Raw genomic sequence first — 67,763 nt, forward strand, 5'->3', positions numbered from 1 at the left:
ACTGACTTGCATCTGCCAGACCTTGCAGTTAATGCAGTAACTGTTTTCAGGCAGTCTGGGGGAGCCTGGCAAGTGATGCCCAAAACCCCCTGGTTTGGGGGGGGCTGAGGGATCCCCAGCAAGGGGGAGCAGGGTGTCCCACAGACCATGTCTGCCCTCAGCCTCCCCCATGGGCAGGTGGGTCCAGCCCCATGGGGATGGGGCAGCCATGGCCCCAAACCCTTTAGGGACACACAGGGATGCTCCCTGGCAAGGATGTTCCCAGCACCACTGCTCCCAGACCATGGGGGGACATGCAGGGATGCTCCCTGCACTGCTGACCCTCCAGGAGGGATGCAGGGAGGGGAGAGGCCGGGGAGAGAGTGCTGCAGCTGAGCCCCAAAGCCCCATCAGTCGGGGCAGACCTGCCTGGTGCTGCCTGTGTGGCCCTCACAGCCCGTGACCAATGGCCCCTCTTTGCCTTTGCCGGCCCCGGAGCCGCAGGCTTTCATCCCAGGCAGGAATGTCAATTAAACTTCAACTTTCCTGGTGTCGCTTACCCAAGAGCTCAACTCTAACCCTCTGCCTTTCGTGTCGAAAGCCGAGCCCTGCCACGCCTGTTAACATCTGCACAGATGTGAGGGGAGGGGGAGAAGCTGCAGCAGTCCTGGGGATGTTTGCTCCATGGAAAGCTGCTGGCAAGTGCAGGATCCACCGGGCAGGAGATGCAGCTGAGCGTGGGCTGCTCACACCAACCCTCGGCCTTTGGGGTGCAGGGGGCTCTGGGGTTAGTTTAATATGACCTTGATGAGCCCCCCTGCTGGGCGAGGTAGTGATTATCGGGGTGAATCGCTGTGATTCCAGAGCGAAGGACGAATTTCCAGGGATGTCCCTGCGGAGCTCAGGCTGTGCCTTGTGCATGCCCTGGCTGACAGGTGCCAGGCGGCCGTGGAGGCTCTGTCCTGGAATTCCTACAGTCTTGCACCTCTCATGCCTTTATCTCTCGAAATCTGAATGGAGCAGATGTTGTGTGCATGACCATAAGGCAGAAATTCTCTGGCTGGATTTGCAGCCTGAGTTTAATTACCCACCTGAGCCCCATTCTTCCTCTTGGCAGCGGACTCGCACTTTAATTAATCATCTCATTTTATTTACAGGGAGAACACGCTCTCTGCCTTTGCCCTGCCTGCATCACGAGCCCTGTCTGCTTTTATGGGCAGGGTGATGTGAGCCCATGGCAGAGCTCCAGCAGCCGGCAGGAGGGAGCCTGGGGGCTGCTGGGGCTCGGGGGGGCTGGTGGTGGGCAAAGTGGTGTAGTCCTGAGCTGGAGCCTCATGGGACGGAGGCTCCTGATTTTTCTGCATTTGCCAGAAAAACATCTTGAAGACACATCCAATAGATCCAGGCTCCCTGAAGCCCAGGACCTGCTGCTGGCTCCTGCAGGTAGCACCAGCAGTTCCTCTGTAGAATAAATAGAAAAAACCCTCAGTAAATTGTTTTCTCGTTGCAGAGATTTAATAGTGGGGCCGTGGTGGGTGTTTCAGAGCAGAGACTGCATGGGAAAAAGAGTCTTGTCTTCTTTTTTTTGGAGGTAAGAGGAGCACAGTTCAGCTGGCTGAGCCCTGAGCCAGAGCTACTCTGCCTGCCCCTTCCTTTGCCTCTGGTTTCCTGCTGGAAACAGAATTTGTGGAAGCCAGAGAAGGGAGGGATCGTGTGAGAGGCGGAAGGATCAGATATGGGCTTCCCCCTAGAAAGGAATAAAGGTATTTGAAAGGTTTTGCATGGGTTCCTGTAGACACAGGCTTGAAAGGGCTTTGTGGGGGAGAGCGGAGGAATTATATGGAATGATATTGGGACTGAACCCAATACTGAACCTGCTTCCCAGGCCAAGGGGATCCACTGCCCCCATGCCTGGCCCCAACCCGGAGTCTTCCAGCTGCAGAACTTTCCATGACAAAGAGGGTTTCCAGGAGAAAAGCCTGGCTGTGGGGAGGAGGAGAAGTGGGAGGAAGGCTGGCTGCCACACAGGCAAGTGACCAGGGCTTGCTTGGATCAGTCACATTGTACCATTGAATCCCAGTCCCCCTTTATCCACGGCTGCAGGAATACTGGGGGAACAGAGCAAGCAGCGAGTGATGCCCAGCCTGGGGGGCTGTGTGAGCCCCAGCATTGCCTGCTGCCCTTGCTAACAAGCCCTTGGCATGTGAGTGCTAATTATTTCAGCTTTAAAAGTCTAAAATCCATTCTTTAACTGCCCTGGCCTGTGACTGGAGCCAGCTCCTGCCTGACCTTGGGCTGCACAGGGCAGTATCCAGAGATGCTTTGGGAGGTGGATGAGGTGAGAGTGGAATAAAGAGGAAAAGCTCATGGGTGCCAGGAGAGGAGGCTGGGATGCTCCTCCTTTTCTGCAGAGAGGGATGGGGCTGCCTGATGCTGCTGCCCTGATGCTGCTGCCCCCCGATGCTGCTGCCCCTGATGCTGCTGCCCCCTGATGCTGCTGCCCTGATGCTGCTGCCCCCCGATGCTGCTGCCCCTGATGCTGCTGCCCCCTGATGCTGCTGCCCCCCGATGCTGCTGCCCCTGATGCTGCTGCCCCCGATGCTGCTGCCCCTGATGCTGCTGCCCCCGATGCTGCTGCCCCGATGCTGCTGCCTGCTGCTCCAGAGGAGGCAGAAGAGGAGGTTCCTGCGGGTGATCCCCCTTTCCCCAGCAGCCTGCTGCCAGCCAGGGTTTCCAGCTCTTCCCAAGGTTTTATGAGTGCCTGGTACAGCCCCAGGCCTGCTGCCTTCACTGAATTGTCAGGTTGCTCATAAACCAGAATGATTTAGAAATAACTAATGCTGAAACTATTCCATATCATAAAGAAGCAAGTGCTCCTTCCCTGCCAGAAACGCTGCCTGGTGACTGTGCTCCAGAGACCTGGTGAGCTGGGGAAAGCACAGGACAGTTAATTAAACGGAAAGGCTTCCCCAGGCACTGGAGGGACTGGTGTGGAGGAGCCCCCCATGCGGCGGGGCTCTGCTGGGTGCTCAGAACCAAGCACCGCGTGTGGCTCCCCGGGGACGCCTGGGACACCTGGCCAGGATTCCACTGTGCTGTGCAGACCCGGAGGTGTTTCCAGCCTGGGATAACTCCTGACCATGGGGCTCAGCCCCATCCCTCTTCCCTTCCTGGGAGGGGCTCAGCACCCGGCAGGATCGGGCTCCCGGCAGGGGCTGCCGGGGCAGGCGGGCGGGGCCGGGCTGGGGCTTCTCCTCTCTGCGGTGCAGGATCTCCTTGAAGCGTGACAGCTGCAATTGCTTCCAGACGTGGCTCCTCGCCTCCAGCCGGCCGGGGTGGATGTGGTGAACCCCGGGATGGAAACCCAAACCCGGAGCAGATGGGCCGGGGCGGCCGCGGCAGCGCCACATCTGGGCGCCGCGTGCGGGCACCTCTGGAGCCTCCAGCTGCTGCTGCTGCCCCTGCGCATCCAGCGCGGCACAGCGGGGCTCCGGCTGCTTCCCGCGGGGTCCTCCTTCCTGGGGCACCAGCTCGGTGAGACCCTGGGCTGACAGGGAGTATTTTGGGGCGCTCTGCAGCCCCTGAGCCCATGTCCCCGGTTTTCCACCAGCTGCTGGACGCCACAGAGAGCAGGAGGAGCTGCTTGGTGGGGCAGAGTGTGGCCAGCATCACCCTGTCCTCCCTGCCCAGCCTGGTGGCCACGCCAGGGACCTGGGGAAGGACTTGTGACATCACTGGTGATGTCAGGAAGGACTGGGATTGGTGACATCATGGGATAAATGGGGAAGGAGGAGGGATTGCTGCCTGTGCACAGGCTCTTGGCAGGCAGCAGTGGTGCAGGGAGCTGCGGGAAGGCTGAAGACAAGCTCAGGGTCATCCAAGGGAAAAGACTGAAGGGCTGGGGAGTGCCAGGCATGAGGGGGGTCTGCGACCTTGCCCTGGCACCACTCTGCCCATTGAGCCTCTGTTTCCCTGAGGAGCTGCTGGAATATCATTAGAGACAGAGCCTGGCCACGGGCTTCCACCAGCGCTGTGACAGCTCCAGTCCCCACTTTTACTTTGGACCCTGCTTCTTACCTCACACCCAGCTCTAATAACAATTATTCCCATGTACCTCCTTCACAGAGGACTTGAGAGAAGCAATTAATCTCAGTAACTGGCTTTGAAGAGAAGAAGTGCTGTCTAAGCACTGTGCTCTTATCCTTTTGATGGGGTTAGCTGTGTTGGAATATGAGCAAAGACATTTGGAGTAAATTAATAAAGAGTTTAATGACATCCAAAAGTTAGGGAGATGAAGCATTTGAAGGGAGTTTATAGCTTTATGGGGAGGGAATAGCACTGCAAAGGGCATGTTTTCTTCATCAAGTCTGCTCTTTGGGCTCTGGCATGGCTGAGTCTTTGTGCCTTGTACCAGGGTGCATCTGTTCACCCCAGCTCAGTCCTCCTGCTTCCTGGGCAGGATCCCCCAGAATCCCCCCAGCACTGCTGTCCATGCAGCTGGTCAGGATGGAGCAGAAGTGCTTGGGGAGCCAGAAATTCACCCTCAGCACAACCCCGGGGTCTTTCTCAGTCATGATGGTCCCCAAATAAAAAAAGATATTCCGTCCTCAGCTACTTGGGAAGCTCTGTGGAAGCAACCCAGCCCTCACAAGGAGGAACATTTGAGGGACACGGCTGCCACATCCAACACCTCCTGCCCAGGCAGCCGTGACCATGCTGGAGAGCAGCATGTCCCTTTGTGCAGGGGTGGGGGACACCCCGCAGAGGAGGGACATGGCCCCTTGTCACCATCCTCCTCATCTGCTGGAGCTCTGAAGTGGGGGAATTGGTGTGAACCCGGCTGGTCCTGGCACTTCCCCAGAGCCATGATGGGGAGTCAGGGCTGCTGCAGGGGGTTATTTGCATCTCAGCCTCCCTAGAGGTGAGGGAGAAGAATCATTAAAATGCAGCAGGTGCCTTGGACTGTTTTACCCTGAGATGTAAATGGTCTTCAAGCACTCCAGAGATAATGCATTTTCCTAGTGGTGTATTTATGAGAGTCAAGATACGAGCACTTGGCCCAGCTCCCAGAGCAAGTGTCCGATGCTGCACACCCCATAGATGGTGCTTTTCATGTTCTTTTTTTATATTTTCAGCCTGATTAATACCCTTGTGGTGGCTGGAGAGTGGAGACTGCCTTACGCTTTCCAGCAGGCTCTAAAGCCAACGTCACTCACCCAGCAGAGCAGGGAGGCAGGAAAGCATTTTTAAGCTGCTTCCTCAGCACCTTCCCAACAAGTTATCCAGGCGTTTGCTGGGACATGACGCTATCCCTGCACCAAATTCCAGAGCACAGGCAGTTTCGCAGCCCTTCCAAGAAATGGCTTTTACTCATAATCCCCGAGGTGCTCAAGCAGCTCTGCAGGAGCCCCCCATGAAAGCCCCAGACCCAGGCCAGGGGTGGGGAGAGGAGCCCCTGGGGCTGCTCCAGGGCTGCTCCAGATGTCAGTCCAAGCACTCGGACCTTGGCAGGTCTTCTCTAGAGCTCAGCACGTGGCAAAATCAACCTCAGTTAGAACACATGTTTAGGGAGTGAGAGGATCAGCTTTTTTCGATTATTCTAATCACTCAGAGTTAATTAGCAATCAGTCACCTCTCTGCTATAAAAGCTCTCAGTGAAGGCAATCTGCCTTGAGGAGTCTGAGAGGTGGAGTAGAAGCTTTGTGTGTTTTTCTTTCTCTACCCTTTGTCCATTTCTTGCATTGGGGAGGTGAGAGGAGGCTGTAAGGACTTCATGTGATCCCATCAGCCAAGTGAGTAGCAAAGAGATGTGTTGCCACACTGTGTTTAGGGGTGCTGGTGCAGGTGGGATGGAATATTGCTTCCTAGAGACTACAGCCAGCTGCCAGTGGTGGAGGGAGAAGGAAGGAGCCTTGGGAGGGGAAATGGAGTGGTGAGTGAACTGTGGTGTCTCTGGTACCTGTGGAGGAAAGGTTCCCTGCTCCTAGTGCAGCCCTTCCTGTGAGGTGCTCAGGAGCTGCATGTCCTGGAGTGAGATGTGGCTGTGGTGAAACAGGGGAGCTGGGGCTGCTGGGCCCTGCCCCTGCCTGTGGGTGCCTTAGGGCTGGGCACCTCTATAGGGCACAAATGTGTGTATGCACACACATCTTCTGAGGTGCTGACAGAAGCAGCATGTGGCTTTCTGTCTTGTGCCAGCAAAAGACAATCTGCAGGTTGTTTAAAATGATTTCCTGGCAGGTAGTGAAGGAAAATGAATGTGTGTGTAGGGCTGGGTGGCAGGAGCCCCTTGGGCTGGTGGGGGCAGGTCAGGGAGCTGCAGAAAGATGTTTCCTTGGTTTTGTGTAGTTGTTGGCACCCTGACATGGTGATTAATGCTGCTGCACCACGGCTCCTGGTGCCACAGATGCATGGAAAGCACATCACTTTTTCCAGTGGCCTCTGCCTAAATACCTCCAGCCCAAGGAACTGGGATGCTTTCCAAAGCAGCCAGCTCTCTGCTGGCAGAGCCCCATGCTGTGCCCAGAGGCCCTGTGATGCTCAGGCTCCTCTTTCTTGCCTCGCTGGGTTTTGTTGGCTTAATCCACAGGGAGATCTGTTATGGGATACAAGCTGGGTGGGGCCAAACTCTGCCAGAGTCTCCTCTTGCGCTTTAGGGCAGTGGTCACAGAACAGACAAAGCTGTGCAGCCCGAAGGCACCATCCTGCCCTTTCCATGGGGCTGATGTGCTGCCTTGCAGATCCACAGTTATTCCTTAATTCCAAGCTGTAACTGTGCAATCAACCTCTCCAGTGCAATAATTCCAAAACCTTTCTTGATTCCTGTATTAAATAAAGTACATTTACAGAGTATATGAATTCCAGATCCAGCCCAGGACTCCAGGGACACATATTCCTCTCCTGGAACTTGTATATCCGGCCTGAGGATGAAAACCCCCCGAAGCCCTGAGCATAACAAGCATTTCTTGTATTTTTTCTGTCTCCATCACATCGGGCATGTAGTGTATGCTTGGGCTGATAAACAGCATCTGGTGAAAGTCAGGTAAGGACCTCTCTGGGGAGTAGGTTTGTGGTCAGCTGCCAACCTTTCTCTCCCTCCTTAATGTGCTTTTGCAGATGGATGGAAACTGCAGCCAGTCAAGGTTATGGTTTCAGATAGCACTGGGAAGGGGGGAGAAGCTTGGGCTCAGCCTCAGTCCTCTCTGCTGCCAGAGCTGCTGCTCCATGCAGGGCTGAGCCCCCCTGTCCCCTGCAGGGACTGAAGGTGCTCCAGTGGCTGAGCAGCTCAGGGGACTGGTGAGGATTTGAAGACACCCCAAAGCCCTTCACTGCTTCTGTGGCTTGGCTCTGGGAAGGAGGTGCCATCCTGGGATGCAGTGTGGGAAGGTGTGAGTGGCTGTGGCACTGGCTGTCCCTTGGGACTGGCTCCCTGGGCTCCCCTTGCTGTCACTTTCGAGGAACAGGGGAGTGGTGAGCCCATCCTCTTGGTTTTTGTTGGAAACCTGTAAGTCCCACTGGCCCACAGGCATCTCATAAGATGCTTTGCAATCTGCTGCCAGGTTCTGGAGAACTGTCCCAATTTCTGCTTCTTACAAGCCCTTTTTTTTTCTGCAGGAGGAGGAAATTCTTGTATAAAAATGGAAATGCACCCCTCCTGCCAAGCTATTAATTCTGCTTCCTATGGAAACCAAGAGGTCTCTGCCTTTACTTTGTTTCTGCACTGAACTTCAAGTTTATTTTTATGCCCAGATTTGGCAGAGCACTGAAGCCCGAACACGCTGCTGTTGCATGTGAAGCTGAAGTCCAGCCCTGGGTGAGGGTGTATCTAAAACACCTTACAGCACACACTGACATGTGCTTCAGCAAACTCCCCCTGTGCCTGGTTGGTTCCTTACTATGGAGACTTTCTTTTTTTTTTGTCCTTGCCAAGTTATCATTTGCTTTCATTAATTTAGCACAGTGAGCCTGGGAGCTGATGACTGGTGGTTTCAAGCCTCCAGAATAGCCAGGGAAACCAATTTAATTAGCTGAAGTGAGCCAAAGTTACTTAAGCGATTTGTAATAAGTTCCAGGCTCTCCCACACCAAAGGGGTTTCAGCTGAGGACAGAAACTTCCTGAGCCTGTTCTGTGGGGCTGGGGCTCTTTGTGCTGCATCCGATGAACACTTGTGTGGGGCAGGAGCAGCCCTGGGGGAGCTGGGTGGGTGCTGTTGGGGGTTCTGCATCCCTGATGTCCAGGCAGTGTTTCTGGGTGCAGCAGGTGCCCCTTGGTGCCTGCAGTGCTCCCCTCCCCTGTCTCAGAGATGGATGGGCCAGGAGATGGTCCCTGTGGTGAGGGGACCCCTCTTGTCCCCCTGCTAAGGGCCATTCCCTGAAGCAGCTGTGCTGCTCATCTGTGTGCTCCTGTCATTAAGATCTAGGATCAAAACACATTTTTCCCTTGTTCTCTGCTTGCTGAGAGTTTTGTGCTGGTGTGTAAATCTGTTTGTGCCTCTTGTTGTTGCAGGCAGGCTGCCAGCATGGGTGTCCTGGCTCTGTGGGATGCTCCTGTACCCCTGTCCTTCCCCTCCTCAGGGGCAGGAGGTGCTGCATTGCATCGGCAGCTGATCCTGGGTGCAACTGGCTCTGCTTAGCCCAGCTAATTCCAGACGGAGTCCCTGGCAGGCTGGAGCATCCCAGACTCTGCATGGCTGCTGGATCTGGTGCAGACCAAACCACCGTGAGCCCTGATGCTGTTCCTGGGTCTTCGCTTTATCTCCCCATCCTGCTCCCAGGAGAGCTGGGTGCTCCTTCTGTGGCTGTTGAGGGGATGAGCTGAATTCCATCCCCAGAGCTGGGACTGCAGCAGCGTGGGGCAGGTGAACCTTGGAGCAGCACTGGGGAGAGCTGCCATCTGTGCAATCGGGATACCAGCAGCAAGAGGATTCTGGCGAAGGGCCCCCAGCTCCTGCACTCAGTCCCTGCTGGGGAGGACAGCAAACATTTTGGCCCTTTCCTGGCACATGGTCCCCGTAATTCACTCCCTGGTGAAGCATCTCCAGCTGTTTGGCTACAATGGGAAAAACAACAGCCTGGCTCTGCCCATCGTGACAAAGACCCAGAGCCAAACCCTGCTTGGGAAAGGGGATGTTTCCCCACCAGGATGCTTTTTGGAGCCCCCCCGTGCTTGCTGACTGCCTTTCTTTGGGGAGAGGAGAGATGCATGCTGAGGCAATTTCCCAGCAGTGCCCAGCACCATCTCCAGCCCTCTGCAGAGGGTTCCTGCAGGGAGCTGCACTCCTATGGCTGCACCATGTCTTCACCCCTTCCTGAGCACTGGCTTCAGGGACATATTTGGCCTCTCTGCAGAAACTGCCAATAACGCGTCCAACTGCAGCAGCGTGTTTGTCTCCCTGGCACCTCTTGGGAAGGATGGAGCAGGGCCAGGCAGTGCATTCAGCACCAGGCAGATGCCAGCACTGCTTCCTGGAGCTCTGCATGGTCTCGGCATGCTGGAGCAACCCACCAGGAGAGGAGCTGGTCTGGACCTTGCCTTGTGACCCTGGCACTGGCTGGGCCTGGCTGTGAGCTCCTGCTCTTCACTTTTGGATGATGCAGAACCCAACTTGCCTTCCCACTTCTCCTGCTGAAGCCTTTTTGCAGCATCACAGCCACCGTGTGTGACAGTCTCACCTGTCCCTGCACTGTCCCTGCTCAGCATCTTGTCCCCAGGACCAGCCATGCTCAGGGTCCCTGCACACCCACCCAAAGGCCACACTCCTGAAGGAGGAGATGCTTTGCAGGGAAGGCTGGAAGGGAGTGTGAATGAAACTCCCACAAAAATCAACTTAATTATTGGGGAATAAAGGTCCCATTATTCTCTCTGCCCTGAAGCAAGAAAAAGAAATTTCTCTCATTTCCTTCCTAAACTTAAATGAGAGTGGGAGAGACTTATAACAAAGGTGTGCCTGGCACAGGAGGAAGGGAACAGGAGCTGAGAAGAGCCTGTGATGTGCAAGCCTGGTGGGGACCCTGACACCCACCCTGATGGGACTCTCCAGGACAAACTCCTTTGGCTCCCAGTGTCTCTGTGATTACAGCCTTGCCTGCAAAATCAGCTTGAAGACCCTACTGCCCCAGCAGCTCTTCAACTTGTTACATTTGCACCAGCCTGGAGCTCCCTCAGGGGAAGGTCCCACTTGGGATCCTGAAAATGCAGTCCTGACCCATGGGGAAAGCAGCTGTCCTGACTGGCTGGGTGATTCTGGAGCTCCTGCACCCCATCTCTCTGGGGATGCTGTTAATTAAGTGATGCTTTTCCCATGGAAGTGTAAGGTCCCAGTCTAAGCCTGTGCACCTCAATAGTGGCTTGTGCCACTGACCTCTGGGACAGGCCATGGGGACAGGTACACCTGGGGGGAAAAATAACCATCTACTGGGCAAAACTGGTGCTTTGGGAGAAAAAAAACAGCTGAAACCACATTTTTCTGGCAGCACAACAGTTGGGTCTTAAACAAGACATTTTAAATTTACACTGGGAGCCAAAAAAAAGTTGTAATTTGAATATACAGCATGGCACATTCCTCAGAAATTGATCATAAAGTTCTGTTAGAACACAGGCACAGCCTGAGTAAAATAAATATTTTTGCTTCCAGAGAAGTGAAAGGTCTGGCCAGGGACTCAATTTATAATATTTTTAGCAGGTGATTCATCGAAGAGTGGGGGGAAAAAAAATACCCAGGGCAGCTGGATGCAGCAATGGCTCTTTGTCTCAGCAGGGCTATCGCATCCAGGCGTGCTGGTAGCTGCCTGTCATGAAGCTCCTGCCTTGGGCTGCTCTCTGTGGCCCTGGGCTCTTTTCCAGGCTCTCCCTGAACCCCTCAGGATCTGTTGCCTTCAGCAAAGTGGGGGGGACCTGTGGCTGTAGCCCCTTTGGAGGCCTCTTTGGGGACAGGGTTGTCACCAGCAGTGAGTGCTGGGGTTGCACCTTGGTCTGGCTGTGGTGCAGCATGGCCAGGGCTGCCAGGCAGGGGTGGCAGTGCTGAAGCCTGGGGATGGATTTCCTCTCCCTTTTGGAGCTGGGGACAGGGCAGGCAGGGACACAGGTCCCCTCTGAGATGCTGTTTGCAGAGAGAGGCCTCAAGAGCTGTGGGCTTGGACGAGGTTTCTTGACTGGGTTCCACTGACCTCATATCTATGGAAAACAAACCCTCTGGCCTTCCCAAACTCCAGCTCCAACACCAGATATTTTTCTCTTCTTGCCTGCAGGTGCCAGCTCTGCCCAGCCTGCTGCAGATCCCACAGCCTCTGGACACGTGGGCACTCTCTGCTTCTGCACGTCCTCCTTTGTGCAGTGAAGGTGAGCATGGGAATGGGGGGAAGCACAGGCAAAAAAGAGCTGCTTACACTTTGTTTTGTGCACACACAGGTCAGGCCATGAAGCCCATGGGAGGCAACATGCCCTGCAGGACTGGGTGCTCCAGGAGGAAAGGCAGCAGCTCTGCAGCAGATGAGCAAGAAATGGGCACAGCTCTGCATGGGAGAGAACTGAACTATGCAGAGGTGTGAGGAGCTGGACCATGGCCCTGGGGGCACCCAAAGGGCATTCCTGGAAATGGTGGCATCATGTTGTGACCAATGCCCTTGGACTTCTCCAGGAGCTTGTGGCCAAATGAAGAGTGGTCTTGAAACTGGCTGCTTGTGATGCATGAGGCACCTGCTCCCAGCGATAAAAATGGATTAGCTGCATTGCATCTGGAGCCCATCCAGGCAGCAGCGCCTCCTCCAGCATCCCATTTGGCACGCAGAGCCCGCCTGAAAACGCAGTGAAGGGGAGTGAGGGGACAAGATGCAGAGTTGAAAGGAGGATCTGGAAGCTGTGATCCTCTCGAGGTGGAGAATCAGAGGGCTTTGAGCAGCCCCAGATGCAGCGCTGTCACCGAGGGCTGGCTCCTGCCTCCCCTCCCGACCCTCGCCCTGCCTTCCCATTGTTCTTTGTACTTGAGCCTGGTCCCAGCATGCTCCCAGCTGGCCAGGTTTCCAGCTGGGATACAAACTCCAGAGCAGCAGATACTAACTCATTGTATTCTGAGTGTTGGAAGGACTCCATGGCCCAACGCAAATTGAGTGGTGATATATTAAATCGGAAGAGCGTCCTTCTCCTTGATAGTGCCCGGGGTGCACCCTGCTGGGGGTGCTGCTCCAGCCCTGCCCGGGGGGCTGGCACCAAGCCCATCCCTCTGTGCTGCAGGGAGATCTGCTGGGACCTGTGTCATCCTCTTGTCCCCGAGAGCCTGATGGAGTGAGGAGGATCTGGTGGCCTCCATGTGCTCAGCTGGCTCCGTGCTGGAGCAAAGAGTTGGGCACAGCCTTGGCTGAGGAAAAAAGGAGCTGCTCCCTTCCCTGCAGCAGCATTCAGAAATACCCCAGCACAGGAGTTGCAAGCATTTCTGTCTTTCACCTGGAAAATCTTATTCCCCAGCTAGACATCTGCCATAATGCAGTCCTGCCTGGATCATGAACCACACGTGGAGTTTTATTATGCTCAGAATACCAATTATTTCAGGTACTTGTGCAGCAATCTCTGCCCCAAATGATGTAATAGGGGAACTGGAGCGAAGCTGGGACCGTGTTTGGGCAATTGCTATAAATCTGTTTTTATTATGAGCTCTCTGGTCAGCATGCCACTTGGTCCTCACTCTTCTGGTTTTGATGGATACACTCAGCTCATACAAGGCCACGTGCTTGGGACCAGCTCTTGGAAAACAACTGGGAAAACCAGGACTGCAACTGGAGGCTCGGGTTTCTGACCAATTTTTCAAGGCTTGGGGACACTCCCAGAGTGGCAACATTGTTCTGCAACCCAGGATATCAAAGATGGGACATTGAAATGTGCTGGCTTAGGAGCAATCTGCTAAACAGCTGAGGAGGGCCTGGAAAAGGAGAGGAAGATGGAGAGCTGCAGAAAAGCAGCATGCAGACCCAGGAGGGACCCTGCATCTTGCCAGGCACCACGGGCCACCCCTGCCCCGTGGCGGTGGGTTTTTCTCCAGGACTGTTGCCTGGAGCTGCACACAGGCAGTGTCCCTGGAAAGGGCAGATAAACAAAGAGGGGACAGGAAATTAATGTGGCACAAGTCTGAGCTCACTGACCGAGATGTGGCCGGGGTGATGCAACGAGGGTCAATTAAGCTGCCACCACGCAGCCTCGCAGGGCGAATTAACTGCCAATTTTCTGCACTGCTGAAGAGGTAAAGAATGAAAATGATAACTAACAGGAAGTTTCAGCCGAAAGGAAAGAGCAAGTTGGGAGATGGGAGTTTGAGGCTGGCCTGAGGCCAGCGATGAGGCAGCCAAGCGAGCGCCACTGCCCTCTGCCGAACCCAGCTCCGGGGAGCAGCTGCTCCGGCAGCTGGAGAGCTTCCCGGCCCCACATCCCGGGAAAACGCGGGCTCTGTGGGGCTGGCACGGCCGGGGGCTGGCAGCTAGCAGAGTAGGGGCTGGCCCAGCACGGGTGCTGGCACAGGTAGGATGCTACAGCCACCCAAGAAGGATGGAGTGGGATCTCTGCTCCCTGCCTGAAGCTCCCTCGCTCGGCGCTTCTGGCTGGGGGCAGCGCTGGGGGGCTGGGAAGGGGGCTCGGGTGTCTGTGCACAGACAGGGCGATCCCCGCGGGAGGGAGAAGGGATGGGCACTGTGCCTGGCATAGCGTGTCCTTCCCACTCACTGTCCTACTTTTTGCAGGAGCTGGGAATGCAGAGAGCTGCTTTATTTGCTCCGCACGGCTGCTGCAGGTCCTGGGGTGTTTTGGAAGGTAATTCTGGACTCAGAGCAGGGACCAGAGCCCAGCCGGGGCCATGGCAGCAGACTGCCGAATATGTTTGCGGAAGTTCCCTGTCTGAGCAGTTTTCCCCTCCCTGTGGGAAGCAACACCCTGCCTGACGCTTTCCCGAGGATGAAATGGCTGCGCGCGGCCCGTCGCCCATTCCCGCTCCTTGTGCTCCCTCTGCAGGAGCGGGAATGAGCCAGGGGGATGCGGGGGCCACATCCAGCCCACGCCTTTGCAGTCATTGGTTGTTTAATTCAAAAGCTTGAGCTAATTTTCGTGTATGTCTGAGGGACTGAGTCCTGTTCGGTGTGATGTTCAGGGAGCAGGCTGCAGTTCGGGCTTGGGCGAACTGTGGGGTGTGATGCCCTCAGGGATGGGGCAGAGGTGGGGAGGAAAGGAGGCTGTGGGATGTGATGAACTCACCGGAGCAGCCACCCCTGTGTCCCAGCTGGGAAAACTCTTTGCAGCCTCAGATGAAGCCTTTGCAACCTCGCAGGAAAACGTCTCCTCTGCTCCCAAACTCTTCCTCTGCTTTCAGGTAACACTCCTGGCTGTCCTTTCGTGTCTGGGTCTGCTGCACTGGGTGATGCCACCTCCTGTCCAGCCTCCCCAGGGAGCTCAGAGGCTCTGTCCCTGTCCTTGTGTATTGCCCTGGCGTGGGGCAGCCAGGGGGACACAGCCTCCCAGGGTGTCAATCCACAGGGATGTCCGCTGTTCCCAGCCCTCCTTCCCTGGTGCTGTGGGAGCTCGGGATGCTGACAGCTCCTCATCTCCTCTCCCTGCAGGCCAGAGGCTGCAGCTCCTGCTCTGTAAACAGAGAGGTTCCCTCCCTGCCAGAGGCCAGGCTCTCAAATTCCAGCCAAGAGCACATTTTTAAGGCATGACACCAGTGGGGCCCAGGCAGGAGACATGAGATCCAGGCTCTGGCCCCGCGGGGCTTCGGTACCACTGTGTGGATGGCTGATCCAGTGCTGTCTGCCCGGCCGGTTCCTCTCCCTGCTGGGGAAGTGCTTGCCAAATATTACAAACCATCCTTCTTCCTTTCCCGCGGGCTGTAGGGTGCTCCCAGACACCCCGCCCGGCCCTCCCCACGCTGTCCATCCCCTTCCTTCCTCCCTGCTCCTTTTCCAGGCAGCTGCTCACGCAAGCGGCTTTCGAAGGAGCCCCGGGACAGGTAGCAGAGAGTGACGGAGCCCAGGACAAGTGTGCAGCTGGAAAGGTAGGAAGAAGGGTGCCGAGAGCCGCGAGGCTCACCGAGCACTTGCCTGGTGGTTTTGCATCAGGCTGGAGGGAGGAGGAGAGCAGGAGGAAGGGCTCCTTGCAGCCCTGCGGTGCAGAGCTCCCACCAGCCCCCCGAGATGGCAGACCTCGGAGGACGCCTTTGAAGAGCACAACCTCCTCCCTCTTTTGCCCAGCCAGAAAGCTCGATCCCGTGGCGGTTTCCCACGGCAGATCAGGGCACCGGCACCGGCCGTGGGCAAGCTGGGCTCCCCGCCAGAGCCTTCGCGCCGCTGCTCTGCTCCCAGCTGGGTGTTGTGGCTCTGTTTGCGTTGCTAAGGAGGAGCTGCCGGAGCGCGGTACCACGGGCTGTGCCGGCACCCAGCTCTGCTCCTCCTGCCCGGCCGGGGCTGCCATCCCTGGGGACCCTCCGGGAAGCTGAGCGGGGGGATGACGCGAGCGAGCCGCGGGTGCGGGGCTGGGCACCGCATCCCGCGGCACTGGCGGCTCTGCCGCTGCAGGTGGGCGCGGGTCGGGGTCCCGGGAGGCACCGCAGAGCCGAGGGGCTGCGGGCACTCCCCAGCACCTCCTCACAGCCCAGCAGGGCCGGATCCAGGCAGGTTTGGAGCCAGTGGCATTTAGATGGGAGGCTCTAAGAAGGCATTTAAACACTGGCCATGTGACAGACCCAGCTCTTAGTCACAGTCCCCAGGAACAACAGCGAACCCCTGCCCCGGGCAGCAGTGAGGGCTTGGCGTGCCTCTTTCCCAGGCACATGGAAATTTCCATGGAATTATTGTATGGGTAATTATTACCATCTGCCTCCTTGCAGACACCAGTCACCCAGCCGGCTCTTGTGCTCCTGGGGTGCTGACTGGGCAGGGGCTGTGGGACCCCCACCTGAGCTCAGCTCTGCCAGCCCAGAGCCCAGCTGCTGCCCTTCCAGTGAGTAGGATCCCACAGCTGGGACACATCTGGCTGCACTGCAACCGTGACTGGTCTCTGCTGGCCTCTCCATGCAGCGTGCCTGCTGTCCCACATCCTCCATGGGCACTGCTGGCCCTTAAACTCAGGGGAATCATTTTTCAGGCAGAGGCTGGTGCTGTTGGCTGTGTGTGACTAGGTCGTGTGACACTGCACAGCTGGAAAGTGAAGTCATCTGTCACACAGCTGATCCTTGGACCCTTGGAGTGTGGCCCTGCCACAGCTGGGGGCTGGACCAGGGCTCCTGGGGGTCTTCAGCTCTGATGCTGGGGTTGTGGTTTGCTGGTGGTGACACTGGCCCTTCCTGTTGTCCCCAGGGGCTGGCAAAGCTGCAGTAGATTTTTGTCAATGTTTGTCAGGTTTGGGGGGGGGGCTGCATGCTGCACTTCTTGGTGTTTGGCAACCAGCTTTCCCTCCTGGAGTGCTCTATAATCCTTGTTTAATTTTGGTGCTGTCCCCCTCCCAATTTTCCCTTGCAGTGTCTGGCTGGAACTCTGTTCATGTGTAATGCTTGTGGGGAGAGGCCCTGGCAGGAGGGTGTTACATTCAGGTTCACCCTTTTAGTTCACATTCCTGCTTCGATAGAACCAGAGTCATTTAGGTTGGAAAAGACCTTTAAGATCATCAAGTCCAAATAGGACAGACTTCTTAGGATATCCTGAATTCCTGCTGTTTGGCAGAGGTCCTGGGCTCAGAGAGGCCTCAGGAATGCATATTTTAGAGATAAATCACTGGAGGTTGGATGCAGCATTCCAGCTTGGTGGTGTGTGCAGGTGCTAGGCAGCTCCCAATCAGTGCCAGGTCTGCATTGGGGTGCATCCATAAACCACAGCCTTCCAGCACCTGCAGGGATACTGGGATTTCTGCCCAGGCTTGGGGAGGGATTTTTGACCGGGCTGGAGAGGACAGCATTTCTAAATGCGCCACTTGAAAATGGCTGCAAGCAATTATTTTAAAACCAAAGGCAAGGAGGCAGAAGGGCTGAGCCCTGGGAAGGCTGCCGGTGCCAAAGCCCATCCTTGGGGCAGCCACCTCAGCACACAGGGCTGCACAGGGACCGTGGTGCCTGGAGCCCCATGGCCCTGCCTGGAGGTGGCTCTGGCCCTGCTTGAAGGGCAGAGATGTGCAGGGAAGGGCTCGTCCTCCAGCTGGAGAGGATGGGCAGTGACTGGAGACACAGCACATGACCTGTGGGGGGGTTGAGTCTTTTAAACCCATAAAGAACATCAGAGCAGCCAAAAGACTTCTCTAAGCTCTGCACCTTGGGTCTGGGAATACAAAAAAGAATCTCTTACCCTCCTGGCCATAGGTGCCATGAGCTGAGTCAGGGGTCTGGGCTTGTTCTCCAGCTTGAGAGGCCCCAGCCAGCCCCACCAGCATGGACATGCTCCCCTGGCAGTGGTTGGCAGTGAAAAGCAGAGGGTCTGGAGCAACCAGGGAGCTGCCAGGCTGTGGGAGAAGGAATTGGATCTGACCTTTTCCTGGGCCACATGTGGTGCTATTTTCTACCGGATTTTCCTTTGTTTTCCCTTTTGAGTGCCCAGAGGCTGCAGGTATCCCAGGGGAGGCATCAGCAGTGGTGCAGGCAGCTGCCAGCACCTCCAGCAGGGCTCAGGAGCACCCGGGCAGTGTGATGGGTGCTGCCTGCCCTGCTGCCAGGGATTATGCAGCCACAAGCAGCAGGCAGGGCTCTGTGCCACGTCCCACATGGTTGTCACCTGACTGTGCCACAGTGACGGCTGCAGCAGCTCTGTCCCAGCTCACCAGCAGCACAGGTAACGCTCCCATCTACTAGATGTGATCTGTGGGCTCTCGGGAGCATTTTGGGGTGTTGGGCAATGACTGTGGCTGTTGGAGAAGCCCCTATCCAAGCTGGGGTTGTCCCCTCCAGGCCAGTGTCAGGTGTGTGGCTGAAGGGACAGCAGGTGCTTTCACAGGCAGGAGAACTGTCCAGCCTGTCAGGATGTTTTATTTTTTGTCCAAGGTTTGTTTGGTTTTGATTGGGTTTTTTTATGGTTTGTTGTTGATTCTTCGGGTTTTTTCCTAGGAAGGTGAAAGCCTTCAAGGGTATCAATGCTTTTCTTGCCAAAAAAATAATGCAACCCAAGCCAGAACACCCTGACTGACTAAAAAAAAATAAAAATTAATGAGTTTTCAGTTTCTCAGAAGCCAAAAACCCCAAGTGTGTCAGAAATTGGTAAGTTCTCTGGCACTTTAATTAAAATAAATCCTAGCAGGATGTTTCCTCAGCAGGGTCACCTCTATGCTGTTAAACTGCTGTGCTAAATCTTTCCCTGTGCAGGGCCTGGCTGCTGTCTGACAGTGGGTATGGCTGTTTGTCTGGCTGCCACATCCAAGGGGGATTTAAGAAGAGCCTGTCTTATTGAGAGAGATGGCATGAGTGCTTGGCTGAGGCTTAGTGCCTGGGTGAGGGGCTCAGATCCCATTTTCTCACTGAACGTGCAGTATGAAGGGTGTGCTGGTGTCTGGGGACTGGTGGGAGCCCTGGTAACTGAGGATGTTCAGCCCCTGCAGGCACTTCTGGGGTGCAGTGTGAAGCGCCCTGGTCTCAGGACTAACTAAAATTTGCATCCTTAAAATCTGCAGAATGTCAAATTCTCTGGGTGAAAGAAGGGGGGAAATAGGGTAAGTCCAACAGAGCTGGATGTGCATAGGATGCTGGTTCCTTGACACCATGCTGAGCTCTGACCAGTTATTAATAACCTGGCAGCAAAGTGACATCCCAGCAGCTCCCTCCCTTCGGTGGGACACTGCTCCAGTGTCCTCAAGGCCAGAGCCACAGGCCTCAGCATTGCACCTTGTGAACTGGGGAGTGTAACTGGGGGCCTGGTAAATAGCTGGTCAGATGCAACGGTGATGGGTGATGGGCAGCTGGCATAACCCAGGGGAGTGTTGGTAGCCCTGAGGTCACGGCTGGGTTTTGTCAGCCCAGGGTGGGTCATAAAAGAGGTGTGTGGGGTGGGACCACAAAACAAGTAAAGCAAAGTGTCTGTAGGGTTCAGCTGTGGCAGCTGCTATTCGAACCTCAGGGGCACTGGGAGGGGGTCCCTGCCCCGTTGTCAGGGGGTCCCAGCCCCACGCGGGTGTCCCAGCCCGGGGGTCTGCAGCCGCCCCCCTCGGGGGGGGCGGTGGGTGCCCGGTGCGACCATCCCCGACCAGCCCGGCCCATGGCGGAGGGAAGCAGCTGCCCGGGGCCGGGCCGGGCCGCCCACCCTCCGCGGAGGCGGGGACGGGGCCGGGGCCGGAGCGGCGGCAGCGGGGACCGGCCCGGACATGGGGGGAACCCAGAGCCAGAAATCGCGGGAGCCCGTGACCTCGCAGCGCCGGTGAGTGCTGGCAGGGGGTCCCGCATGGCCGGGGAGGGGGGTCCCGCAGCCCGGAGGGGTCCCGGTCCGCCCCGGGCTCTGGGTCCGCCCCGCAGCTCCCGGCGCCGGCTCCTTCCCAAGGTGCGGGGCTGGGCCGGGGCTCGTAGCGGTGGGGGAGGAAAAGTCGGAACATTAAGTGGTTAAACTGGGGTGGGGGGGAAATGTTCTGCTCCGTTCCTCCTTCAGCCGCCTCAACTTCGCAGCCCCTGTCCCCACACACCGTCCCCGACTCCCAGCTCAGCCCCGCTGGGGTTAAGCGTGGAGGGAGGTCGGGGCAGCTTTAACTCGCGTTTTACACCATGAATCCGGGGGTGAGGACCCGGCAGTGCGATTCTCTGTGGTGCTGTTACAGAACAGGTGTGGAGGTGGGCTCGGGGGCTGGCAGGGGGTGGAGGGGCTGGTGAGAGCCAGAGGCAGGGCTGGGGGAGCTGCTCTTCACCGACTGGGAGCAACAGGGAAACTGGAGGCACCTTATCTGAAAATCAATCCAAACAGTCCCTGGAACATGGAAGTGTTTGTTTTCCTTGTGAGCTGCCCTGCGATGCAGAGAGAGGCATTCCAGGGAGTTTAGCTCCTGGGTTTCTAGCCACCACTGGCCAGAGCCGGGCTGTGCTGTGGGGACACTGGCCAGGCCACTGAGAGCCCAGCTGAGCACTGTGTGTGTCCTGGAGCCTTTGCCAGGTTTGAGGGAGCAGGTGAGCCTGCAGCCAGGCTGCAGCTCTTCTACAAACTTCCCTCCATCTGCAAACACTGGCTTCTGACAGGGAAAGCAAGTGCTTCCTCCCCTTGTAACTGCTCAATCCTGCCTGTATTTCCCTGCAGCGTCTCCTAAATGTAAATCAGAGGCATTCCCAGGCAGAAAAGCCATCCCATTGTTCACTCTGTGCCTTGGAGCTGCTCCTCTCCATGTGGACTCTGCTGCTGCTTCTTCCTACCTGTTTGCCCCACCTTGAGCAAACTTTGTTTTGTTGCCCTCCCACTCTTTATAATTTGCTCTGCTTCCCATTCCAGCTGCTGCCCTTACCCCCTTGGCTGCCCCCCAGGTTATGGGGCTGAGCTGCTTCCTGCATTTCCCAATATCACAAAGTCCTAATTAAAATCAGGGAGTCAAGGCTCAACAAATACTCAGCAAGAGCATTCCTGCCATGCAGCACTGGTATTTTTAGCAAATAGTGAAGGAGCTGATAGGGGAGTAAGGAAGCAGCAGCAAGATGAAGGCAGGTGCTTGTGCTCATAAACCATCAGTGTGAACATCAGGCTGGAACTCGTGGATATTGAGCATGTTTCTATTGAATTGCTTTGCATGAGTTTGCATCCACGTGAGCAGCATCAGTGAGATTGAGCTGTAGTTGCTGTTTTTAAAATGTAGGAATAGCAGTGCATTCATTTTCACACCAGTCCTTTTTAATGCAGTCACAAATGTTTGTGTGTATTAATTTGATGGCAGTATGGTGGGGGAAGACAGCTGGAGCCTGGGGGCTGGTTGGTGGTGTGTGTGGCTCATGTGTGACAGTTGTGTCCTTTATTTCTATTTTTATAAAGCTATTTTGATGGAATGTGTAGCGATGGGAACTGTCACATCCCTGGGCTGTGGAGGGGCCCAGGGGCAGCTGAGCTGCTCAGCACTGTCCCAGGCCAGGCATTGCTCTGCTGCTGTGGAGCACTGCCCCAGTGGGACAGCCAGGTCCCTGCTGCACCCTGGCAAGCAGATGGCAGTAGCAGGGCCCGAGGTCAGAGGAAATCACATTTTTTTGCCTTGAATTCCAGGGCATTCAGTACTGTGCTTCTCAGTCCCGTGATCTGTATCCAGACTCAGGCTCCACCAAGGTCAGGAGAAGCAAAAGGAACGTGGGAACTTTGCAGCCATGGGTTTGCCCTCCCACTGTCCTGCCTCCTCCCTTGGCAGAGGCCTTCCTGTGATGGTGGGAATGTACCCCAAGATGCCAGCGAGGACGTGGGGGTCACTCACGCACCAGTGCTGCGGGGAGGGGAAGATTGGGGTGAGCAGCTGCGAGGTAGAAGAGATCAGGGCAGGAAGGACTTGGGGTCTCTGCCTTGCACCTGCCTGGGATGATGCCAGAGGATCCTTCAGGCTGCTCCGAGGACATCGGCACAGGCCCCGGGTCCTGCTGCATCGCAGAGGGGTCGCCCCCCGCGGGTGCCCACCCACCTCCCGCATTCACACCGGGAGCCGGGCAGAGGCCGGGCTGAGCCCCCGCCGCCCCTGGATCCTGGGGGGAGATGAGAGCCCGAGGGAAGCCGCAGAGCTCCCGCCCTTCTCAGCCCTTGGAAATCCCATCCTGGAGTGCCCTCTAGTGAGAGCACCGCCCGCCCCCGGCCTTTTCCGCCTGCTCGCCGAGCTGCGGGACGCGGCTGTGCCCGCGGGATGCTCCGGGATGCTCCGGGATGCTGCCGCGCCTGGGTCTGACTGCGGCCCCGGGCAGGGGAGGACGCCGAGGCCGTCATCAGGGCTGCCGCTCTTCCCTTGGCCTTGGTTTTCTATTTGCCCTTTCCTAGAGCCCGGATCCCTTTCTGATTTGGGCTGTTGGGAAAAAGAGAGGTTAAGCCTCCCCTCGGGTGTGCTCTGCAGCCCCAGCAGGTGAGTTGCAGACAGGAATCACCAGTGGTAATCTTCTCAGTGTCACTGCAAAGGCCAGGAAACCTTTTCTGAAACCATCTCTGCCCAGCGTTTGCTGCACGTTGTCACTGGCACAAACAAGCTTTTGTGGGAATAGTTCTCTTAATTCCCAAAGTTGTTTTACAGTGCAGTGACAGTGAATGTGTTCCCTCTCTACTGACACAGGGGCCTGCTTTGATCTGAGGAAAACATGATCAATGGAATAGGGTGGCATAAAAGACAACAGCAGAAAAATGTTCCCATGAAACACCTCACACCTCCTTTTCTGGAGGAGATAAATGTGTGGATAAAGTGTTTACTACAAGCTCTTAAGGAGACTTACGTAGCAGTGAGATATGTATCCATGTTCTATCGGTGGAGGAGCTGAGTGGCAGGAGGGAAGAAGTAAAAATGAGAACCACAAAAGCTCTGTTTCTGAGGAAAGCTCAGCAGCCAGGAAAAGGTGTTCTCCTGCCTGATGAAAGGGCTGGGAAAGGGGGACTCCAGGTGCGTGCCTGGGGCACTGCAGCTGCAAATGTGACAGACGGGGCTGTGTGGGACCTGTTCTGCAGCATGTGCCTCCTGCACCCTCCTGGGGACTGAGGGGTGGTGACAGCCAAGGAATGGAGCACCCCGTGTGTCTGGGATTGGATGCCAGGCAGGGACACTGCTGCCAGCCTGTCAGGAGGTTCATCCCAGTGTAGCATAGAATCTTAGAATGGTGAAGGTTGGAAGGGACCTTAAAGATCCTCAGGTTGCAACCTCCCTGCTATGAGCAGGGACACTTGTGCAGCCTGGTCTGCATGAGGTCTCAAGGTGTTATAAAGTGTAACATAAGGGGACATCTGGCTAGAGGCAGAGCTGTTATCTGATATATTATTATTACTATATGAGTAATTAAATGTATAATAGTATAATATATTCTTAAGGATATAAGTGAATTCTTAATTATAATTAACACTATATTATAATATAGTGATCAGATGCAGCTGACTTCCTGCAAGGTGAGGCTCAGAAGTATGACCAAGGTTTTGCATCTTTTTGCAGCCACTGTGACACCAGGGCTCTTCCAGCTCCAAAGCCTTCGGGGCTCCATCTGTTTGCTCTGAAGTGCTGCTGTTTTCCCCCTTTCCCACAAAGCCAAAGCAGGACGTGAGCCATGGGTGCTCTTTAGGCCAGTGCTCTCATACATCGATGGGATGTACACCCTACACACCCTGCCTGTCCCTGAGCTGCTGTGTTTGTGCAGTGCTTGGCACAGCAAAGTCCTGGACCAGGGCAGGAGGTGGCAGCACTGTCAGGGAGGTGGCAGCAGGGCAGATGACAGCGTGTGCAGTCTGCAGCTCACCGTGTGGATGGAAACTGCTGGCAGGTCTTTTTTGAGCAGGTCAGCATCCTCTCTGCTCTGCAGAAATGTCTGCTGACTGTGCCAAGCAGTATTTGGCAGGCAGAGCCACCGGTGTGACTGACAAAGTCAGGTTATCTCCTTACTGTTTGATTTGCAGCCAGCGTTGCTGCCAAGCTGGGTTGAGTGCCAAGCTGGAAAACGCCCCTCGAGGCTTTTTCTTAATTGCTCATGGTAAAAAGCAAGTGGAAGCAGGCTCTGCTCTTGTGCTGCTCTGATATCTGCCTGCCCCGGGGCCCTGCAGGTCAGGAGCTTCGCAGCCCACGCTGGTGCTGGCACAGTTTATTCCTGCTGATCCCATCCTCTCCTTCCTCTGGTCAGGGGGTGGGAGTGGGGGGTGGTCCTTGCTGGGCGTACACCGTGTGTGCAGCTGGACACAATGTGCAGCTTCACAATGGAAGGATGCTGCTGATTTCCTCTGCTCGTGTGCCCCAGTTCCCTCATCCCACAAGCCGGGGGCTGTAGAAGCCAGTCTGTGCGTTGCTCTTTGCCCGGTGCAGCTCCCTCCCCTCTGCGGCGACAGTTCCCTCCCGCTGCTGCCACCCCCGGCGGCTGCTCCAGCATCCATCACGTTTCTGTGTCCTCCGAGTGGTCCGTGGCAGAGCCCGGCAGCGAGGCTGTCGCTCTGCCTGCTCCTCCGGGTCGGTGGGGATTCGCGCAGGCACTGCCAGGAGGTGGGGAGGGAGCAGAGTCAGGCTGCGGATGAATGTCTCCTTATGTAAAATCCATCTGCAGCATCAGCTCTGCGGCGCCAGAGGGTGGGAAGCAGCCTGCTCACTTCTGCTCGCAGCAGACGTGGGCGACAGGATGTTGAGGTTTTCTGTTTTTTTGCTTCAGCCGCTTGGTTTTTGGCTGAGTTTTGGTAAGTGTCACATAGTCCCCTCTTGCTCTGTGTCCTCTGCGTGGCAGCAGGAAGGTTTGCAAGGCTCCTTGTCCCTGGACCCTGGTGATGTGGAGGGAAACACTGTGCCCTGGCCAGGTGTGGACACCTGAGCTGCCCCTGCCCTGTGATGGGAACCAGCTGCACCTTTGCTCTGGCTGATATCTTTGGGAAAGTCTGGAAACATTAAGGAGTAAAAGATCTTCTTTGTCAGAGGCCAGACAGTAAAAGTGTGCAGCGATGACATGTATGTTTATTAAGGACACCAACAGATGGAGGCTTGGAAGAATGGATCCCTGCAGGGAGGTTATTTGAGATGCTCCTCAGTGAGGAATGAGCCCTTTGAAGCCTTTGATAGGGGCTGGTGTTGGAGGCAGCCAGACCAGATGGACAGGTCTGGTCTGAGCCAGAGGCCTCTCTGCCCATGGAAGGCATTCCTTGTCCTGGGATGATTTATGGGAAAGCATTGGGCTGTGGTCCTGGGCTGCCATGTGAGCACTTGGTGTGGTTGCTGTGGGCCAGCAGCACACCCTGGCAGTGGCTGGGCTGGTTGTGCAGCAGGGACAGTTGTCTGTCCTTTCCCAGGCCACCCATGGGACCTGCTGCCAGGAACAGGCTGAGCCAGCCTGGGGCTGTGGGGAAAAGCAGGGGGCTGTAGGGGTGCTGGGGGGGAGGGGGGGTGGGGCTGTGAGGCCTCTGACAGCAGCTGCCAGAGCCAGTGGTGCTGCTGCCTGTGACAGATCTGCTGCCCAAGCCCCGGACTTTCCTTGCAGCACTTGGGATGCTGGGTGGCATCGGAAACATCAGGCTCCTCTCTCTAGCAAGCACAAGGGAAATTCTGGATTTGGGAGTGGGAGCCCTTGTTAGGGGGAAGATTCCTGGGGGAGGGTGATCTGGCAGTGTTTATTTCTGCGGGGACTGCTGGCTGTTATTTTTAAACAACAATAGTTTAATAAATAAATAAATTAGCTCACACAGAAGGATATCACCGAGCTGTTGGAGTTGGTATTTCCTCGGAAAACAGTAGGGGCAGGTGTTTCCCTGCCTTCTGCCCGTGTCCCTCCGTGTCTGACTCTTCAGTCCTGGGCAGCACCCCCACTCTGGGCGGCCCCCCCCGGCCTGGGCAAAGCTTCCTGGGGGGGTCACTTGCCCCACAGGGCAGCTCCTGGTGAGCGTGGGGTGTTTGCTGGCACGTCCAGAGTGGAAGGAATCTGCTGTCCCGCTGGCTGGGTTACAGCACAGGTGCAGCCCACATAAATGGGGGATAAATCGGGGGATCTGGTTTCATAGCCCCCTGCCCGGAGGGGGGTTCTTTGGTGTGGGGGAAGGCAGGGCACAGAGCAGCCTCTCGGGGCCGTGATGGTGGGTCTGGGGGGTGACAGTGGGTCTGGGGGGGTGACAGTGGGCTCGGAGCTGGCGCCGCGCCGTAGCCCGCGTGGGGGATGCCTCGGCCCCGCATTTGGGCAGAAATAGGTGGCTTGGGGAGGGTACGTGGGAAGGAAGGAGAGCAAGGGAGGAGCGTGGCTGTCGGGAGGCGGGGGCTCGGAGCGCTGCCCCGCACTCCGCCCCGCATCCTCCCCCGTCCAGCGGACGGAGCGGGCGGGCGGCGGGTCCGGGGGGGGTCCCGTGGGCCGGTCCCTCCCTGCCGAAGGCGGCGGGGGCGGGCGCTTTCCCTGCCGCCGAGCAGCAGGGCCCGAGGGGAGGCCCCTGGGGCGGGCGGTGAAGCGGCGATGGGGGCGGCGCGGCCGCAGTGAGCCCGGTGGGGAGCGGCGGGAGCGGAGCGGGGCTCGGGGCTCGGCTCCGGCGGGCCGATGGCGTTCAGTGCCTGGCAGATCCTCTCGCCGGTGCAGTGGGCCCGATGGACATGGTCGGCGGTGCGGGGCGGTGGCAGCCCCGAGGGGGAGGACGGTGGGGCGGAGGAGGAGGACCCGCCGGGGGAGGGCACGGCCCTCGGCTTCAGGCAAGTGACCCGCATCCCCCTGCCCTGCCCCGGGTCCCCCCGTCCCACCCACGCGTGGCATGTGGGGCCGGCAGCGCCCGTCCCTCCTCGCCCCCTTCTGCCTCCGCTCTTGCCTGGCATCGGCTTGGCTGCCCGGGGAGGGGGCGGGGGGGCTGCGGCCGAGCTCTTTGGCTACCGGGGCTGCCCGGGAAGGTGCCGGCGTGCACAGGGAGGGAGCATCGCGGCTCGTTTCCCACGTTGCAGCCCCCGGAGCAGCGGGAGACGGTGCCGCGGCCTTGGAGATCCGCGGTGGATGCTCAGCCTGGGAAAGACCCGAGAGAAGCAGTCCCGGAGGCTGGGCCAAGATGAGGGCTGGGGGTGTGCGGAGGGGGGGATGCTCATGATGTGGTTTCACCTGCTCTCCCTTCTCCGTTTGCTGGCGTGTCCCGCCGGGCAGGAGCGAGCGGCGCCGCGGGATGCCCAGGGCTGGCCGGCCCGGCTGGCTGTGTGTGCAGCGTGGAGGATGTCAGAGCTAGCCCTGAAGGCGGTAATTCCTCACTCTTTTCCCCCCTACTCGGCAGCTCGGACTCCGAAGGTAATTTTGAGACCCCTGAAGCAGAAACGCCGACCCGCTCACCACTAAAGGAGCTCTGCGAGCCGCCGCCGGGACCGCCGGAGCCCGAGGCCAGGAGCCAAGGTAAAGAGCCACTGTGCACCTTCTGCTTTTCGGCTCTCTGCTCCGGATGCGGAAAGGCAGGGTGGGGTCAAGGAGGAGAAGTGGCTTATTTTGAATGATGCCTGCCACATTTTTTGTGGTCCATGGCCTGGATGGTTCAAATACCCCTGCTTGGGGCTGTGCGGTGTTCTCTGGCTTGAGTGAAGTGTTGATGTGATTTGATAGCTTTGGAGGGAAGGGGCCGCACAGCAGGCTCAGAAGAGACAATTTGCCCCCCTCCCCCAGCTCACACTTATGCAGTGCAAAATTGTCATTGTGCTGTTTTGCAACCAGTGGTCACAGCCTTCTGCTGTCCCTGGGCTGGGAGGGAGTGAGGGGCTGCAGGAGGCAGAGCTCTGCCCACCGGGTTTGGGGAGCTGCTGGTCCAGGGCTGCTGAGATGGCTGATGTGGGCTGACCAAGAAGAGCCAAGATTTCTGTGAATCGTTTAGTCAGAAGTGCCTTTTGCCACTTTCCCCATACACTGTGCAGGGCTCAGGGCTGCCTCCCATTCCTGCTGTGGGGAGTGGGATGCCAGCTGGTGGGAGCTCGTGTCCCCCATGTGCCACTTGCCCTCGGCCCTCACGTGGGAGATGATGTGGTGCTGGGTTTCTGTCCTCTCCATGGCTGGTCAGTGGTGGAGGTTTCATGGCACAGGTCTCTTTCCCCTGGGGTTAGCAGCCATGGGTCTTTGCTCTGTAGCTGCTGTTAAAAATGCAAAAGCTTGATGCTGCCAAACTCCATTTCTAGAGAAATTGTGAGGGATCTGCTGAAAACACAGGAGGTTGCTTTGCCAGCAGCATCCTGTGCTGTAGCTGGTTTGTCCTTGCATCTCACGTGGCTGTTGCTTCTCTGAGCACAGCTCCCCATTAACCCTTGGCCTTTTGTGCACAACCTCCCCCCCACTGTCGTACTCTTCTCTCCAGGGGTGATCATGGTTGGTCCCTGTGGATGAGCTTGCTGTTTGTCTGTTTTCATGCTGCTGAGAGGAGGCTTTGAAGGTCTGAAACCTCTGCAATAACTCCTGACGTTATCAGGTCTGGGGCAGGGAGGAGACTTGCCCTTTCCTCTGCTCTTTCAGCAGAGCAGGGTGACTGGGCAATGTCTGGACATCTTTGAGCCCCAGAGGTTTCAGGGAGCAGAGCATGGGGCAGTGCATGGGGGGCTGGAAGTCCTGGACAGGCCATCCTGAGCACCTCTGCCCTGGCTGGCTGCTGCAGGGCCCTGCTGTGGGACTTGCAGCATCCTGCTGCTCTTGAATGTGGACAGCAAGGGGCTGGCAGCTCACTGCTCCGCTGGCTGCAGAGCTCGAACCAGACCCTGGGTCCTGCCTGTGCAGGAGCCCAAGTGCTGCATGACCTTGGCAGTGGCAGGGTGCTGTGTCTCTCCTATCTCCTGTGATGTTGTTTCACTGTTGGGATGGACCTGGGTGCCCATCCACCCACGTGGAAAACACTGGTTTGTTTGCCTTGATGGAGAGAGCGCCTGGTTCATGCTTCCAATAATCGCAGCTCTTGGAATAATCCTTCCCTTTTAAGAGGGATGATAGAGGCACCTCTGTTTGGGGGGATACTGTCTGGGGAGGAGGTGAGGGGAGAGAAAGTCTTTCCGAGCACATATGAGAATCTTTTCTGCCAAGGCTTCTGCCTTCCCTCAGACTCCCGCGAGTCACCATCACCAAACTGTGGATGTGCCCCTGCTTCCTGATGAGCCCTTCCTGGAGCCAGCCCAGCCCAGCAGCAAGGGAACCAGCTGCTCCTGGCCCCCCACGCACAAAGGTCACAGTGTTGTGGGGATGAGGGAGTGATCTCTGGAAAAGGCTGTTTTTCCGCACTGGCTGGTGGAGAGCAGGATGCTGGAGACAGCAGGGCTGAACCTGCAGTGCCTCTGCTCCCAGCTCCATCCCTTCCTTGCCCGGGGCTCTGGCTGCATCCCTTCTATGTCTCTGAAATGGTGGAGCAGGGATTACCCGGGTGCAGTTGTGAGTTTGTGGTGTGCAGGAGGACCGTTCAGTCACTGTCCTTTAGGTGATCTACACGTTCAGCCCTCATCTCCCCCGTGCTGCTCTGCAGCAGCCTGTGCCCTTTCTCCTGCTGCAGCTCAGTCTCAAACGCCGTGCCGGGGAGGAAGGAGCTCCGATGTAATGGCTGCGTGTCAGGGCTGGAGCTGCCGAGCTGCCGTCTGCGGGGAGAGCTGCTGCCCGGGGGTGGCTGAGGAAAAGCTGCTGCCCGTGCTGGTGTGCAGGGGGACCAGCGCCGGGAGGGCACACGGGGGGACTGGCAGGAACAGACCCCTGTCTGTCTCACAGCTGCAGTCTCACTCTTCCTTGGGAATAAATAGGGTCAGGAAACCGGTAAGACTGATGTGACTGCGGGGCTGGATGCATCAAATCCTGTTCTCAGGGACAGAAATTCAGCTGGTCCGGTTGCCCCAGAGAGGGGGCTGGGGCTGGGGCTTTATGCCCATTCAGGATCACTCTGACAGTTTTTGGATGGTGGAGGCTGCGATTCTGTTCTTTTCTGGCTAAAATAATCTCCAGTCATCTGCCAGGAGGAGATGTTCTGTGCAAGGAAATGAGCAGGAGCAACAAATCTGGAACCATCAGTGATGGGAGCAGAGTCATCAGCTTTTGCTGCTGTTGCCCTGATGCAGGGCACGTGTTTTCCGGCGTTTGCCGGGATGCTAATTCTTAACAGAATAGATTTAAAAATAGATCAACGACTGTTAAACAGAAGCGGAAAGCCGAAAGAGGAAAGAAGTCGTTAGCTACGTAAGCCTGAGCGGAACGTGCGGCCAGATATCCTGTGCTCAGCCCGCGTGTGCCAGGGGGAGGGAAGGGCGAGCTGCCTGACTCAAGCTGCGCTCAAAGCTGAGCCCAGGCGAGGGCTGCAGACAGTGGCGGGTTGTTCTCCCGGGCGTTTGGCATTCAGGGCCGTGCCGAGGATCCTTGCTGCCCCGCCTGGTTGCTGTGTGTGGGATGAGGAGGGCGCGGAGCCTTTGCATCGCGGCGCTGCCGCCGCCGCTGCTGCTGCTGCTGCTGCCAAGTTTCAGTGATTCATCCCGGGGAGCGAGGGGTGGCACGCAGGAAGGCTGCTTGGGTAGTCGCTGTTTGTGTTTCACTTCAGGCTCAGGAGGACCAGTACAAGGACTGTAATGCACACGCACCAAGTGCTGCTCCTGCTGTGCAATACAATCTGTGCCATTTCCTTTGGCGAGTATAAAATCTCCACTCTCCCTCTGCACTGTCCCTTCTGTGTCCAGCAGCTGGACCAGGGGCCCGTTTGCACCCCATGCACCGCTGGTACAGCTGCAGTTGTCAGGGATCCTGCCTGCAACTGGGTTTGTGTTTGGGGCTGGTCCTGGGGTCACTGAGCATGCCTTGCTGCTGGCAGGTCCATATTCATGCTGGGACATGGATGAAGTTCTTGTGGGAAGCTCCTTGAGCAGTCCTTCACCCACCCCTCCTCTCTTCCAGTATATTCCAGTTCCTCAGCATCTCAGACTGGCTGAGCAGGCAGGCTGTGCTGGAGGCTGGGTGTCTGAGTGGAGGAGCTGGGCTGTCTCAGGTGCAGAAAACAAGTGAATCACAAAACTGGAAGACCTGGGCAGGCAGTTCTCATTTTTGTGAAGAAGTGGCTGTTGTGAGCAGTGGTCACACACACCATCCCTCCTCTCCCCGCCCTGCAGACATCCACAGCAAGGAGCAGTGGTTTGCATGCCGACTGCTTGTTATTCCAGAAGTAATTACTCGTTGCTTGGGTTAGAAACCAGGATGGGCTCATGTCTGTGAGAACGGTGGCTGCAAAACCTTCCGGTGGGAATGTAAAATGCATTTAAAAGGTGCCTCTTGCCCTGACTTTGAAGTCTGCTCTTCTATTCAGGGCTGTCTCGGTGAGGTTTAAAACATCAGAGCAACACAGCAAGAGTAATAAACTTTTCTTTGGGGTCTGGTAGGGAGGTTTTCCTGGTTCCTAATGATGGGAGGGCTTGGCAGGCGCTGCCTCAGAGTGTTTTCTGGCTGCACTCCAAGTACGTTTCCACTGGATTTGTGTTTACTGATGCTTTTCTGGGGCAGCAAGACAGTGTCTATTTGGAGGGAGCTTTTCTGCAGTCCGAGGGAGCTTTTTTTTGCAGTCTCAGGGAGCACACAGCCCCTCATGATTCATTTCCATGGCTTTTTAGCATCCTTGAGATCAATTATGTCAACCGCGAGCCATCAGCTGAGTCAGGGCTGCTGGCTCTGTGTCCTGGATTAGCCCAGGGACCAGATATTTGCCTGATTCACTTTTCTTCTGCCAGCCTGTGACCCGCTCGGTCACCAGCAAACATGAGCTGGTTCCAAACATCCCATGACAGAAACAGCCTTTTCCAGGGAGATGTGCTCAGGGCTGCTGGGGTGTGCAGGACCAGTTTGGTCCCTGGGTGAGCACTGGTTTTGTGCTGCCCTTGGAGGACCTGGATGGGTCCCAGGAAGGTGCCAGCGAGAGCTGCGGGTCCTGTGCACTTTCTGATGGTGCTGAGCACTTCAACATCCCATCCTGCTGTATCCTGTGTGGTCATCCCTGGTTGGAATGTAGGAGAAGAGGTGCAGAGGAGCTGGGTGCAGGTGACACCAGGTGTTTTCCTCTGGTGCCTTTGCCTGCCTGTGTTGAGGTCCTGGTTCTGGGCACTCAGGAGCTTCCCCACCCCCTGACAGCAAAGCAAAGATTAAACAGTAAAAGGATTTAGGGGAAGGGATTGGAGTAATAGTGATTAAGTCATGGATCAGGATTTGTGATTAAGAAACTGACCGCAGTGTGGGGAGCCTGGTACAAATGCACAGGCAGGGGTGCAGGCAGCATGTGGCAGTGGGTGGGATGGGCCCTGCAGTGCTAAGCAGAGCTGCTCCCCACTCCCAGCACCCTCCTGTGGGGCTCTGCCGTGCCCCTTCCCTCCTGCCCCATTGCCAGCCCTACGCAGATGTTTTCTCTCCTTGGCCTCCTCACATTTGTGCATCGCAGCCACAGTTTGTGAGCAAGAGCATCCCCCACGCTCCTGCGTCTGGAGGGGGTTTAACCAGCTCCTTTTGTCTTTTCAGAGCCAAGTGGCCATGCTGACCTGCTGGTAGGGGGAAGCTGCCAGGACAGCTCACCTGGGAAGCACCCCAAAGATGAAGCTCAACCGGAGAGCGGAGCCCCCAGAGCCAACTCTGATACTGAAGGGGAATCCAACCCTGAAGACTCATCCCTGAGGCAGCCCCGGGCTGTGCTGGGGAGCGGGGCTGGCACTGGCTGTGCCCCAGGGCCCCATGCAGGCAGAGCAGCCCAGGAGCAGGTCATGTCAAAAGAGGACCCAGTGGACACAGGCATGGGGCTAGCAGATCTGAGGGCTGATGTCCTGGTCCAGGAGTGCTCACCCAGCCAGGGCCAGCTCGGGAAAGGGAAACCACCTCTGCTGGGGAACAAAGCAGAAGAGAGCACAGAGGAGCCCCCGGTGCCCCAGGCATCCTACAGGTTCGATCCTGAGCAGTACGACGAGAGCATCAACCCCTTTGTGGCAGGAGGCTGCCGGCTGCAGAGCTCCCCCCTGCCATCCCCGCGCCGCCTCCCGCATCCCGGCAGCGGCCCCAGGGAGCTGGGGGGGGACCCGGCCCCCGAACCCAAAGGGCAGGTCCCAAAACCTGAGGTTGATCGTGTGGAGGGAGGGGAGAGCCCGGAGGCCAGAAGAGCAGCATCCAGGAAGGGCAGCAGGATCCCAGCCAGCAAGGTGACACCGAAGAGACACCGAGAGTCCCCCAAGAAACAGGCTGAGGATGGGGAGAGGGGTCCCACGGATCCACCACCTCCCCGGGGCTCCCCCCGGCTGGGCCCTGCACTCTGGGACAGCCCCGAGCTCAGCCCCTTGGGTGCCAACTCAGCGCTGCAGAACTCGCCGACTCTCCCCAAGGGCTCTTACCAGTTCGACCCCAATAACTTTGACTCCATGGATCCCTTTAAGCCCACCAAGACCCTCGGCAGCTCCGCCACTGGCTCCTGCCCCACTGCTGACAACAGCCTCAATGAAATCCTCGAGTCTCAGACGCTGGAGGTGCAGGACGACCTCGTGAAAGGCAAAGACTCCCCGAAGAAGCCCAAGTCCCGCCTGATAACGTGAGTTCATGGAGCGGGTGGCAGGGGGCTGGCAGCCCCTTCTGCTCGCCACGCGTGGGCAGAGCAGTGGAGGTGGTGATGGTGGTGATGGTGTTCCTGCCTCGTGCCTTCCGAGCCAGCCTGAAATACCCACGTGCACCTTGGGTTCTGCTGCCACCCCAGTTCCATCGCCTCGTGTTCTGACAGAGGGGCAGCTCCCCTGTCCCCACCACTCAGGAGCAGATGGGAGGACAGGAGAGGTGTCCTGGAGTGGTGCTGGTGTCCCAAGTCCCAGGCAGAGCAGGGAGGGCTGGATCGGGACCCGTTTGGCAGGATCACCCCTTTGGAAATCCCCTCGGGGCTCTGGCTCCAGGGCTTGAGGTGCAGGAGACTCCTGAAGTCAGAACAAAGCCATAAGGGAGGCAGGAGCCCCCAGGGCTGGTGGGTCTGCTGGAGCCTGGAGCTGGTTCATCAGCTGGGGTGTTTAGGAGCCAACGCTGAATTCTCTTTTTTGTAACAGGAAGAGAACAGAGGTTAAACAGAGGGATTGTTTGTTGCTTCTTCACATCTGCGCAGGCGGCAGGGAGCTGCTTGTCCCTTGCTGCACAATTTCAGTGCATATTTAGTCCCTGAACAGCACTATTTAAAATCCTCACGTGAACAGTGAGGTTTCACAGTGCCCCCTGGGAAGGCAGACAGTATTATCCCCCTCCTCTGGGAACAGGCTTAATGGCTAGACCTTGCTGGTCCCTCGGTGTCTCACAGGCTGTAGGGCAGGTGTCCTCCAGCCTGTCTCTGGGTAGTGCTGGCCCAGCCAGGCTCAGCTCCCCCTGCCCTCCCTCCACGGGGTCTCTGAGCAGGCAGAGGGGTTATTGCATGGGGGAATAATTGCCAAGCCGATTTTGGGTCCTTCCACTACAATTTATGATTGCACTTGACACATGTAATTGGAGGCCAGGGCAGGGGTGTGCAGGAAATCAGCTTAAGAGGGGAAATTTCAGCACCACAATTTGTGGCTGGCTTGACAGTAAAACCAGAAAAAAGTCATCACTCTGCTGATCAGCTCTCTGGTGGGAAAACCAGAGAGTGGATTTTTTACAGAGAGCAGATAAAACCTCCAGGCCAAAATAAGGGTATGTTGAATGTTTCTCTCTTGGAAATAGTTTGCAGAGTGTTGATACAAATGTTCTAGAGTCACCGTTCCCGTGTGTGACCGTGGGCGAGTGGGAGCTGTCCCAGGGGGGAAGCAGTGGGAGTTTTCAGGCTCCCTCTCCATCACCTGCTCTGGGCACTCTCCTCCCCCAGCAGCAGGATTTGTGGTTAAATCTCATCCTGCTGCTGTGGATAGCAAATGCAGAATCAGAGCATCCTTTATCTGTGTGTTCCTTCCAAAAAGACAGAGCTGTGCTTCTCCAGATGAGAGCTAATACCCAGGTCTTTTCACATGCTCTTCTTCTCTCCATCTGTCTGTCTCTCTCCCTGTCTGTGCTTTGGTGCATCAGGACTACTGAACAAGTGAAATTTCTCTGTTTTCTGTTGTAAGTACTCTCTTCTGTATTTCTTCCTTCTTTCCCTTTGCTGGTTTTTGTCCTCTCTCTCTGGGTGTGTGCCGGCCCCCCTCGTCTCCATGGCATGCAGGCTCTTTCTTGCCCCCATGACTCATGCTCTCTGCTGTCTGATTCGTGTCCTGCACCTCTTGGGCTGTGCCTGGGGCAGTTGAGCCTGGGCCAGTGCCCAGGGCAGGCTGGGGAGCAGAGCTGCAAGGAGCCCTGTGCTGAGCTTGCTCTGGCAGCGTGACAGCCTGCAAGGCCTTTTTTGGTGATGTTCAAGTGCTGGGAACCAGTGTGTCAGTTCACAACCTCTGCAATCCAGGTCCCTGCAGAGATGGGTAGATTTTAGCCCTGAAGAAGCAGGTATCCTTTACCCCCAACCATGCAGAACCCCTGGGGAGGAAACTGCTGCAGAGGGGTCAGCTGGAAAATATTAGCAGGGAATTGAGGTAGCTGGGGGCTATCTCCTCTGCCCCGGGATGTGGCAGTGCCAGGGTCACTTTGCCATCACAGCCAGCTCCAGACAGGGGTCTCTGTAGCTCTTTGGTGGCTGCCAGAGCAGAGTTGATCGTGGCTGTCCCCTGATCCCTGCTGTGCTCAAGGTGGGGCCATGGAGCTGGTCTGTGAGATCCTGGATGGGTTAGCAAGCGTGGCTGGGGTCAAGCAGCCTTTGTTTGCTGCCCTGCCACCTGGGTCTGCATGTTGGCCTGCAAAATAAATCGCCATGTGCTGTGCCACGCTGTGATGAGCCAAACCATCCACAAGGCCCTTCTCCTTGGGACAGTGTTTACCTCTGGCAGAGGGAGCTCTCAAGGCACAGTGGGTTGTCCTGGTGCTCTCCTGAAGCCGAGCAGAGCTCTAATGGGTCTGACTCACCTGGGAGACACGTGGATGCTGCAGAGATGTCCCAGGCAAACCTCCAGCTGCAGGGACAGGGCATGGGATGGCCTGGAAATGGTTCCTTCCTGCAGAAAATCAACGTGCACTCCGAGGTGGGGATGCCATCACACTGGATGAGGGTGCAGCAAGGGAAATCCTTCTTTGCCAGCTCCCAGGCAACCGCCTCTCTCGCCGTCAGCACCTCGGGGTCCTTTCTGTCACCCTTAACCTTCAACAGGAATAAACACCTCAAAGACAAACCCACTCGCTCCGTAGTCCTGTGTTTTGTTTGCTTGTTCCTTCTGTTTGGCAGCAGAACTTGCTCTGCCTCAGTATTTCACTGGTGAGCGGGTCTGCGGCGGGGGCGATGCTGGCGCTGGGGCTGCCCCCCCTTGCTTGGGCTGTCTGGCACATCCCCCCCCTCCCCACGCAGACCCCCAGCCCACCCCTCAGCTGCTGCTTCTCTCTCCCTGCAGGAGCGGCTGCAAGGTGAAGCCCTACGAGACGCAGCCCCTGGGCCTGGATGTTTGTGCTCAGGTAGGTGGGATCCGGCCCCGGGAGCTCCTGGATTTTGCTTGTTAATTGCTTCAGTCCCCAGCACCATGTGTTTCCTTCTGCCAAAATCTGCAAAGGAGCTGGTGGGGAGCAGCTTGTCAGAGGATGCTAAACCTCCTGTGCTTTCCATGGAACTGTCCAGGCAACCTGATCCCCATAGATTAGCTCAGTCCTGCTTAACCACATGCCTTGATCCTACAGGATGAGGGAGTGTTGATCTCAGAAATCCCAGATATTGCAAGTTGTGATGGACGTGCCACTGATGAGGAGAAGCTGGCCTCCACCACCTCTGTGCAGAAACCAGCCGGGCTAGAGAAGAGGAGTGAGCCAGAAGATGAGCTGGAGTACTTTGAATGCTCCAATGTTCCTGTGCCAGCAGCAAAGAGCAGCACAGAGGCAGGTAAGGAGCATCCCCACTGCCTCTGGGGATGCACCCAGCCCAGCTCTGCAGCCTCTGGCAATGAAGTGGGGCAGCCGGGGCAATGCCTTCACCACAGGTTATTTACACACAGGGTTAAACGCTGCCACAAGTTATAATGAAGCCTCCAGTTGCTTCTCTGCACTGTTTCCATTAGGGAAAAATCACAGTCCAGCACCAGAGCTGCCAGGACACAGTGTCCTGGCACAAGGGCTGTGGTTGACAGTGCAAGAACTCCACTAATGCTCGCAGTGGCATTTTGCTGTCAGTTTCCTATGTAATTAGCCTCTCTGACCGATCCATTAAAAAATAATTAAAGCCAGGCAACATGGCATTTAATCAATAGCAAAATTATAGGTGCAAGCAGGAGGGAGCACTGGGCGGGAGGTTTGCAGCTCTCCCCTCTGAGGGCTCCATGAATCATTTCTCCTGAATGCTGTGCAGAGCTGCAGGCTCTGGGGAGAGGAAAACAATCCTTTGTCTCTCAAGGGAGGAAAAATGTGATACTCAGTGGAGAGGCTGGAGGTTTAATTTATTGCTGCTCATCTTGGAGGGCCAGGCAGGGGTGCAGAGGCTTGGTGCTGGCTGCAGGGATGGTGCTGGGGGCTGTGACAAGCAGCCCCTGACCAGGACACAGGGATAAATGGGGGGAAACACTAGGAAATCTGCAGTTACCAGCCTTATGTTGCTGTCTTCCTTTCCTAGCTGGGCTCCAGCAATACATTTTTCCCTGCCCAGTTAACTCATGAATACCCAGTCGTGGCTGCAGTTGTTTGAGTGGGGCTCACAAATTCTCTGTGGGATGGCAGAGTGTCCCACACGCCGTGGGCAGGAGGAGATGGCTTTTATCTTTGCTCTGCTGCTGTTCAGAGCAGCAGGGGCCGTGAGGCAGCACCTTTGGAGGGCGCTGGACCCAGCTGGCATGGGCTGAGGCTTCTGCTGTTCGCAATCTCCCTTGCAGCCGGGCTTCACCCCCGGGATGCACCGGCCAGCAGAACGCAGAGCGACCTGCACGTCCTCATTCCTCCTTCCTGGCCCCCGGGAATGTGGCGCGGGGGGCAGATGCGGGGACACCGGCCCGGGGCTGAGCTGCCACCAGAGGGGAGTGTTGGTTCCCACTGCAGGGAGGGCAGGAGGGGAGACGGGCAGGGATGCAGGATGCATCCTTCCTTCAGGGGCAAGAGAAGCCTTTCGGGAGGGGGAAGCTCAGGGGGTGCAGAGACTCAAGACCCTCTGCATCCCAGAAATTCTGCATGTGCTGCCGGGTCCTTGATTCCAGGTAGCTAAAAGTGTGTGTTTCCTTGTCTTTAGGCTTTGAGAAGGAGATCTGCAAGCAGGTGGAAAAAGATGAGCCTGGCATCTTCCCTGTGAGTGCTTCTTGCTCCCTCCTCCCTCGCCCACAGGAGACTCAGGGTGGTTGTGCTGGACAGGCTGTGCTGGTGCTGGTGTGCTACCAAAACCTCTCTGAAATCAGTTTCTTTGGGAGCTGAAATTCTTGAAAAACCCATGCAGGGACTTGATAGAACTGGGGTGGTTTCCCGGCAGGCCAGGAGGAGCCTGGCAGAGGATGGGTCCCTCCTGGTGGGAGCTGTGGGTGGGGGCAGCTGCTGGGGATGGAGCAGGGCTGGTCAGCAGGGTTGTGGCTGTGGGACAGCAGCCAGAGCCAAGGTACAGCTGGATGTGGCTGAATGACAGTGAAAGGGCAGAGGAGATGATGGGGAAGGGACAAGCCACAGGACAGGGGTTGTGTCTCACGTGGAAGAGTCCGGGGCTGGCTCTGACGTCCGTCTGGTGCCAGTGCCTTCTATAAGGGCTCCTGAAATGCTGCTTTCAGGAAGGCAGCCCACAACAAAGATGATGGGATTAATGAAAACATCCCTGGCCCTGCAGCCACCAGTGACCCCGGCAGCCCAGTGGTGGCACATCTGCATTAGGGCATCCCCAATGTGCCCCAAGACCCCCCTGCTGCAGGGGCGACCCCCTGCCAGCTTAGTGCCCCTGGCCAAAGCTTCTCGAAGTGGCAAGCAGATGACAATGAGATTAGCAACATCAGCAAAATTAGCTTCTCTGAGACAGATTTAACTATGCTAAGCCCCACAAGGACACCAGGCAAAGTGAACCTTCAGTTTGATGCTGGGGGAGCATGGGCAGGCTCTGCTCCTGTGGATGAGCCAAGACCAGCCCAGAGCCTGGGGAGACTGCTGCCAAAACCACACAGGGCTGAACATCCTTGTCTGGACCCAAACCTGCACCTGGGGGTGGCTCCTGCCCCGTGGCCACTGCTCGCCCACTGCTGCAGGCAGCAGAGCTGCGGGGGCTCTGAAGGGCTCAGCTGTGCTGGGACCTGAGCAGGAGTCACAGCCTGGGAGGAGAGAGCAGTGCTTTTGTGCTCCGGTTTCCCAAACAGCCAAAGCAGCCTGTCTCCTCCTGAGCACTTCTCTATTTATGGCCTGGCAGCCGGTTCCCCAGGCAATGGGGCTGTCACTCCAGCTGGGGTGATAAAAGGAGGAGCAGGCAGTGCTGAAAGCCTGGGGTTTAAGGAATGTTCTTCTGGAGGCCTTTCAGGCTGTGTGACCCCCGAGGGGAGGGTGGGGCCCATCGTCCAGGCAGGACTTGGCTCTGGGTCTCAGGGCTGAGCTCTCCCCCAGTTTGGTCCCTGTGGCTGCAGCACTGGTGGAAAGGAGCAGGGTCTGGGGCCCGTGGTCCTATGGCCCATGGGTGCCCTACAGCACAGCCTCAGCTCCTTGTGAGGGAATGGGCAGAACACGCACTGAAATCCCCATGTGGGCTCTACCAGACCCTGACACCAGGCTCTGAGCACCGTGTGTGCGGGTTGGGAGGTTTGGTGTCTGAACAAAGGCACAAAACAGGAGAATACCCCAAACTGGGGAGGTGGGGTGAAAAAAAACCAAACACCTTACACAGCATCCTGGCTGGGTAATTCCCTCCAGGGAAATCCTGGGCTGTGCTCCACGGACAAGTCCCCTGTGGCCATCACTGGTGTGAGCAGGAGTGAGAGTCCCCTGGACAGCATCTGCCTCAGTGAATCCGAGAAGACGGCCGTGCTCACGCTCATCAGAGAGGAGGTGAGGGCTGGGACCCCGTCCCCCGCCCGGGGGGCACCCATCCCCCTGCTCCCCTGCACCTTGGGGATGTGGGGCAGCAACAGAGACCACCCAGAGCATGTCCTGAGGGTCCTGTGTCTGCTGCAACCTAGATAATCACAAAGGAGATTGAAGCAAACGAATGGAAGAAGAAATACGAAGAGAGCCGCCAGGAAGTGTTAGAGATGAGGTAAAAGCCTTCTCCTCCTGCTCAGGCTGCCTTTGTGGGCTGGGGAAGAACCCAGAGCAGTTTGCTGGCACACTGGTGTGTGTCTGCAAAAAAACTGCTGCCTCTCACCTGCTTGTTTTTCTTCCTTTCTTCTAGGAAAATCGTGGCTGAGTATGAGAAGACCATTGCCCAGATGATAGGTAAGGTGCTGTCACACCTGCCATGCAGGGCAGGGAGCAGGCTGCTGTGGCTGTCCCTGCTCAGTCAGTGTCCACACTCTTTATTCTCCATTGCAGAGGATGAGCAGAGGACAAACATGACATCTCAGAAGAATCTGCAGCAGCTCACAATGGAAAAGGACCAGGCTCTGGCAGACCTCAATTCAGTGGAGAGGTCCCTGTCGGATCTCTTCAGGAGATATGAAAACCTGAAGGGTGTCCTAGAAGGCTTTAAGAAGGTCCATACCTTTGTTTCCTCTTTCTCCCTGCAGCCCTGGTTCCTGGGTGCAGAGTTCCCATGCAGCACTGTCCCATCCCATGCTGTGCTACTTCTAACATCCCAGCCCTTGCTTGGAGGACACTTGCTTTGCTCTCTGATAAACCAGCCAAGAGTCTTCCAAATAACAGCAGAAGCCATTTTTGGGAGCCTGGCTCTCTGGCTCATCTCTGTATCCCTCTCCTGCTGAGCTGAAGCACCCAACCCTGGGCAAGGCTGCAGCCAAGGGCAGGGCGGGTGCCAGGGCAGTGTGTCCCCAGAAAGCCTGGCTCTGTCTCCACACTCTTTTCCAGGCTGTCGAGCTGGATAAGGGGCTCCAGCATCAGGGAGAAGCTGGGTCTATTTCTGTTACACACAGAACAGGATTTATTGTCCCATCAGAGCAACATCTCAGTCCCAATGCAGATGGATGTGCCTTTTTTTTTTTTCTTCCCTAGAACGAGGAAGCTCTGAAGAAGTGTGCTCAGGATTATTTAACCCGGGTCAAGCAGGAAGAGCAGCGCTATCAGGCCCTGAAGGTCCATGCAGAGGAAAAACTAGACAAGTAAGGTCATGCCCGAGATTGCTGTTTGTGCTGAGGAGCTTTTGGGTGCTCAAAGACCTTGTAGGGCAGTGTCTCCTTTTGGCATTCCTGGGGTTGGAAGGCAGGAGCTTATTGATGTGAAAAGCTGCCTTATACAAATGACATGAAATGGCTGTTAAGTGAGCCAGCACAAATCCCTGCGTGGATCCTCTGATCTCTGCTTAGGTTTTTTTTAATGGAAAAACTGAGGTTCACGGTCTGTTTACAGTCACTTACAAATTCCCACATTTCAGAGGGCTCATGTTTGTGGAGCATGGAGGGGTTGTGCAGCTCAGCTGATGAGCAGCAGCTCACCCATGTACTGCAGCCCTGAGTGAAGTGGGTGGGGAACTGGTTTAGCGTCACTTCAAGAAAGCAGAAACTCCCAAACGGGAGCTCAGAAGAGCTGAATTAATCCAGTTTTGTGCAGGTTTTCCACATGGGAAAACCACCCCTGATATATCCAGGCCAGCAGGAGCCGGGCTCAGCTGATGCTGTGCAATCTAGCAGTGCCATGATGCTCCTCCTGCCCCAGGACGTGACCCCCATCCCTTCTCTCCAAACCCCAGAGCCAACGAGGAGATCGCCCAGGTGCGCACGAAGGCGAAGGCGGAGAGCGCGGCGCTGCACGCGGGGCTGCGCAAGGAGCAGATGAAGGTGGAGTCCCTGGAGAGAGCCCTGCAGCAGAAGGTAACACACCCACCTCCCCTCTGCAACCCCTGGGCTGCCTGGAGCAGCCTGGCAGGACTGGACGTGTCCTGCAGACTGTCAGCCCCAAAAAGTGTTTTGTGGTTTTGATTTCTGGGGATTTCTTTGCTTGCAGTTTTTTTCCTTTGCTTGTGATCTTTTGTTGTTGTTGTTTTCGCTTGTGATTTATTTTGCTTGTGGTTTGTTTTGCTCATGGTTTATGTTGTTCAAAGGCATGGCTGTGTCCCTGTGCAAGGAAGGGGATGCAGCCCCTGCCCAGGCACAGGCCTGGCCCCGTGAGGTGTGGTGGCTGCCAGGGCAGGGCTGGCACATGTTCAGCTCTCTTGGAGCAGGGGCAAAGCTTGCTCCTGTGCCTGCTGGCAGAGACACAGGCTGAGCAGAGCATGGTGGGCTGGAGCTGGGTGTCTGTGCAGCACCAGGGGCTGTTGGGGACAAGGAGGGGTGAGCCCAGGGGTCTGTATGGCGCCTGGATGATGCTCAGAGGAGCTTTCATAGGGACAAGTGTAGGAGCAGGTGCCCCTTCCTGCGCTGGCGGGGTGGCAGATGGGCCGGGTGTTACCCCATCTGTGCCACCACGGGGTTCCTCTTTTCTTCCAGAACCAGGAGATTGAGGAGCTAACCAAGATCTGCGACGAGCTGATAGCGAAGCTGGGAAAGGCAGACTGAGCCCCCCGCCCAGCACGCTGCCCTTGGCTGCTTGTCCTCCTCACCTTGAGCACTTTGCCTCACCCCAACCCCCAGCCCACAGGCTCCTGTGTCCAGCTGTCTGCTCTGCTTGGCTACCAGACCCACAGCCTCCGTGCCCAGCCATCCCCAGCTGTCCCTGTCTCTGTTTCCCAAGGGTCTGGGTTGCCTCCAGTCAGGCTGGGGGTGTCAGCAGCAAGTGGCCACCACGCTGTCTGTCTGAGGTGACACCCCAGGCTCTGCCCCCTCAGCCAGGGTGGGTCTAGTCATGCCCCTACTCACTCTGTCACTCGATGTCGTTGTGTGCTCCATCACCCACGATGTGGGTGCTGCCAGGGTGGGAGCCCCTTGCTCGGGGACAGGGGACCTGGTATAGGGGTACATGGGTGAGGAGACAGCAAAGGGGCTCGGGGACCCCAGGCACCCACCACAGGGGGTTTGTGGCCACTGGCATGGATCCCCTGGCAGCAGCAGCCCCCCAGTAAATTTGTTTTGGGGGGCCGTGGTGTTGAAGGAGCTGCTCCTGGTCTCTGGTATGTGTGTGATCCATAGCACAGCCTGTCCTTGTCCCTGGCCATGCCAGCCTCAGAGGAAGGCAGCTGCATTCCTGCACTTTATTAGCATTCAGGAGCACTCGGCTCTCTGCTCACTTCTCCCTGCTGGGCACAGTCCTGCTGCACTTCTCGTTCCCCCAGGAGCATGGGTACAGCCACTGAACCTGGAGTAACTCCAGTCCTCTCAAAGGAGAGCCTGGCCAGGGGAGTGCAGGAGGCTCCTGCACCAGGAGGTGTTTGACAAACAGGAGAGCTCAGTTCTGGAGAGCTGGGATGTGTCCGTCTGTCCTGCCACAGCCTGGCACCCCCTGAGGCTTGTTCACCTGGGGTTTCTCGTCTGCTTCCAAATGCAGGAAGCCAAGGCCCTGGCTGCTGGCTCCCCACACCCTGGTGAAGTTAGTTCCCCACTTTGGGTGTGGCAGGAGGAAAGGAGGGAATCCTGAACCCCTCTGTGGCTCTGCTGACTTCAGGCTCCTCTCCAGAGCCAGGGCAGCAGGGGGGGAGCTCAGCGCTGCCCCAGCTCTTGTGCTGCTGTCAGAAATGCCCTCCCAGCTCTGAGTATTAAGAGAAGCAGACAAAAGCCAGCCTTTACAGGCAAAGGCAGATCCAGGCAGCAGTAAAATACACTTTGAAATCTGCCTGGATGCAGCCCAAAAATCTGACTTTCCATGCAGGCCGGCTGCCCGCGCCGTTCCAGAGGTGTTTACTGCTCTGGACATGCCAAGCTCCAGCAGAACTGCTGAGGTTGCCCTGGCACTGTGCTGGGAGCTGGGGGCTCTGGGGGATTCGAGGTGTTTCACTCGTGTGCAGGGCCCGTGGGTGCCCTCCTGGGAATGCTGTGGCACAGCCACCCGTGCCTGGGGAACCTCCCGTCGGTGGGATCGGGCAGTGGTTGCAGTGGTGGAGGATTCTTTGCTGTCATCTTGAATGGATAGTTGTAAAGCATCAAATAAGGGAAATATTTGCTGTGTGGACTGTTTCCTACCCAGCTATCTTAAGACTTTTGCAAACCTTTTTGCTGCTACCTTTTTGTAAAAGAAATGAGCTGTTTTCCTTCTATTTTCTAATTCCCTGTGTTGAGCATGCAGTGCAAACTTCTGTTTAAATCAGAGCCATACACTTGATATATATTTTGTTAGTTATATTATGTATAGAGAGAATTTATTACACACTTAAGCAGGCAAAGATGCTGGCAGCCTGCCCCAGCACACAGACTTCAGGCCTGTTCGCTGTCCTCCCAGTTATCCCAGTGAACTACTGGTAGCAGTGTGGTAGGGAAGGCTGATTCTGTTCAGAGCTGAGCTGTGCACCTCAGCTGCGTGCTGGGTAGTCGCCCCTTGGCACACCTGAAAGCAAACCCCTTTTTTTCCCCCCTTTCTCCCCACTCTTCCCCCACACACAGCCCTCTAACGGGCTGGTAGGAAAGCCTCTGTCAGAGGACCTACAAAGATGGTTTCTGTTTGGGGGGTGAAAATGCCAGCTCCAGCCCACTGGAGGGTCACTCCCCTGCACTTCACCAGCATGTGGGTTTCACAGACTTTAGCAGCTCTCTCCTCTCCTTGTGTCCTGCTCCAGACCAGCTTTCTTACCAGGATGTGCAGGACCCTTCCTAGGCTGCAATGAGCTGGGCTTTGGCAGGGTGGGGACAGCATGGAGTGACCCCAGGACAGTGCTGTGCCTTTGGTCTGCTTGAGGGTCTGTGCCAGTGGATTCAAACCGTGGAGACCCAGGATTTCCTGGGAGTTGGTTTTTTTTCTTTGCAGCTGTTTGGAGAAGGAAGGGAGCAGCACTGCACGAGCTCTCGGAGCTTGTAAGAAGTTGTCGTGGGGCTGGTTCCTGGTTTGGCACATGGGTTTGCTGTGGTGCTTGTTGGTCCTGGAGCTGGAGGCAGGTCCAGGAGGGATGGCAGGTCCCTGGTCTGTGCTGCTCACAGGGGGCACCCTGCCGTGCTGGCTTCACACCCCTGGAAGTGCCCCAGTCCCCTGTGCTATTGTTCACTGTCTGCTTTGCCTGATGGGGTGGAATTTGGTTTCTGTGTTTGCTGTGGCCAGCCCGAGGGGTCAGCTCTGAGGAGCAGAGCCCCAGGCTCCCTGGGAGCCTGACCCGAGGTATTTGGGGTGGGTCTCTCAGGGGTGTTCTGGCGTGGCAGATGGTGGCAGTTTTGGGGTCAGCACCGGCAGCGCTGACCCTGAGCCCCATCCTGTGTGCAGCACGAGGGCTGGAGCCATCCCTCCTGGCACAGCAGAGCTGCCTGCCCGGGCTGCTGGGGACAATCCAGGGAAAATCCTCTCCAGCAGCATCCCCTTCCCCTGCTCCCCACGTCTCCTGGTCCCACTCCCACTGTCACCCCAGTGCTGCTCATTCCCGTGCCTGTCAGCATGCACTTCTGGGCAAAGAAGATTCCTAAGGAATGATTTATTAACTATAATATGGTTATAGTGACATATCTATAAATATATATATAAAGGTTATAGTTCTATATCCTGGAGGGCGTGTTTGTAGCTGTAAATGGGCAGGACGTTGCACCCCATGTGCCCAGCCCTTGCTGCCTGGGCAGGGCGGGAGCACCGTGGCTCCCTCCCCGGTCCTGCGGTGACAGGGGTGTCCCCACACCGCCCCCACGGCCCGGCAGCGCAGCTCAGCCCCGCAGAGACCCGTGTGCGGGGAGCACGGCCCCGGCTGCCTGTGTTTTCCGTGCAGCAGCGTTTATGACACCTCCCGTGCTGGCAGGGGCGGGTTCCTGCCCGCCGGCCGCTCGCGTTGCTGTTCACCGGTGTGCATTGAGTTGCCAGCAGATCCCCCAAGTGCCAACGAGTGACCACCCTGATCGCTAATTGCTTGCCCCGTGCTCCCGCCCCCAGAGGCAGGGACTTTCTCTGCAGTGACTACTACCCCGATCGCTTTGTGCCACGTATGTAACTGCCACCACCATCAGTTTTATATGTACAATAATTTCCCTTTTATATGTCAGGTAATATTTGTAAGAGTTCTACTCACCCAAATGAGATTATTATAATGATTACTAATATATTTTTTTCCATGTTTCATTGCCCAAATAAAAATGGTGTTTATCACTCTTGAAAGCTTTCTTGGTTTTTGTGAGGTCTGTGGAGGGTTTTTGGAGAAGCTGGCTGTGTCTTCAGGAGGGGTCATGTTCTGCCATGTTTTTATTAATGTGGTTGATAATTGGTTTTGAATAAGCCTGGTTATCATCTGTTATTGAAATTAGTGTTCATAAGCTGAAATTCAGACCTGAGGTAATTTTGATGCTCCCACACGCTGCAGTGATGGACCCAGCAGGTTCCCCTGGATCTCAGCACAGCCACTGGTCAGCTCAGCTGGCAGATACTGGGCAATGGGGGGATATTGGGCAGTGGGGCTTGGCTTAATCCCCATGCTGACCCTGATGCCCTTCATGGGCTCAGGTAAATCCCTCCATATAGATGGAGACAGCCCTGCCTGGCTGCAGGTTGGGAGTGGGTGACACAGGGACGTTCTGCTGGGCTCCCAACCCAAGACAAGCTTTGAGTCATTCTCTTGCACTTCTCTTTTGGTGGGCTGGAAATTTTGAAGGGTTCTTCCCCAATTCAGCTGGTGCAAATAGCAAGAAGGGTTGTTTTTGTTTTTTTTTTTTCTGGAGGGAGTTGATGGGCTTGGACAAGGTCTTTGAAAGCCAACCAAGGTAACGTGTCTGGAGCTGGTTCCCAAAGCAGGCACCGGTGGGACGTGGAGCAGAGCCCAGCCTGGCAAGTGAGGGCAGGTCTGGCCACCTCCCCCAGCACCAGGCTGGTGCAGCCCTGCTCCTTGCCATGGACTGGCCCATGCCCTTGGGCCAGTCCTCCCCAGCTAAGAGGGCATTATCCAGGGGCTGCAGTAAGTGCGTTATCCCCAGCCCGGTGATCCAATCACCCAAGCAGATTATCTGTAAGACCTTAGGACAAAACAGAGGCTACACACCCCGTGCCACACACTGCTGGAAATGTCCACCCTGAAGACCCTCCTGGCCCTGGCCCTCGTCACAGCCCTGGCCGGAGAAAGTAAGTGTCCTGTAGCTGAAGGCAGTGCTAGGGGGGTAAGTCTCTGAACCTGCTTTCCTGCTTGCTGGCTGCCCCCATCCCTGCTGCAGCCTGTGCCCGTGTGCCCCTGCCTCATGCTGTTCCCACCCCTGCAGAAAATGGCACTTTGGGGGGGGGACGGTGGCTTTCTGCTCATTGGAGCACCCAGGGGAGCACCCTGCCCTCACCCTTCCCTCTGCATAAGGCACAGGTGGGTGGTGCCCAGCTGGGACCCCAGAACCAGGACCACCCCATCTCTGATGGAGTTGTGGAGGTGCCTGAGCCAAAGAAAAGCAGATTCTCGTGGCTAGGGCCATATTTCCCTGCTAGAACTTGGTTCCTCCAAGGCAGAATCACAAAAAAACCATGTTAAAAGTCAGGAGAGCTCATGCTGCTCAGCAGTGCCATGAAGCCTGGTCAGGTCAGGATGGTTTCAGGATCTTTGCATGAGGAGAAGATAAGCCACAACTGTGATTTTAGCTGATGGAAACAGAAGGGTTGTTCCGTGCTGCAAAGAACCGTGGAGGAGAAGCAGGAGACAAGTAGACCCGCCATGGATCTGGGGTCCAGGAGGGTTAGTGGCGGCGGTCCTGGGACTTGGCCCTGTGAGACCCGCGTTTTCCCTGAGACATCGGGGCTTCTCCTGTTCCACCAGGTGATGGTGTCAGCTCTGGCTCTGCTGACCAGGCACTGACCGCCCATGGCCACAAGAGGGCACTACTCAGCCAGCAAGACAAATGCAAATTTTACTCCCATCATCAGTGGTAATTGAACCATCACCATCAAAATCAAATGTTCCCAATTTCAGGCAGGAGCAGAATCTTCAGGTTGGGGTTTTTTGAGGGGAGAAGCGCTTTGTCTGCAGATATTTTAAACACTGCTGTTATTTAAAGGCTCTTACTGTCATAAAATTATAATGATGCTTTCACATTTGCTCAGTTGGTTGCTAAACTGAGCTGGGACCTCTGGCAGTTGTGCATCTTCCCCTCCGAAAGGGTCAGACAGCTCTCCTGCCTATTACCAGCTCTGACGCACGGAGCGCTGGCGGAGGCGAGGGGCTGGCTATTATCTGTCATGCCCGTGGCCTTCTTTGAGGACAATTTGGAGATGATTTGTCCTTCCTGACACCCACACCTGCTGGCACTTTGCTGCCTGTCACTGCACTTTGTCCCTGGGGACGTGCCTTTGGGGTGTGAGTTCTCTGCAAGACGCTGCGTGGAGAAGCTGCTGTAGATCCAAGACACACGGATGCCCAAACCCTGCTGCCAGACTTTAGATGAATCCTCCTTTCTCCCCCCAAAAACGTTCATTAAAATGAAATTTGGCACAAGGAGGCAAAATCTAGTTTGTTTGGGTTGTTTTGGTTTGGTTTTGGTTTTTAAATATTATTTCTACCTATTTTTACTGTAAAGGAAATCACAGGAATCTCAGGACATTTTTGGCAGAGCTTGCCTGCCCAGTGCAGCTCTCCTCACTCTCATACTTGAAAGTTGTACATGCATTTTGTGGACAGGAGGGACCCCATCCCAAAGCCTGCTGTGTCCCCTGGCCTTGCTGATTCCATAACCTGCTGCTCTCACCAGTGCAGACCCTCACCCAACTTCCTGCCCTGTCCTGGGGGTCACCAGTGCCCACGGAGACCCACAGACTGGCACGAGGGGCTTGGGGGCTGCACGTTGCCTCCCCTCTCACTCCTCCTCTCCCTGTTTTCATGCAGGCAAAGCCCTGAGATGCCACAAATGTGTCGCCTCCAACGAGAATGACTGCAACAAGCAGGGCTCCCACAGCTGCCCTCAGTATGCTGATGCCTGCTCCACCATCACTGCACCCAGTGAGTCCCTTGGCTGGGGATACTGGGGGTGCTGGGGGGGACCAGAGGGGTTGGGGTATATTGAGGGTGCTGGAGAGGCTGGGGGGGATTGGGGGTGTTGGGGGTGATTGGTGAGGCTGGGGGGAGCAGAGGGCAAGGAGAAGCAGAGAACCTGCTGGGGCAGATCAGGAGCTGGCTTCCTCTTGTCCCCATGAAGCAGGGATGAGCCACCTGGGTTGTTTTTTTTTCCCCAGTTTTTTAGTCCTCAAAACCAGGGTTTTGGTCTGAGACAACTCACAGCCCTTTCCTGACATAAGGGAAGTCCCTCTTCGCTGCTCCCATCCTCCTGAAATGTTTCACCACCCTCAGTACAACCTTGCAGCTGCAGGGCAGCAGTGGGGCTGGAGAGATGGATGGAGATGGTTCCTGAAACCAACCCCTCAGCCTCAGGTTCACTCCAGATCCTGGGTGTCACACGTGGCTATAGACACACGGTCCCTTCTTTCCCAGTGGGGCTGTGTGATGTGCTCTGTGGTGACCGGGAGTGTGACCCTGGGCCCCTGGAGCACTGCTCAGCTCCCCCGGCAGCCCCATCGGCAGGAGGGGCAGACCCTTTTAATCCCCATCTGCAACACAAAGTGCTGGGACATGACTCTGCATCTCCCCTTCCCTCCCCCCAGCTTAGCAGGGGAGCAGCAAAGCCCCCCCCCCGGGTTCCTGATCCCCACCTTGCACTTCCCTTTCCTTGCAGACAGTGTCATCAAATCCTGCTCCTACAAGTCCTTCTGTGACCAGGCTCGGCGCGGCGGCTCCGGGGGGGCCGCCCTGCACTGCTGCTTCAGCGACGACTGCAACGGGCCGCGGGGGTCCCGGAACGGCGGGGGGGGCCGGACCCCTGCCCCTGCCCAGCCTGCTGGTCGCGGCGCTGGCCGGGAAGCTGCTGCTGAGCTGGCCCTGAGGGTCCCGGCCAGGGGCTGCCAGCCCGGGGGTAGCTGCTTGCTGCGATAGCGTAGGGACACGCAGGTTGGATTTGCTCCTTCTGGAAGCGGGGGGAGGCTCAGCCACCCTCAGACAAATAAACGCTGCAGTTGAAAATCGTGTTCCCAGCCCCTGCTTCTCATTTACAGGAAAATCAGGACCTCTGGAGAGTGGGCTGATCCAAACTTACTTGGCTCCCTGGGGCTCCCTCTGCGGGTGGGAGCTCATTCCGGAGAAGCTTTGCCAGGCGGAACCTGGGGGGGCCTGGGGCAGAGCCCCCCCCCAGCACACTGGCCCAGCAGGGATGCTTTGGGGCTACTTTTGTGCTAACTTGAGATTCGCTGCCACGGGGAGTGGTTTCTTCCCTCCTGTGGCTGCAAAGACACGGGCTTGGATGGATGATAAATGTATTTGGTGTGAAACACCAGCCGAGCCTTTTGGGTGCAGCTTTTTGTGCTGTTCAGCAGGAGAGGACCCTCCACGGGGACCCCCGGGCTCTGCAGCCAGGCTGCAGTGTGTGGGCTGTCCCAGGGGAGCAACGTGCCTGCAGCCATGCAGAGATCAACCTTTCGGGTGACTAATTAATCCCTGGCTGTCACTGCCAGCTCCAGCAGCTCTCCCTCACCCCTGCAGGCTGCCCCTCCAAACCCTCCTGCTGACAGTGCCAGCAGGTGCCCCCCATTCCCACCTGCTAACGAGGGGAGATATGTAAGGGTCCTCCCACAGCCCAGAGTTTCTTGGGGCCAGTCTGATGCAGGTGTGGGAACCTGGTCTAGGAGGTTTTGCAGTCCAAGGAGAAGAGAAGTGGTGCCTGGTTGAGGTAAGGAGGAGCTGATGTGTGGGGGGGTGGTTGGGAGGATGCAGGACATGGGGGGGACTTGGGCAGAACTGCCCCATGAGACACCTGGCTGTGTCCTGGGATCAGAACAAAGCTCCCTATGCTGCTGAGAGCAGATGGTTCTGCTGTGGGATCCAGGGCCAGGCAGAAGTCAAGCAAACCTCTTCCCTGGTTATTTTCAAGATATGATGTTTATGAATGTAAAAGCATCTGCAGGGAGCCAAGCAAGTGAACAAGGATGAGGAGGAATGAAAGGGGAATGATGAAGGGAGGAGACAGCAGGGAGCTGGGAGCATGAGGAGGAGAGTGGGAATTTGACTGCAAGAAAAGCACTGCAGGGCAAGCCAGCAAACTGCTGACTGAACACCCAGCCACTGCTCCTCCAGCAGAGCAATCTGCTGGGAGCTTCCCTTGGTCATAACATGAGAAAAAGGGGAACAGGTACTGAAACTGAAAAGAGCAAGTTTGAAGAGAAGAAAATAAATAATTCAGCTTGCTGGGATCCAGCCATGGAGCTCCCTGCTGCAGGATGCTACCAAAACAGAGACCTTGAGGAGTGCTGGAAGATAACAGGGTCAAAAGTGCTGGAGAACATGGATATCCAGTCTTGTGAGGTTAACAGCACCCAAGAGGGATGCTTGGCTGCTGGCAATAGAGTGGAGTCTGGAAAGCAGATTATTCTGTGTCTGTTGTGGGCCCTGTTCTTTCCCTGGGATACACAGAGGGTATTTTCCTGCAGGAGGACCCTAGGTGCTGGTGGGACATGGAAAAGCCCCAGGGCAGAGACCTGCCCTGTCTGGGAATCCCCTTGTACCCTCCCATCTGCTGATGGGGTGTCTCTGTGAGTTCAAGGGGCTGCTCACATCCCCAGGCAGGCTGCAGCAGAAAAAAAGTGTTGAAAAATACAGGAGAACTGAAAGGCTCTGAGCAGGAAGAGCAGTAGTGTGACCAGATGCCTTGTGACTGTGCCTGTAGCAAACAGGGCTGCTTCAGATCCAGGCCCTGGTGCGAGTCACAAGGTCTGCAAGAGATGCCCCAGTACAAAAATACTCCATGGAACAGTTTAGTCCTTGCAAAGGAGACAGGGATGGGGAGCAGGGAAAAGGACAGCAGCTGGCAGGGCCAGGCTGTAGAGATGTGGTGAGAAATGCTGGGGGGGGCTGGCAGTGAGCAGTGGGATGGAGAGGAGACCCACAGCATGGAGGGGGGGGGCAGGGGGCTGTGGGTGAGGCTGTGCTGAAATTCTGGTTCTGTATTTTGCTGTTGCTGTAACACCAGCATCTCTTTGTGTGTGTGCTGCCTGTTGCGTGGTGGATCACTGAGCCTGCTCAGCACAGGCACAGACATGGGCTCAAGTGGGCAAGTGCTGCTGCAGGCTGGTGGGTTCCCATTGCTGGGACTCCCAGAGCTTACCTGGGCACTGCCCTGTCCTCCCCACTGGATCAGCCAGCCCTGCTTTGAGGCAGACAAGTTGCTTTTCACTGTTTTCTCTGTTTGCTTTTAAATTATTATTCTAAGTATAACCCAGTTGCTGCAGCCTGCATTTTCATAACTGGTGGTTTCTCATGCTTCAGGTTTTGGTTCCCTTATGGCACCTTCAAAAGCTCTACAGCAAGTGCCTGGAACTTTCAGACTCTGGCTCCATCAATGTTTGTTTAGGGTCTGTGGCTGCCTGTGTGTGTGAGGAGAGGGGCAACGCCAGGAAAAACACACCAGCTGCATTGAGGGATGATCCTTCCCTTAAAAGGTACAAGAGGGGCAATGCCAAAACCCTGCTCTGACCTGCACAGCAAAGTGGGCATCCCAGCTAGAGTCACCCTGGGTGTGTATCAGCTTGCAGATGGCCTTGGTCCTGTCAGGGCCCTCTGGGAGTGTTGGCAGGAGATATGGAGAGAGGTCATCGCTTCTTTTTTCCTGATGTAATTATTGAATGATGCATTTTGGGCTGTAGCTTCTGGCAGGGTGCGTGGCTGTAGGGAGCCCGTGGAGGGATGAGAGCAGGGAGGGAAGCTGCTGCTCCAACACGTGGCCACGGGTGGCTGGCAGCAGTGTGGGGAGCAGCTGTGACTGCAGAGCTGGACGATGCATTTATTTAATGGTGCTGAATGCTGCACTTCCCGTGAGGATAATGGGGACAACAGCTCTGTCAGGATCCAACAGGAAGCTCTTGGGGAAAAAAACCTGAACAAAACACCTTGTGCAAAATGCTGGGAGAGCAGTGCTTGCTCAGGGCCAGGCTCCCCCTGCGCCTTTGGCGGTGCTGGCGGCACAAGGATCAGTTTCACCCACACTGGGAGAAAGTGCTGGGGGCCCAGATGCTGCTCTGGAGAGAAAGCAGGGACTTCCTGAGGGTGCAGCCAAGGCAGCCCATGCTATTCTGGGGAGAGTGTGTGTTTCCTGCTCTCCAAATCCACCCTGAGCTGTGGCAGCAGCTTTCCCAAGCCCTGCAGGACCTGGGACTCAGCCCAGGTGCTCATGCCCATCCCCAGTCCCTTTCCTGCCTGGCTCCAGGTGCTGTGCCTGCCAGGGGCTGGTGGCTGCTCTCTGCTCTCACAGGCTGTGGTTTTGGGTGCTCCTCGGAGGGTGATAGAGGCCTGGAGTGGAGTCACACAGATCTGAACACACATGGTTTCAGTAACAGTGTTTGGGCAATCTTCTGCAACATGGAAGGGGAAAAAAACTTTGTTCTAAAGATGACCCCACCATAGGAAATGCTCAGGGTTGAGGCAATGTGTTTACTTAACAACATACAACAAGTGATGAACAGTGTGCAGTTGCTCTAGAAAATGAGTATCTTGAAATGCATGGCACTGGATCCTCAAAACTAGGGTCTTGCCTTAAAATGAATCAAGGAAAGACTCCCTGACACACCAGCAGTGAGGGGGGTGGAGCTGGAGGTTGCTGTTTGCTTTGCCCGGGAACAGACAAAGCTGGTGGCAATCTCTAGACAGGGACTCTGCAGGGTGATCCCTCTCCCAACGGGGGAGGGAGAACAACTGACTTTCTGTGGCCAAATGGGTTGAGCCAGGTCGGGACCTTGGGGGTGAGATTGATGGGATCAGCCAATTGACTAACGAACGATGGATGGATGCAGCCCTGAGGCTTCCTGGGTGAGCAGGCAGCCTGCAAGCCCTGTGCATGCCTGATGGATTGCCCTCAGCTTTTAAAAAAGGAGCAGCTTCCCTCCAGGCAGGGTTTACCCCTCTCCCCGGCGAGAGTGGATGGCAGCCCCACTGGGTGCTTGCCCTTTCCCAGCAGCGCTACTGCTCGTGCCACAGTGTTTTGTAGGGCGTGGGCAGAGCTCTCCGGCCGCCTCCCCATCGCCAGTGCCCGCTCTGAACTCGTACATCTGCGTGTGCTCAAGCAGAGATCCGGGGGCACGGTCAGGCTGGTGTGAGGCGCTCACCAGCTGCCCCCGGGGGGAACTCGCACGTGTCGTTGGGTTGACAGGACCTGGGTCTGAACCACGGACAAAAATGGTGGTGATTGGTCCAAGTCTGATGCAGAAGCTGGGGCAGTTCACCCGCTGAGGTGCTCGCTGCTGCTGTTTGCTCAGGTGTTGTAGGGCAGTAACGGTGCCCCAAGCGGGGTGGGAGCCCTGGGACTTAAGAGCCTGTGTCAACGTGAGGGCAAACTGCAGAGCAGGACCACTGAAGCGTGCCTGCCCTTGGAAACTTCTCTTGCATGAGACTCCGCTCGCTATTTTGAGCATCTCCGGCAGCAGCGCAGGCGCTGCTCGCCCGGCTGCGGTCGTGGCTCTTGCCCCAGGCGGGGTCTGGGTCAGGGTCGTTTGTCCCTGGGGGCGACGACGGGGGATGCAGCCCTCCCCAGGGGCCCGGGGGCAGCTCGCACGACGGGCCTGGGAAGCTCTTTGCCGAAGCGTCCCGGTGACAGAGCAGGAGCTGTGGGTAAGATGCTGATTTTTTGAGCGGTTTTCTGTCGGTTTTCTGGGGGGCTTTGCCCAGGAAGGACGCGAGCCCGGGGCTGGGGCTCGGAGGAGCTCTCCCACCCCGCGGTGAGGTTGCAAAGCTCCAGGCGGGAACCGGGACCAAGATCGGGACCGGGCTGTCCCCAGCCCTGCTCCGCGGCGGGGTCTCCACGGAGGGAACGCGGGGAGGGGGACCCCGGACACCCACCGCCCGTCGGGTCTGGCCGGGAGCCCCGCACCCGCACTCACATCCGGGGCCGGGTTTGCTAATGGGAGACGTAATTAACCCGGAAAAAAGCGGCGGCGGATCCAGGGGCACACCCCCTCCGCCGCCCGGCCCTCCCGGCGCCTGGCCGCGGCCCCCGGCCCGCAGCCCCCGGCCCGCAGCCCCCAGCCCGCCCCGCCGGCCATGCGCGGGGGGCGCAGCCCAGGGACGCCGCGGGGTGAGTGCGGGTGTGGGGGGATTTGCGGGGGACACGCGTGTCCGCCGAGCCGCCCGTGGGCAGCGCGGCCCCCTGGGGACCGGGCGGGGCGGGCTGGGGACCCCCCGCTGCCTCGTGCTCGCCTGAGGGGGCTGCCCGGCAGGACCCCCCCGAGAAGGGCTTTTCCCGCAGGTGTCGGTGCCCCCGCGCCGGGAGGGGGACGGGGCTGCGAAGGGTCCCCAGCTGGCTGGGAAGGAGGTCCGGGGGTCCCGGCGGCGGAGGAGCCTCTGTGGGGTTGGACCATCGGTCCGGGGAGGTGGCAGAAGGTGCCATCCGTGCCCCATCGGTGGGGACGGGCCTCCCGGCCCCACCAGTCACTTCTGCACTTCACGGCTCGCGGCGAGGGAACGGAGGGAGGTATAGGGGGAGGGGGCTGCTCCGGCCGGGGTCACCTGCGGTTTTGGTAATGGGATCGCTGGGGGAGACTTGGGGTGCCTCATGCTTTGGCCTCCGTGGGGTTGGTAGCAGATGTGCAGGGAGGATTCGGATCTGCAGCTCTTCAGAGCTTGTTCCCTGACTGCTTTTCTGTGTTGAGATGAAGAAATGTGCCCTCTCTGCTCGCAGCCTGACTTTCAACAGGTTAATTGTTTCATTAAGGCAAATGTCTGGAATTAGCAGGAGTTAGTTGCGGGGCTCTGCCCGCGGAGTCTGAGGCGCGGGTCAGCAGCCGGGATCGACGCCGGCAGGGAGGGCGCTGGGAGCGGCGCTGCCAGGCCAGGTGAAGGGGAGCGCTGCTGCACCCGGGGGGCTCGGGGTGCCTGGGGGACGTGGCAGCGGGGAGCCCTCCTGACACGGGGGTGGTCACCCCAGACAGCACTGGGGTAGCTCGGACAGACGGGTGTTAAGTGAGGAGGAGGATGCCGGGGTTGCCTGCAGGTGCAACGGGCTGCGCTTGTGGAGCGGTGCTCCGGACGCCCCGTCTCCTCTTCCCTTGGCTTTTTCTGCTGGGGGTTTCCGTGGGTCGCGTTCCCGCGGCTGTGGCTGTGCTGGGGGCAGGACGGAGCAGGGCACAGGCAGCCGGGACGGTGCGGGAAGCGCTGGCGTCCTGGGGGTGCTTCCTGGAAAGTCTGGCTGTGCGGCTGCACGCGGGGCCTTTGAGCCAGCCCTGACCGCAGAGAGGGGCCTGGGCATGTCGGGGCGGTGCTGTGCCTCTTCTGCCTCCTCCTGGGAAGTGCTCGTCTGTGCCTCAGGAGGCAGGCGGGAGGGTATTTTTGCTGTAAACCTCCTTCTATAGCCAAATGGCTCTTGTCATGTCATTGACTGAGCCAGAAAAGGGTTGTCCTTCTTGTATGACTGAAGTCAGTTGCTTCAGAGGTAGGGAAGAGTCCTGGAAGCCTCTGGTGTGCTCCACTACGAAGTGGCATGAATTCATAAAGGGGATCTGGTGCTGAGATCCTGAGAGCCCATTCGGTGTGATGCTCGGGAAGCTCAAGTAATTGTTTACAAAGTGCTGTATAAAAAGTAAACATCAGTGCAAACTGAGCATTTTCTGGCCCTTCCGGAGTTCCTGTGCAGAGGGGACCAAACACCCACATGCTGGTAGATCTGGAAATGCTACTTTATCCTTTTCTTATGGAAAAGTGCTTTGTAGGGGCTGCAAGGAGACAGACTGCATCCTGCAGACAGTGGGAAGTGAGGGACAGGCAGCCTGGCTGTCTGGGGGAGCATGCTCTGGAGGCAGAGTTTGGAGCCATGGCAGTCTCCTCTGTCCAGAGATTTTTGCATATCCAAGTGCAACCCGAGGTCAACTCTCACAGAAGAGTTGAGCTGGCTTGTGGGCTTTCAGCCAAGCCTGTATTAATTAGGGATGGCAGGGGGGAATGTAGGGAGTCCTGGGAGGTGTCCCATGGGTCTGGGGGCTCAGCCCTGCCTGTGGCACACTCCAGCTCTTTCTCATCCCTATCATAAGTAGAACTCTCTGGAGTTTCATTAGCAGAAGGAGAAAGATAATTTATGAGGCCTGGTCTGAACATGTTGGTATGTTTGAAGGCACTAGGGAATCTGTTTTCTGTGTGCTTCCCCCCACCCACAAAAATAACCCCACAAAAAAGCAGTGAAATGTGAAGCACCCACATAACCTTTGCATGAGGGCAGATGTGTTGTTTTAAAACCATCTCTTCTCCTGAAGCTGTGTGATTTCCCTCTCAGCAAAGCCCTGATACCCATCTGAGACATGAGTGATAAACCCTGAGATCCTGACAACAGGTTGACTTGTTTTCTGCCACCTCTACCTTTGCAGCCACACCACAACTCTTGCACAACACTTGCCTCTCAGGGCCCCTCTCCACTGCAGCTATTCAGCTCAAAAATAGTATTTCCTCCTTTTCTGCATGAGATCTTTTATTCGTGCAGCCTCTGCTTCTGCCACCTGCACCAGTCACCCCTCTCCTGCCGGACAAACTGCGCCAGGTTCAGCTCGGATCCTTTCGGTAACCGCTGCCTCCCTCCTGGCCCAGCTGCCCTGAGCTGTGGTGAGGGGCTCAGCCCAGGGGGGACGTGCCCTGCCCTCAGGTCTCGGTGTTGCTTTTGCTCTCTGTGTAGGCCTGGAGGAGATGGTGCAGAGAGGAGTCCCGCAGGCTCCCCTTGCCAGGGCTCTGCAGCCACCTTGCTGCTGCTGGGCAGTGGTTCCAGCTGCACCCTCTCCTGACTCAGAGCAGGGTGACCTGGAGCCGTGCTCAGGCTCCCCTGTATCTTGTGCCCGTGGGGGACACCAGCAAAGGCACCAGAGCTGCTGAGCTCTCTGGTCTGGCTACCCAAGGCCATGGTGCCCATGCTGTGGCAGGCTCTGCACGACGTTTCCCCCCGTCTCTTTCTGCAGAGGGGCTTTGTGCTGAGGCTGTTGCAGCCCAGCTCTGCTCCTCTGTGGCCAAGGTGAGCTTGGGGGTGACCTCCTGGCTTGCCCTGGCCTGGGGACAATGCCATGAGGGTCTGTGTCCAGGCAGACCTGGTGGCACAGCTGGACCCTGCGGCGATGGGTCAGTGTTTTCCCTGCTGACTTGGCATCCTGGCTGCACAGATTTTCTGCTGGACTTGCAGATTGTTTTCCATTTCCTGGGAGTGTGCTCAGGCTCTCTCGTGCGTGGTCTGCTTTTGTCATGGTTCCCAGGGACCTGGTATCTCACATCAAATCCTTTCTGAATACTTAGTCCTCTCTCAATGGGCTGGGCTGGGACATGGGGATGTCCCATGTTGCTGAGCTCTCAGGAGGGGAGCTTGGTGGGGTGTGACCCGCCCTGTGACAGGGACAGTTTGGGGCTGTCACTCAGCATCAGTCTCTTGTTGCCCCAGGACATCCTGGTGGCTGTGGTGCTGGCCTGTGCCACCAGCAGTCTCAGCTGAGCTGGTGAGTGCTTGTTCTGCAGCACACGGTGATGGAGTGAGTCTGCAGCTCCTGGGTTTCCAAAGCCCTGTGGTTCTTCTCTGGGCTATTTTGGTCTTGCTCACTGGTCTGGTCTGCCCTGTGCCCGTGGCTGCCCCTCGTGTCACCAAGGCATGCTGGGCACATGTGTTTGGCAGTTGCCCACCGTGTGAACGTGCAGTAGGAGCAGTTTGACTTTGCTTTTTGGGGTTAAGCTGTGGAGGTTTGGGAGAGCAGTGAGAAGTTTGGGGTTTGTGGGGAGAGGGGGGAGCTGGGTGAAGAGCAAAGCCCTGGGCCCCAAAGCCTCCAGCAGGTCTTCACACCCATCCAGCTTGAGGCTGTGGTGGGGTCGGCAGCTCCCGGGGCTGGGGAGGGATGTGTTCCCCCGGGGGAGGAACACACTGGTGCAAAGGCCTTGTTTCTCAGCCAGGACAGGCAGCCAGTGTGCTCCTTTGGGTCAGCCCTGGCAGGTCCCTCCCCTCTCCCTCTTGTGAGCTCAGGTGTGGGCTGAGCCACTGCCCTGGCATCCTGACACATCCGGCACTGATGGATTGAGATGGGTGTGGGTGCAGGAGCTCCCTGGGGAGCTGGGGCAGCAGGAGCAGAGCACCCACCTCTCCCTGCCTGTCCCTCCTCCACAGGGTGATGCCAGAAGGAGCCCGGCATGCCGTACCTGGACCGACAGAACCGTATCTGCGGGTTCCTGGACATTGAAGAAAATGAGACCTGTGGCAAGTTTCTGCGGAGGTATTTCATCCTGGACACCCAGGCCAACTGCCTCCTGTGGTACATGGACAACCCTCAGGTAGGCTCCTGCACTGCTCCTGGCTTCATGCTGGGCACATCTGTGGAAGTTGTTAGTGAGTCTTTATGATGGAGGCATCTCCTCTGGGTCCCCAAAGGAGGATGGTGTCAGGTGCAGAGGCTGCCAGTTTGGGGTCTCCAGTGGCCAAGTGTGGCCATGACCAACCTCCAGAAGAACAAACCCCTTCATGACTTCTGTGGTTTCCAGGACTGCCCCAGCAGTGAGAAGCAGTGGTTGACACCCTGGAGGAGCACAGGGAAGTGCTGTGCCAACCTAAGGTGTTATATCTCCTTTGTGTCTTAGTGTAGAGACAGTAAGAAGAGAGGTTATCCTAGAAATACTTGTGTGAAGTGTTGGTGCTGTCCTGGAAGTGGTGTCATGCAGCAAAAGCGCTTAGAGCTGGGCAGCTGGGGGAGCTGGAGCCTGTGCACATCATACCCAATGTCTACAGGAGCTGCTCCAGAGCCAAAGCTGAGACCCTCCTGGACACCCCGTGGTGTTTGAGCACTTCTGGGAGGCTAGGGAGGCACATTCCCTCCTGTGGAGCATCTGTCAGAAGGTTCTTCATTGCCCTGTGAAAAGGGGAAGCACCTGGCCACAGCCTCCTGGCCAGTGTTAGCCCAAACTCCTGCTCCTGCCACACAAGGAGTTGGAACCTGTCGTGTCCCTGAGGTGCTGCCACACAGGGGTGATGGGGACAGGCTTGGAGGGGCTGAGGAGGGGCTGGTGCTCAGTGCAGCCCAGCAGGGCTGGTCCCAGCTGCTTGTGGGGTGTGAGGAGGTGTGCAGGGAGGGGAAGCAGCCAAGACCTGGCCCCAGGGACACTAATGACAGCCCTGCTCCTCACCTTTGCTTTCCCCCTGTCATTTAACTCCCCACATTAATGCTCATTAAATGCTTTGCAGAACCTGGCCCTCGGCGCGGGTGCTGTTGGATCTCTGCAGCTGACCTATATCTCCAAGGTAATGTTGGGGTGGGGTGGAGGGAAGAGGAGTGCTCCCTGTTGTCCCCTTATCCCTGTGGCTTTCCTGGGAGAGGCAAGGTCCAGCCCCAGCAGTGCTGGAGACAAGGTCATGCCCCAGCCTGTACTCTCCTCCCTGGAATGGGAGCCTGAGTCCCCCTGTGGAAGGGAGATGTCCCCAAAGATGGGAGGTAGAGACAGTCCCAAGGTCCCTCATGATGGATTTGGGAAGGCCAGTAGCTGACCCTGTGCTGAGAGGAGAGTGCTCTGAGGGAGGACAAGTTCTGCCAGCTCCATCTTCTCTGTGTCTAATGGGATTATCCAACTTCCACGGGAAGGTGCAAACAGTGCAGTTAATGACACAACTGCTGCAGGGCTGGGGGCTGGGAGGCCTGGAGCTGTGGCTGTGAGCAGGGCCATGGAGAGTGGAGCTGGGGCTGCAGCTGCTGGGCTCAGCTCTGTCCTTGAGCCCCAGAAAGGATTGGACAGATCTCCCTTCCTGCTGAATCATGATTTATAAATTAAGCACAGATGTAGCCAATGGTGGGAGGTTGAGCCTTCCCCACTTCGGAAAGAGCCTCACTTATAAATCACATACGTTGTAGTCTAAATGAAAATTGCTCTAGGACAGCATTTGGTCGCAAACTGCAGGGCTGGGTTGTGCCAACGGCTTTAACTACCAACCGTAAATACACCAGAAAAATGGAGGTTTGCTTGAGAAAACATATTTAAAGCATTATAGACTGGCTCCAAAGGAGGAAGCCTGTCAGAATAAATACTCCATGAATGCTGTGCTTGGAGCCCCGGGGAATATTATTCTTATATAAATGATTCCTACTCTTTAGGGAGAAACCACTGCTGTTTTCCCTCAATTTTCTTAATTGCTGACAAGAGTGGCTGTGTTAGCCCAGCAGAAACTTGCATTTCCAAAGCCTTTGAAAGCTTCCCTCTGTTCTTAGCTTCGTGGTGCTGCTGGTGCCGTGGGGACAGCAAGAGATGACAGCCCTGTCCCCATGCTGCCCTGCCCCTGGCACCACGTGTCCCTTGCTCCATGTGCTCCATGCTTCCTCCAGCACTGGCTGCTTCCCCAGAGCTCACACAGCTCCTGCCATCCCCACGGGCTTGGGATGTGCCAGCACCCCAGGGGCTGCTCTGTTAGGGGTCCTGCCTGGCTGTTCCTGTTGAGGCCTGGGCTGGTTGGAGTTTAGAGGACATGGGCTTCCCCTCTGCCATGCGTGTGTGGATGGAAACTTCCAGCTCTTGTGGGTGCCATGGATGTGTGCTGGTATCTTTGATTTTCCCTAACGTGCTGTGTTGCAGGTCAGCATCGCCACCCCGAAACAGAAGCCAAAAACTCCCTTCTGCTTTGGTAAGTGAGGGAGACCCCAATTGGGCTTTGCTGGGCAGGATGCCCCACCACGGGGTTTTATCCTATTTAATGCCAACAGAAGCTTCTGCTCCTGTTGGTGCGAGGAAAGGCTGTTTTGTATCCAATTCCCCCCACCCCAGCCCAACCCACGCTGTCTCTGCCTGGTGCAGGAGCCCTGAACTCTGGTTAAAGCAACAGAAATGACAGCACAAGCATGTACTTGTCCCAGGGGATTGGTGCTCCCTTTGTAGTACTTTACTACCAGGGATGTAGCCCTGGTTTGAGCCTGGCTTCAGCCCTGCCCTCCCTACACTCTGGTGTGAGGATCCAGCAGCCCCAGCTGTGCTCCACGTCCCAGCCCTGGCCCCGTGGCTGCTTCTCCATGTGAAAGGTTATGAGGCCAATATCAGTCAATTGCCCTGGGGCTGGGTGTTGAGAGACACCGAATTATTGTTTAATTTGTCTTAATAATGGTAGGCAGTGAATGGGGTTCCCTGACTCTTCTTTTGCTCCCTGCTTTGGCAGTTATCAACGCTTTATCTCAGCGCTACTTCTTACAAGCCAGTGATCAGAAGGACCTGCAGGACTGGGTGGAGGCTCTGAACAGGGCCAGTAAGATCACGGTAGGTTTGTTATGCTCTTCTCTGGTGTTGCTGTGTCCTGCCTTGATGGGCTGCTTGAAAACTACCTGGGAGAGCTCTGCTTTTCCTTCCTGCCATGCTCCCACCCGTCATCGCTGCCCTCCTCCCACCTGAGCGGTGGTGGTGGTGGTGGCCAAGCTGTCCCCAGCCCAAGAGCAGGTCTGTGCCAAACTTGCTGAGATTTCTTCTGTGTTACTGCTGAGGCTGCACCAGGCAAGGATGTAAGTGCAGCTCCTGGCTGGTGGCTGCAGGGTCTTGTCCTCTGTCTGGAGCTGCTCTGGTGCTGCTGCATCCCAGGTTTTGCTGCTGAGTGGAGCAGCCTCAATAAGGGGCTGTAGGTTTAGAAGCTCCCTGTTCCAGGAGTAGCCTGTCCTGGTCCCCCAGATGATCCTGTGAGGGCTCTTGCACAGACCCTTGGGGCATGTGTGGCTCTGCCAGCACTCGGGGCCGGGCTGGTTTGGATCTGAGGGACAATCTCCTGGAGCCGAGGAGGGATGTGCTGGCACTGCACCCCAGTGTGTGGGGCTGGGCAGCCTTGCTGGGTCCTTTTGCAAGGGCTGAACTGTGCAGCGACCCCTCTCAGGGGTGTGGCTTCAGACATGGACGTTCCCTCCAGGGATCCAGCTCGTCAGGATTTACTTTGCTGCTGTTTGCTCATTCCTCATTGTGCTGCTGGGGAAGGGGGAGACGATGCTTGCACTCCAGGGAAGGTCCTGCGGATCTGTTCCCATCCCCACCTGCTCTGGGGATGTTTCCCTCCTGTTGACTGGGATACCCATCACTGCGGCTGCCAAAGGATGTCTGTCTTGTGCTGCAGTAATTTATTTACTAAATTTGTACCCTTCCTGGAACACCAGGTCCTCTGCTGAGGCACAGCGAATGCACTGCAGGGGTTTGTCTGCTCTCGTGTGCTGTTGTGTTCATGTAACTGTAAATTAATGGTCACTGACCCAGTAACTCGCAGAGTCTGCACTGCTGAGCTGCCCAGTGCTCCTGGCAAGGAGGGATGTGCTGTGCTCCCTCTCCTGTGCTGTGGAGCAGAAGCACCATCTGTGTTTGGTGCTCGTTCCTCAGCACCTGGACACTGACACTCCTGGGCTGGTGTTAACCCAACAGCTGCTTCTGGCCCTGGGATGGGGGGTGGCCCTTGCAGAGGGTTGGGGCTCTGCAGGCTGATGTGGTATCATCAATGTTTGGTGCTGGCACCAGACCGGTTGTACAGGTACCTGTTATTAGTGGTTTACAAACTAAATATCAGGGGAAAATTGCAAACAATCTAGGTTTGGGTCTTATGAAATAACCTTTTCTCCTTGATTTTTTTTTTTGTTCAAAATCACTGGAATGTTGTGTTATCCCTGTGGGAAAGTCATCTACAAGACCAGACCTGGCTTGTGTTTTCATGTTGTAGCTGCAAATGCATTAAATGTGGTGGGGCAGCAGTTGGGCATCGCTCCCGGTGCAGAGATCCAGGTTCAGCTTCCGCTTCTCACCCAGACTTCTCCTCTGCTCTTGGCAAATCGGTTCCTGTGTTTCCTCACCCTTCACGCTGCCTCTGTGGCCGGGGCCTGGGTGGCTCCAGGCAGGAGGTGTGCAGCGAGTTGCTGTGATGGTGACAAGGGACTCTGCTCCGTTCTGCATGGGGAGGCTGGAGCTGGCAGCAGTGCCAGGGCCCGGCAGCGTTTCCCCGCGGGCAGCAGGGCAGCCCACCCCGGGAGCCTCCAGGGTCTGGTGGCAGAGAGTGGCCTCGGAGCACTGGAAGTGGCAACTCAGGAAGGAAAAGCTGGCGATGAGCCTTCCTGTGCAGAGGCAGGTGCAGGAGGAGCTGGCAGGGGACGGGGGATGTGGGTGCCGGGTCCCCGCGGCACGGGCTGTGCCCGGGGATGAGCAGATCCAACCCGCGGGGGCAGGACACGCAGGTGTGGGTGTGGGATACAGGACCCGGCTCTCCTGGGGACCTGGGGCAGCTCAGCTTTGTTAGGCAGATGAACGCTCCTCATTAGGCGTCGCTGTAAGTAGAGCGGGACAATTAAAGGAACAAGTGTCCCGCACAGGCAGGGGCTGCAGCGGTGAGTCGCCAGCTCATCAGAGGTGATGCTTAACTATTCACCACCTCCCATCTCCAGCACCTCCTCAAACCGCCTGCATGGGGCCCACACCCTCTTTAATTGGGGTGGCTTGTTCATTTATTATTTTCTTAAAGGGCCATGGCTGCATTTAGGCTGGGAGGACAGAGATGGTGGTGCCTGGCAGGGTCACACCTGTGCCCTTCACCCCTTTCTTTCTCCCGTAGGTGCCGAAGGGCGGCAGTGTCCCACCAGCTGCTGAGATCACGAAGCCTCCAGTGGTGCCCCAGGCCCAGGAGAGGAAGCCCCAGGTTGCCTACAAAACTGAGATCATCGGGGGAGTGGTGGTCCACACCCCCATCTCCATCAACCAGGTGAGCTGGCAGGATCCATGCACTGTCCCACCCCCCATTTCCCTGGAGGAAAATTCCCTGCAGCATCAGCACCCTGCTTGGCTCTCTGTTCCCTGTGTTTTAAGAGCAGCTCCTAAGGGGGATAAGCAGAAGAGGTGGCAGCTTATTCTAGGCAGAGTTGGGTGAGGGCAGTCATGTCAGAGCAGCAGGGCTTTGGATATAGGTCCTGCAGCCTGGGGCACGAGGGTCTGAGGGAGCTTTGGGGGTCCAGAACAGGCCCAGCCATGGGGCTGGAGAGAGTTGCTGCTTTGGGCTGTTGGGGAGGCTGGTTTGCACTTTCATTTCTGAAAACCAACTCTGTGCCTGCAAACCCTTCCCACTCAGGGGGTATAAATAGCTGCACTGAGCACCCTGCGGCACCTCTCCTCTGTCTGGCTCTGAAGTGTCATCAGACAAAGGGCCGTGAGGAGGAGGAGGCTGCAGATCTGTTGGCTTCCTGGCCATTCTGCACCCTCCACCCACCCATCCTGGGTCCAGACCTTCACTGAGAGGTGTCTGGGGTGAAGGAACCCGTGTTGCTGCCCCACCAAAGCAGCTACAGGGCCTGACCCATCCCAGAGGGGTGGCTGTCACTGCTTGCCATGGCTCTGCACCCCCTTCCCTTGGCACTTGGCCATTGGAGTCTCCCACCTTTGGGTGCCTGTCTGACTCTGGGTCCCACTTCAGCTCTTATCAGAGGCAGCACTAAAAATAGAGCTGAGAATTAGATCATTGCAGTGTTTTTTTTGCTGGCAGGCGCTGTTAACACTTCCCTGGCTGTGGGGTTTGTCAGGGGGTGAAAGTGTGTGGAGGCACAAGGGATCAGTCCAGCTGGAGCCATCACTGCCTGGTGGGATGCTGCAGGACCCTTGGCCCTGTGCGAGGGGCAGGGAGGGCTCTGCCTCCCCCCTGACACGGAGCAGCCCCACTCTCTGCTTGCAAACAGGTGGCAGCAGCCAGCCCTGAGACTTTGCTTTTCTGTATTACTGAGTTAAAGCTGCTCTTTCCTCCCAGCTCCTGAGTCTGCCTCCCTCTCCTCCCTGCCACCAGCTCCATCCTCAGCCCTCACCCTATTTCTTTATCTCACAGAGGGGTTTTTTTTTAGAGGTGGTTCATCAGCTGCAGGACTGTTTTCTGCACCCTTGCAGCTTGCCCCGTGTGAAATGGCCATTCCTCCACTGCAGCTTCCTGGGTGCGTCCGTGGTTTCCTGGCTCTGCCCCGGCTGGGACCGCAGCGGGGAGCCCCGCACCCCGGCTGCACCCCCAGCCAGCCCACAGCGTCACCCCGCTCCTGGGTGCAAGGTTCCCGTTGCAGCAGCATCCCTGGCTCGGGTTGTGGACAAGGACATCATCCCTAATGCTGGGTGGAGCCGGTGCAGCCCAGGCTGGGGGAGTGGAGCAGGTGGCTTCTCCTTCCCGGCCAGGCTGGAACTCTGCTCTGCCGCCCTCCGGAGGTGCCGGTGGCAGTTTGGGGCCACCCAAAGGGCTGCTGGTGTCTGTCCTGGGGAAACCGAAGCAGCCTCTCGAAGGTGCTGGAAGGAGCTGCTGGGGCAGGTCGCTGGTTAACCGCGCCAGCAGGCACCATATAAGGCCACCCTGGCTGCCATGGCAATTCTCAAACCTCAGCGGAGCTGGAGGAAGGGGTTGGAGGGAGGGGGGAAGGAGATGAGTGCAGATGTTTCATCTCAACCATCCTCTGTGCAGTGAGGGGGAAGGGAGGGCACTGCTGGAGCAGAGAGGGAGGATGCTGGCGGTGGGGCAGGGTCTGGCCCTTGGGATGTGCTGGGGGGCCCCCAGGGTGAGCCAGGGATGGGTGCTGGATGCATGGTCAGCCTGTGGACACAGCACTTGGGGAGAGCTGAGGGACAGGGGAAGTGTGAGTTTTCTACCTGAACTCCAGACAACACAGTTGATTTTGGGAGAATTTGGCTGTGAAAATGTGAAATGCATTTTCCTGGGCAGTTCATTCCCGTGACTGTTGCCCCCTCCAGCTTGGAGATGTCCCCACATCTAGCCTGGGTTTGTCAGCTCCAGCTTCCAGCTGGGGGGTTTTGTTCTGCCTCCTCATACCTTGCCTTCCCCCCAGCAGCTCCATCGGTCTGTGCTGCAGGAGGCACTTCTTGGTGTCAGGCAGACGAGGTCTTCTAGCTCCCTCTCTGCTGCAAGGGGTTTTATACAGCCCTCAAATTGCTTCCATGGCTTTTTTTTGTAGCCTTGGTTTTAACTTGTGGGCACCAAAAGGGTGAATAGTACTGGGGCAGCAGTCTGAAAAGCTGCATGAAGTGAGGTAAATCAGTGCTGATAAAGTCGGCTCTGGTTCATTCCCCAGCTGGTCTCCAGGCTGCAGCCAGTCAGCCTCGGGCTGCTTTTCCCTCCATCCCGGGGGTGCTGCCTTCTAGCAGGGATTCCCCTCCCTCCTCTCTGTGCTCCCTGGTAACTCTCTGCTCTCTGGTTGCAGAATGGGGGGAGCGGAGGGGAGGGCAGCGACGTGGCCGCCCACCCGCTGCTGCGGCGCTCGCAGAGCTACATCCCCAGCTCGGGGGCCAAGCCCCCCGCCGGGCCCCCCGTCCTCAAGAGCGGCTTCTGCGTCAAGCAGGGGAATGTGGTGAGTGCTCGGGGCCCTTGGGTGAGGGGCCTTGGTCTGGCTGCTCCCCCTGGGTTGGGGGTGCTCTGGATGCTGGACCGTGACGGTGTGGGGAGGGCTCTGGAGCCCCTCAGGCAGCGGTTTCCTCCTCTCTTTCCCAGAGGAAGAGCTGGAAGCGCCGGTACTTCGTTCTGGATGAATTTTCCATCAGTTACTACAAGTGTGAGCAGGTGAGCAGCCCCTGCCACCCCCTGCACTCCCCCTGCTGCTTCCAAGCCATTGTGGGGGGCTCCCTCCGTGGGAGGCACATCCCAGCACTGCCAGCCCCAGGGGACAGACAAGCCCATCGTTGTCTCCTCTCATCTCCACAGGACAAGGAGCCCTTGCGTTCAATTCTCCTGAAGGACGTCTGCAAGACCCACGAGTGCCTGGTCAAATCTGGGTAATGCTCCCATCCCTGTTTCCCTGCTGCAGCCCCAGGTTGTGCCAGAGCTGGAGCAGCCACCAGGAGCTCTGGCTGCTGCTGGGAAGCAGCTCCTGGAGGAGCTGGATGCAGGACATTGTCCATGCTGTCTTCTCCTGGGGCTGATAGCCATCTCTGCTGGGCAAGTGTGCTCCTACAGCTCTCTTATCTCCATAGATAAAGGGATACAATAAGTAGCATTGTAGGACAGAGAACAAGGGTGTTCACAGAGCTGTTGAAAGGCATTTTCCTGAGACTAGCACAGGTTGGGAACAATCCCCTGTCTTGGGAATAATTTATTGCAGCAAACACTGATAAAATCAAAG

General features: G+C 56.9%; 2 protein-coding genes across 6 annotated transcripts in view; both read left to right on the top strand.

Moving 5' to 3' along the window:
- The first annotated feature begins 19,259 nt into the window (after positions 1–19,259).
- Positions 19,260–45,785, top strand: TACC1 (transforming acidic coiled-coil containing protein 1). 4 transcript variants are annotated; one of them, XM_051640838.1, is made up of 14 exons: positions 19,260–19,332; positions 26,794–26,909; positions 32,004–33,054; positions 34,536–34,571; positions 35,939–35,999; positions 36,219–36,417; positions 37,747–37,802; positions 39,387–39,521; positions 39,653–39,729; positions 39,865–39,908; positions 40,005–40,165; positions 40,641–40,747; positions 41,335–41,455; positions 42,071–45,785. In XM_051640838.1, exons 1-14 carry the CDS (start codon positions 19,280–19,282, stop codon positions 42,137–42,139), a joined length of 2,286 nt encoding a protein of 761 aa, XP_051496798.1. In that variant the 5' UTR covers positions 19,260–19,279; the 3' UTR covers positions 42,140–45,785. The 4 variants fall into 4 exon arrangements, with proteins under 4 accessions (XP_051496798.1, XP_051496796.1, XP_051496797.1 ...); XM_051640836.1 differs by lacking the exon at positions 19,260–19,332 and adding an exon at positions 26,068–26,233; XM_051640837.1 differs by lacking the exons at positions 19,260–19,332; positions 34,536–34,571 and adding an exon at positions 26,068–26,233.
- An 8,479-nt stretch (positions 45,786–54,264) lies between these two features.
- PLEKHA2 (pleckstrin homology domain containing A2) overlaps positions 54,265–67,763 on the top strand; it is a 17,569-nt gene continuing 4,070 nt past the window's right edge. The window contains exons 1-9 of one of the 2 annotated variants that reach the window (XM_051640841.1): positions 54,265–54,300; positions 58,802–58,965; positions 59,870–59,926; positions 61,246–61,294; positions 61,820–61,917; positions 64,226–64,372; positions 66,849–66,995; positions 67,136–67,204; positions 67,346–67,416. In XM_051640841.1, coding sequence (XP_051496801.1) covers positions 58,825–58,965; positions 59,870–59,926; positions 61,246–61,294; positions 61,820–61,917; positions 64,226–64,372; positions 66,849–66,995; positions 67,136–67,204; positions 67,346–67,416 — 779 coding nt within the window. In that variant the 5' untranslated portion in view covers positions 54,265–54,300; positions 58,802–58,824. Of the gene's footprint in view, positions 54,301–54,647; positions 54,764–58,801; positions 58,966–59,869; positions 59,927–61,245; positions 61,295–61,819; positions 61,918–64,225; positions 64,373–66,848; positions 66,996–67,135; positions 67,205–67,345; positions 67,417–67,763 lie in introns of those variants that run through there. The other variant, XM_051640840.1, reaches the window with a different exon arrangement.

Source organism: Apus apus, chromosome 26, assembly GCF_020740795.1.
Source record: "Apus apus isolate bApuApu2 chromosome 26, bApuApu2.pri.cur, whole genome shotgun sequence".
Taxonomy (NCBI): Eukaryota; Metazoa; Chordata; class Aves; order Apodiformes; family Apodidae; genus Apus; species Apus apus.

What these genes read in the sequence shown, in the direction of transcription:
- TACC1 (XM_051640836.1), top strand. Translation starts at nt 26,085, where the DNA reads ATGGCGTTCAGTGCCTGGCAGATCCTCTCGCCGGTGCAGTGGGCCCGA. An exon ending in AAAGAGCAGCACAGAGGCAG is followed by an intron (nt 36,418 to 37,746) that starts GTAAGGAGCATC and finishes CCTTGTCTTTAG; the next exon opens with GCTTTGAGAAGGAGATCTGC. An exon ending in GCAGAGGAAAAACTAGACAA is followed by an intron (nt 40,748 to 41,334) that starts GTAAGGTCATGC and finishes TCCAAACCCCAG; the next exon opens with AGCCAACGAGGAGATCGCCC.